Source organism: Mytilus trossulus, chromosome 14 (genome assembly GCF_036588685.1).
Source record: "Mytilus trossulus isolate FHL-02 chromosome 14, PNRI_Mtr1.1.1.hap1, whole genome shotgun sequence".
Taxonomy (NCBI): domain Eukaryota; kingdom Metazoa; phylum Mollusca; class Bivalvia; order Mytilida; family Mytilidae; genus Mytilus; species Mytilus trossulus.
Window position 1 is genome coordinate 7,395,905 of NC_086386.1, and position 72,089 is coordinate 7,467,993.

General features: G+C 31.4%; 3 protein-coding genes across 3 annotated transcripts; 2 read left to right on the plus strand and 1 right to left on the minus strand.

The window, feature by feature from the left end:
• The first annotated feature begins 2,559 nt into the window (after positions 1-2,559).
• Positions 2,560-28,505, plus strand: LOC134696124 (paired mesoderm homeobox protein 2A-like). Its single transcript, XM_063557742.1, has 5 exons — positions 2,560-2,978; positions 11,966-12,019; positions 25,724-25,923; positions 26,567-26,753; positions 27,311-28,505. The coding sequence occupies exons 1-5, from the start codon at positions 2,723-2,725 to the stop codon at positions 27,493-27,495; spliced, it is 882 nt and encodes a 293-aa protein (XP_063413812.1). The 5' UTR covers positions 2,560-2,722; the 3' UTR covers positions 27,496-28,505.
• Positions 28,506-36,442: 7,937 nt separating this feature from the next.
• On the minus strand, positions 36,443-44,400 carry LOC134695990 (putative transcription factor Ovo-like 1). Its single transcript, XM_063557498.1, has 5 exons — positions 44,119-44,400; positions 40,597-41,033; positions 39,921-40,002; positions 39,355-39,534; positions 36,443-38,786 (listed from the first exon to the last, which is right to left on the minus strand). Exons 1-5 carry the CDS (start codon positions 44,279-44,281, stop codon positions 38,482-38,484), a joined length of 1,167 nt encoding a protein of 388 aa, XP_063413568.1. The 5' UTR covers positions 44,282-44,400; the 3' UTR covers positions 36,443-38,481.
• A 23,152-nt stretch (positions 44,401-67,552) lies between these two features.
• On the plus strand, positions 67,553-69,073 carry LOC134696970 (uncharacterized). The gene is made up of 2 exons (XM_063558937.1): positions 67,553-68,400; positions 68,719-69,073. The coding sequence occupies exons 1-2, from the start codon at positions 67,553-67,555 to the stop codon at positions 69,071-69,073; spliced, it is 1,203 nt and encodes a 400-aa protein (XP_063415007.1).
• The last annotated feature ends 3,016 nt before the right edge of the window (positions 69,074-72,089 follow it).

Below are 72,089 nucleotides of genomic sequence, written 5' to 3' on the forward strand. Positions count from 1 at the left end.
AATGCGCATCTGGTGCAAGGAAATTGGTACCGTTAATCTTATTACTACCACTGGGTCGATGCCTCTGCTGGTGGAGTATTAGTCCCCGAGGGTATCACCAGCCCAGTAGCCAGTACTTCGGTACTGGCATGAAAATACGGATTTTTTTGTGTTATTAAAATTTGCTGTTACAAAATGATAGAAATTATAATAAATTAAGGGATGCATCTCCCTCGTGCAAAGCTCTGATTCCTTTCACGGATTTGGCTATACTTTTTGGACCTTTTGAATTACAGCTCTTCATCTTTTATATAAGCTTTGGATTTCAAATATTTTGGCAACGAGCATCACTGAAGAGACATGTATTGTCGAAATGCGCATCTGGTCCAAGAAAATTGGTACCGTTAATCTTATTAAGTATGATTGTTATCTCTGTTTGGTAAATCATCAATCAGACAAATATTATTTTTTCAGCACCAAATTGACAAATTGAAAGCCGAGATTTCCGTCTTGTTGAGGTTTACCCCACAACTTCTACTATTGATATGGTACTTCCTAATCAGAAAACTGCACCTTAAGATTTAAACCAAGTTATATTGATAATGGAGGAACCAAAAACAATCATATCTTTAAAATAAATAGTAGGGGGTTCATTCATTTCAAATTGTATTGAAGGTAACTTGCTTTCATGTACATTTCTTTTAGTTTTCTTTTTGTCTTTATAATTGTAACGTGATCGGCTTCAATATATATACGAACTTTCATAACGAAAAAGTCGTTCCTTACGGTATGTTATTTTCAGATTTCATAACTTATTTATTTAATTTAACAGTTACTTTAGATGAATAATCAGCTATATATTCTTGTGTTTTTTCCGGACAGATAGAGGGGTCATTAACATAGCATGAAGCGATAAAGAAAAACAGTTTAAAAATGTTAACCTGTTCGTTTGAACTCAACTCTTGTCTTGGAAACATTGAGCCATTGAGCATTTAATACGATGTCTTGCATCCGAAACATCGTTTAACGGACGTGTTGATATTTATAATTTTGAGCAATATTTGGATGTTCACCTTCATTATTCCAATAGTTGATGGTCTGTGGAATTTAATATTATTTACTACATATCAGAATGTGATACAAATGAGTACTTATGTTGCATGCACAACTTACTGTTCTCTTCAGCATATTCTGAAATCAATGCAATGATAAATTGTGCGGGGTAATTCTTAACCAACTATCTGGAATACCAAATCCATTCCAAATTTAAGATTTGTGATAATATGATAGACCTTGAATTATAACAGACTGTTGTAATATGTCATAGTAAAATATTGACGTCTTAAATCTTGTATTTCTTTTTTGTAGTTCGACAGGTTATGTCTCAGCATGACGGTTTAAAAACAAAATGTCTCATTAAAACATGACCATAAATGATCAATATCTTTTATAGGTAAAAAAGAATAGTACCTAATTAGAAATAAAATTACTGCAGATCCCTCAGTAAAAGTAAGTTAAATCCTAGAATATTTTCAGTTATAGCGCAAACGAATAGCAGCGATCGCATCTATGCAAATATAAATTAAACAACAACTAATGGAGAAGACGTTCTAAGTTACAAAACGTGTGTCTAATCCTATTGTCAATGTTTTTGGACAATAAAATAAGTTTAAACAACAACTAACGTGAAAATTAATACATAGATATAGGAAGATGTGGTGTGAGTGCCAATGAGACAACTCTCCATCCAAATAACAATTTAGAAATTAAACCATTATAGGTTAAAGTATTCTATGCATAAAATATAACTGAAATCATTCGTAATATGTTCTTTTCAGAGAGAATATACTGAAATGTATTTTGAAGAGTCAAACTTATATTCTTTAAATGACTGTAATGACAGAAAGAAAATCTTCTAATTCATGATAGATTATTTTATGTTCTTTTCAATGAGAATAAAATGAATTGAATTGTTAAAAGTACAAGTTATGTACTATAATTGATGAAATGATAACAAAGAAAATCTACTTTTCAAGTTAAAATGACTCTTTGAAATTTTGCCTTACTTAATTTTAAAAAACTATATCAAAAAATAAAATTTGACTTTTAAATTGTGGTGCTTCAAAAATTCGCAAACCAACAAGAAGAACCATTCGATTGAAAATTACTAAATATTCCATTTCGTTTTGTTTTCAACACGGATGAATTTTATACAGAAATACAATTGTAATCGGCAACTATTATGTTTATACAACTGTTTCTATGTCATTGCTTCTTGTATATGTATCAGTACATTTTATTTAGTTCATTTTCTACCCGATTAATTTAAAGACATACTTGATAAAAGAAATTAAGAGATGAAAAGTATTTGTATTGTAGAAGTATTATTGATCGGTTTCCCCAAGTGATGTCTTATGCAGCTTGATCAATGCGGCACGCCTCTGTGAAGTGTGTCTCCAATGAGAAAACCGTTATTCCTAGAATATATGATTTCAGAATTATATTATAATTTAATGAACCCAAGCATAAATAAATGTCCCTGGTGTTTGTAAATTTCTCACTTTATAAACTTCATGAATACCCATTTATTCTAATGAAAATAGATCAAACGGGACATCATTAATTTGTTAAAACATAAGGTCGCTACCATTTCAATCACCTGCTCTTGTGCTTGTGGTCTTATAACATTATTAAGTCCAACGAAATCAAACGGTACAGTCGCATATCGCCAAAATCTACAGATATGATGGAATATTCGTACTTAGGACAAAACACTTTCGATGCTGCCAATTGTACTCTACCGGGAATGGACAACCCTTTAGCTAGTTGCAGTATCCCTTGTAGTTATGGGGATAGTAATCCCTTCGGTCAAATGGCTGCACAAGGATATCGTTATAATGGGGTGCGGACATTCCCGCCTAATCCAGCTATGTCGTCTGCTAACTGTAGTATGGTTCCTCGACCACGAGAACATCCACAGGCTCCTGTTTTCCCTTCTGGTAAGTAAAGTGAATTTACACACTTTATATGGCGTTGCTTGTCGGCGATGAAATAAGATTTGGGGAAAGAAAATTGTTTAAGTTCACCTAATTTTGTTAACGGTGTCTACTTAGCCGTAATGATGAGAAGTAAATTGGATTACTCAATGTAGAAATACACATTTTACATAATTTTCGCTTTAGCTGAAAATTTTCTATTTATTTATGGCACTAAATTGATATAAACAGCAAAATTATAGTAAATTGAATCAGGGGTGGTAGTTTCAAAAGCGATTTAAGCAACTGACTTAGTTATGTTTCAAGGCAACTAGACGGGTAATTCACTTCTGGCCGCTTGAGAAGTTGCGGAAATAAGATTTGCTTCGCCGCAGTTTACGTTTTGGCATCGCTAATCACATTTGGTATTCAGTTTTATTGAAAATATTAAATAACCTTTCCAATACGATATTCGTCAACATTCATTTATACCTTTTGTTAAGTCTCTGTGGAAGAAATGTGATACATTGAAGAAGAAAGTTTCTCACATTTACCATATTGGACTGTTTTATTGGATTTGAAATAACATATATCAAAGAAGATACTTGATCTTGTCAAAAGATATCTTAAAGATTATTGAAAAATCATCACACATTAGACTTTCCCATAATTACATAATGTAATGATAGGTGATAATTCAACTTATCTTTCACAAATTACTTAGTTTATATATTTAATTAACTTAATAAGTAAGGAAATCTTAATTTAATGAATTATATGATTTTTATTTTTTAGAAAGTACACGAAAGTATATTTGAAAATTCAACTTATATTACTAAATTATTGTATGAAAACATATTTTTTGTTAATTTTTTTCGTGATTCAATTGTAACAGAATTTCCTTCCTTTTGGCGTAATCAAATATTGAACTTCGCTCATATGTTCATCTTTTACAATTTGATGATATTAAATAACATAATAAGTTAAATTCTATATAAATTTCTTTTTTTTTTAAATGCTTTCAAAATATACGATTTCCACTTATGTATTAAGCAAATATTTTTAATAAAACAAATTATGTAACAAATAATAGTTATAAAATGTAACTTAATCTAGAAATATATAATTAATTTTCAACAAAATTTGCATTCAAATAGTTTGTATTTTTTTTTAATTTTTATTTTTTGTAAAAAGTTTTGTTATTTTATCGTACACTTTTAAAATAAAATATGGGTTGACAAGGATAACTTTCGATAATATCCCGAAAAGAAAACTTACAATTAAATCCAATAAGTCTAACTTGTTACTTTTAAATTGCATTTTTGTTCTAAGGAGAGAAAATATAACTTACATTTATATTTTCTAATATCAAAAACTACTATGAAATAAGTTTCCGCTATTCATACAATCTTTTAAAAAATATAATTTTCAATTTCCTGGTCTTTTTTTCTTTCTAAAAATTAACAGAGGTCTTTGATTTGTTTAATAATCATAATACCAAAGTATTTGAATTGTTTATCATGATATTTATTGAATATTTTCTTTAAAAAAAATAACGTTTAATGTTAAAACGGTAATCATTTCATACACTTTACAGCAGAATCGGAAGAATTATTACTTTAGGATTTAAATAAATATTCAAAACGAAATAAATAACTAATAAGATAAAAGGACAAAGGAAGTACACGGTTTAAGAAACTTATTTTCAAAATAACTTTTTTTTTATTTAGACTATTCCAAAAATGTTAATATTTGAATATTAAACTTCATTTTATGTAGTTGGAAGGTCAGTTTTAATAAAGTTTATGTTTAATTCTTTTGCTTTTAATGCATATATTTTTTTTATAGTTATAAAGTGTTCAAATAGTTTCCTATTAACACGAAAAAGTGCAAGATATTTACTTTTGAACTGTTTACTGAACCATATTTTGACCCTTTGAATAAAACTTACTACTTAAAGATATAATTAATCGCGCCGTTATCATAAAAGTTAATATTGTACATATTATTACATAAAAAACTTCATCATACTATATTTTTGTGTCGTTTCTAAAAATTATAATGTGCAATTATTATTTACTTTCCATAATATTACTGTTTCATTGTTACTGATGTTACGGTTGTTTGTTTATTTCTGGTCCCATTTTGTTATCTTGCAAAATATTTAAAAAAAAATATTTTGCTATTTCTTTCACGTCAACAATTATGACAGCGGTTTGGGACGTATAAGTAGACAGTCTTTAAAAAAGCCTTTACATGCAATGTCCTTAAAAGAGGGACGAAAGATACCAAAGGGACAGTCAATTATACCACAATATATGTCTAAGGATAGCTGATATAACAGTTTTGATATCCGGGTCTCAATATTTTTACCTCTGTTTTATATAATTATTCATAAAAAAAAACAACTTTTCGTCACTTCTTACAAACAAGAAGAAACAGGATAGAACATTTTGATAAATTTGAGATACCCAAGATATATATGTAGATAATATTACAATGAACGATGCATATAGCAAAATATACATTGAACAGATTTTGTTATTTGTTCAAAATGGTTTGAAAAAGTTTTAGATAAAAATCATCAAATAAATCAAATATTTAATCCTGAATCAATATCAATTGTATGACCATCAGACATTAACCCATGATAATTTGTAAGCTGGTTTCGTAGGAAATCATACTACATCTCCGTATTTTTATATCCACGAGAGGTCTAAAATGTTATAATATATTGGACATCGTTGTATAACAAGCCCATAAATTAACCATTATTTTGCTGAACAATTTAGCAATGAAAAAAAAAAATAAACGTACAGAAAAAGATTGAAAAAAATGGTTTATAAATCAAATTAGAAAAAAGTAAATAATGAATAATTTTTTTTTAATAGTTTTAACATAGTTTGGGAATTTAAGAATGTTTCAAATTTCTATTAATTAATCGGTCTGATCTTTATATTTATTATTTATTTATTTTATAACAAATAGAGGACATTTTAAAAAAATATTCTACATGAGATAGTACTTCAAAAATGTAAACAATCATACTTCATCTTTAAACAATAATATATAGATATTTTTTCTCCAAAAAAAGTCAAATACTTTGAAACAAAAATAATAAAAATAGCAATCTGTGAGGTAGTTTAAACGCTTAAAGTATATAACCACATGTATATAAAATGTATGGTTTTGTACATGGCGAAAGTGAATTGGATTCAAACATTGTTCGATATAAAAAAAAAAAAATACACCAGGGGCCTGTTTATCGAAAATGTCCTAGAATTTGTCCTAAGATTTCTCTTAGAAATATATTAGGATTAAGTTAGGACCGACTTATAATTACGACATTGGTCAGTTTGCACACCAGACCTATATTAGGACTATCGTAGCTAGTCCCAATCACTGTCCTCAGTGTAAGCGTAACGTAAAAATGGAACACATAATATTAATTTGTAGAACAAAATCGACCGCAACCTTTGTATGGATCCCCTTTTTCACATTTAAAATGTTCAAACTCCTTTTTGTTTTATTAAATATCGCTACGTGTTTCTAATTATTGAATAATGTTTTTTTTTAATTTTTTTTTAATTTGTTGGACATGTCCTATTCAAAAATATGTCCCCGAAATAAATCGTTAAACTGTATAAACATAACACGTATATTGTTTAGAATTTACAAATCAACGTGAAACAACTGATGGAATACTTGACTTAAAATTATAATAAAATATAACGTCGCTGGGCTTTCAAAATGTTGTAAATTACAATTTTTTCAAGAAAAAAAATCTCACAAACAGGCTTTGAAAATGTTCACAAAATGCATGCTTCCAAAATGTTGTATGTAAACTTGAACATTTTTGCAAAAAGCAGTAAAATAAAAACTTTGACATTTCTGGATTAACCGAGAACTTAAATTTTCACAGAAATAAAGAAATGTACAATCATTTTTTCCCAAAGCCACTACACAACGATTTTCAAATTTTCATACAACATTTTGGAAGCAATTTTTACAAACAATAGACATTGGCAATTTTGTAATATGTATTATATTAAACGTTTTGATTGGTCTAACTATATGCTATCTTATAATACCAAAGATTTCCTTCCGCCTAGATCATTGGTGTAAAAAAGTATTTTTTAGCTCAAAAAGTCATCTACGACATTTTAGAAGCCCAGCGACGAAAAGTAGATATGTCTTAAAAAACCCGAAAAAAATTCTATAAAGTTCTATAAGAATGCATAAGAAGATAGTTGTCTAATTCATTAAAAATAAATTAAGAATAGCATAAGGCAATCATCAGAAAAAAATATAACGATATAAAACAAAGATGATAGTACAATATTAATTTATGAAACAACACAAAAATGAAATTCGTCCTTAGGTTTGTTGGGTTCAAAGTTGTTTTGGTAGACGATTAGTCCCCCAGGGTATATTTCGGAATGAAACCGTTGAATGGTCATTTTCTATCAATTTTCCCCGGCGACAAAATGAATACTAAAATTTCGAAAGATCTGTTATAGTATACAGTCTGAATCTTCAATCTTGCAGTAGTAAAACGACATGATACTTTTCTACCATTTTTACAAGCATTATTATACAAAATCGAAAGACAGAACTTTATTTCAGTCAAATTAAACTTACAGCTTGTTTTATTGAAAAAAGTAAAATCACAACAACAAAAAAACTCCGAAGAAAATTCAAAAAGGTAAGTTCTTAATCAAATGGCAAAATCCAAAGCTCAAACACATCAAATGAAAAGACTACTACTGTCATATTCCTGACTTGGTACAGGCACTTTTCTTACGTTACATTACATTACATTGACAAAGATTCGTGAAAAAACTAAGAGACACAACAGGTAAAAATGCCAAAAACTAGGGATACAAGAGCCAACACTGTGTTATCATCTTTGTCACTATGAAAACAAACAAATGTAAAAATAAAGTACGCACAGCAATTTGTCAAATTAAACAACCTCATTTTGATTTTGTTATCATACGATTTTATTTTTGTATGTAAAATCCACCTATAAAGAATTGAAAGATTTTTTAAAAGTTCTGGGACCGAATCCTAAACCTGAAACTTATATGGTTAGAGTAAAATTAACTTTGATACATCATACATTGTACATTGTAAAAAACAACTCTAATCACAATTCACTGTAAATAGTTATCAAAGGTACCCGAATAATAAAGATGTTTATGTCTTGAAAGAACAAAAGTTTTATTTGAAACGTTTGCAGACCATGTATTTAACAAATAATCAAGACATTCCTATGAGCAACTACAGTGCTACACTTCTTGTCGAGTTGTAGAGGTGACTCCATATATGATTAAATTCATCATAGATACCAGGATAAAAATTTTATATTTCCACCAGTCTCGCGTTTCGTCTACAAAAAAACTCAGTGACACTCAAATAAAACAAATGTTGTGGTCCAAATAGAGTAATAAAGTTTAAGTACATTGAGGACCAATTCCTAAATAGTTATCAATGGTACCAGGATTATAATTTAGTACGCCAGACGCGCGTTTCGTCTACATAAGACTCATTAGTGACGCTCATATCGAAATAGTTATAAACCAAACAAATACAAAGTTGAAGAGCATTGATGATCCAAAATTCCAAAAAGTTGTGCCAAATACGGCTAAGGTAATCTATGCCTGGGATAAGAAAATCCTTAGTTTTTCGAAAAATTCAAAGTTTTGTAAACAGGAAATTTATAAAAATGACCACATAATTGATATTCATGTCAACACCGAAGTGCTGACTACTGGGCTGGTGATACCCTCTGGAACGAAACGTCCACAAACAGAGGCATCGACCCAGTGGTGTTAATAGTTATCAAAGGTACCAGGATTATAATTTAGTACGCCAGACGTGCGTTTCGTCTACATAAGACTCATCAGTGACGCTCATATCGAAATAGTTATAAACCAAACAAATACAAAGTTGAAGAGCATTGAGGATCCAAAATTCCAAAAAGTTGTGCCAAATACGGCTAAGGTAATCTATGCCTAAACGTTTTGCCAAGTACAGCTAGGTTAATTTATTCCTGAACTTTCCTATGATTATAAGAACCTATCACTGGTTAATCTTCAACTTCAACTTCAACTATATAGATGTATTCTACTCTCATCGAACTTGAAATATAGGTAAAATAATACATTTAGGTCTGCTTCATATCTAAATTTAAAACAAACAATAAGGTTCGGTTGGGAACAACACTTAACGAATGAGATAATTCGGATTGAGAACTTTCGATTTCTATATAGCAGCATTCCACCAGAGCCTTTATATGGAGCAAGTTTCCAAAGTGATACGATATGTCAGAGTTTGCGTTTTCTATGATTTCTTTAAAAGACAGGTTTTGAATACAATGAATCTATCTAAGGTTTCCCACTGGAAATATTACATTCTTTACTTTGAAAAATTGACAAAAGGCCATCACATATTACTGGACCATTATGTAATACTTGATTCACGAATATATCACAATTGCCGTAACCACCATCCCGTCTCGAATGTTATATCACCAGCTAAAAATTGTCAGCAAATATCTAATAACATGTACAAAGGAAAAACGACGAGTGCCACATTTGGCGCAACACATCTTCACACTTCTGAAGTACATGAGATTGGCCTTAAGACACTTTCTATGTACATGTATACGTACTGAAACACACATAAAATTCAACTACAGATAACTAGAAATTTACTTTAATTGGTCGACGGAAGGCAGCATTACATTTAGTTTATCTAATTACTAAATATTTATCTAATCTATGAATTAACCTAGCTGACATATATTGCACTTTTTGTAAATAAAATATTGTCTTGTCTTGTCTTTATATAAAGTCAAATGATTTTCTTCGGCTTAACTTTAAATTGTAATGTCCTGTTCTCGTAACATGTTGGCGTGTGCTCAGTGGATATAAGATTTTGTCAATGTCAAAAAAAATACTGAATAATTCAAACCAAAATAAATGAAGCTAGGGTAAATCACATTAATCAAAACACAAAAGTAAGATCGGGTTGTGGCTTCTCACATTACACAGCTTTACTGACCATCATGCAAATTCAGACTCAGTCAAAATATTGCGAAAGGGACTATAACACAGTTGACAACATTTAGAACAGAATTTTCTCATGTTTTAAGTACTATTAGTAACAAACAAATATACATGGTTTACATTTTGAAGGTTTATATTCATTGTATATACCGTTTTATGTCGTATTAATATTTAAGGTAAAAAAAAAATTCTTTAAAATTACTTGACATTCAGACCATGAAATGACGCATCATCATCAAACTGTCATTATGTTAAGCTCCAGTTAGTAGAATTTTTTAAACAATAAAGGAAATAAATTCGAAAATATATTCATTTCATGGCAATTTGGCGGGAATTTGGACACTGAATATCTCTACATTGAAGCTCTCTGCCAATATAATCGTGAACAATTCCAAGCTGTTATACATAATTATGACACAGAAAACCAATCAAACATGGACAACGAAAATACATTCCTTATTTTTAAAATGATTACAAACATATAGCAAATTTTGTCAATAATTATTTTTTCGTCCTTTCAATCCAGTACAAAATTAGTGAACACTTGGCCCGTGCTGCTAAATGTTATGGAAACATTTTTATTTTGCAAAACTACATGAATGTGTAACGTTTAAATCACCCGTTCACACATTTAAATTGATCAAAATCAAAACTTATAAGTTTGAAGATAACTATTTCATAATTAAAAAGTAAGTAAATGATCTCAGTATTTGATAAAAAAAAAAATAACTCCTGTCATACATAATAAAATGGTTTTTTAAATTTGCCTTTCATTTTAAGAATTGTGGTCGATATAAAAGCAAGCATAAACAAAATCAAATACAAAACTATCCCTATATATCATTTTTTTTTTTTATCGAATTCTGACTATTTCTGGTTTGTATAGTTATCAAAAGTACCAGGATTATAATTATGCACGCCAGACGCGCGTTTCGTCTACATAAGACTCATCAGTGACGCTCATATCAAAATATTTATAAAGCCAAACAAGTACGAAGTTGAAGAGCATTGAGGATCCAAAATTCCAAAAGGTTGTGCCAAATACGTGTGTGTGCAATGTTATCGATACAATAAGAGATAAAATGGAATAGAAAAATAAAGGCTGAAATTGACTAAAAATTGAGGTCGACATAAGTATGCAAAAAAGTTTTTACTAGATGAAAATAAAAAAAGTGCTCCATGTATGCACAAAGAAGTATACCAATATTTAGTAAATATTTATTTGATAGAAAAAATATGAGAGTAGTTATTTTACATTTTGGACTTCATTCGATCATTTTCGCAAAGGCTATCATAATTTCAATATTTCACAAATTTTTCATTTGAAAAAAACATACATTTCAATTCCATTCTCAATTTTATTTGCATTGCTTCAAATTGTAATGGTCTTCATCACCATAACAGTATAAAGTTGAACAAATTGTAATTCGAGCAATATGTAAATTTGATAAAAAGTGATTTAAAGGTATTAATCTTAAGTGTTTTCTTCTCCTATTAATTGTGTTATTTTAATTTCATGTTTTACATGGAACGGAATTCAATAATCTAAATATTGTAAATCGTAGGTTATGGAAAGTTTAAATTTCCATACACTCATCATTTTCTTTTCTTTTTTCTTTTATGAAATCGCTAATTTAAGGAGCTAATTAAATATTCTGATGTTCATAATCAGAATGAAAATAAATTTTCATTACATTTCTACAAAAACTAAAAAAAAAGATATATCTTATTTAAGTACTTGTATAATAGCACTATACTCTTTCCACCTTTGAATATTACATTTCGAATCAGGAGATTAACAGTAGTTAGATGTGTTGAAATTTAAACTCGTTTATTCACATTTTACATTTATAAAAAGATTTGCTGCATAATTATTACATATCAAGAATTATGTCAAGACGGGTAGAATTTAAAGCAGATTTTATTATTATTTTTCAGAGTATGGTGACAGCTATGCAGCATCCACACTCGGCTTTGTTGCCCAGTCAAAAAGCAAGTACATTTTAACGATAATTTATTTACATTATGCTATACTGAACTCCTTGAATCATGTTTATTCACTCTGTGATGTGTGAAAGTTGAAAGTTGTAGTAAACTAGTAAACTGGTTCTGTTAACTCGCTTTATTTATCCAATTTGTAAGTTTTTTCATGTACAAGTATTTGTGTCCATCCTTCTTAACATAGAAAATAAAATTATTTGACTAGAGCAGGTACTGCGTTTTTTACGAGCACCTGTATGGGATCGTCTACGTGTTTTGTCGGGATTCGGGTTGATCAATATTAAGTTACTCTCTGTTATGTTTTGTGAACTTATTTATTTTCTTATCGTCTCTTTATTTCACTTTTTCATTGTCTCTCCGAGTTTTGAATTTCCTCTTTGTATTTTCCACCTTATTTTATGGCATCTGATTGAAACAAAATACTGATATATTTGATACATCGATAGAAAATTGTCTTCAGCTATTGTCCGTACTGCTGGTCTTAATAAAACTGTCATGTTTCATTGTGTGTATCGGTACATCTATTCTACTTACGGGATGTGATATGAATAAAACGTTACTAAATACGGTGTTTTGGAAAATATATAACAACCTTTCCCTTTGCTTGTAAAACGCGTACCAGGGTTTAACAAAGCTGTCTTAGGGCTATGATTGGTCTTAGACTACTAATAACTATGTGCTTATATTTGGGACATATCACCTTGTTATGTGCAGAACGAGAAGATGCGAAGAGTAAATTACAAATCACCAATTGGATATGAACAGACATTATCATGGCCAAATAATGCAATATTAAAATCAAATAAAACAAGCACCAGCATTAAAGTATATACGAAATTAAAATACTTATAGTAACCACAGTTAACCAATCATTTATGTATCATTTTCGACGTGAATTTCTAACTGCAAACGGGTAGAAATACGGAATTCCTCGTATATGATTTTTATACATATTAAACGTTAAATAATATGAAAATACAAAGTGTCAATTCGCCTATTTTGTGAACGTGAATATAAGATTTGTATGCACAAAAGTTAATTTTCAAGAGCAAGTACAAAATATGAAATGTTAGATCAAAGTATTTGATTTCGGTTTCTAGATTTGGGCTTATTATTTCTGAAGATTTGTTTAAAAAGTTACATTTGTAAACGGTTAAAAAGTTTTTTTGAAATATCCTAATACTTCGGACTTCATATCTCCTTTTTATTGAAAGATTTTAGAATCAAATTTTGTAGAATCTGTTTTTTTGAATTGTATCAATTTGGATAAAGAATGTGTTTGACGAATATCCAAAAAGCTTGACTCCTTTTGACTAAAATTTGTTGAGTAGTTTGTATAACTATAAAATTCCCATACAGCATCAATAATGCGTCCTAGCTGGTTGACGTGTTAGTCTATAAATGATGCTGCTTTCATTTGTATACTTTTGGGTATATGAAAGGTGTAATTTCATTTTAGACTTTATTAATTATTTATATGATTAGCGACAACAATCCGTTATAGCGCCTGGCAAGTTGTGGCAGTTTTTAACGGATCCTATGTCCTAATGTTGTCTGAAATGAACATCGTGTTATATATTAATGCATTTTGACAATTTTATTTCCACATAATGAATAAATGTTGAGCGATTATTTTATGCCATAATATAACTTGTCATTAAAACATATGAATCAATATGGTAGAAAGATTACATATTTTAATTATTAATTGTCCGGAATTATAGATTTAGAGGCAATAGCATCGGAAAAAACAATACTACTAAATATAATAGTAAAACCTTTAAAAATTTTCCGGATATATACAAGTTTTATTTCATTTTGTATGATAATTTGTTAAGAAAGAAAAAAATGCTATTCACTTGTGTATAAAGACAGCCCGTTAATTGTTTTGGTCGGCATGTTTGGATGTACGTGGCAGGTCTGACACATTTAATTAAAGAAGCAAGTATTGTCTATTCATGACTATAATTAAACGTTAGGGGTTATATACAGTAATGCTAAAACACTATTTAAATTATTTGTGTGTTATAACTGCTATACATCGAGCTATTCAAATGTATTTTACACACCACTGACTTATAAAAATATCGTTTCAAGCGTTCTGGATGAAGTAAAAAAGGAGCTTTGGACGCATGTGATTTATACAGTGCTCTTTTATATTTGAATTTTATCTTAATTTTCAAATTTGCTAAAAATGTATTCAAAATAACATCATTGAAACAAACAATTTTTAATTATGAGAAGATTTTGTTGGAAATTGAATACTTAACTGAGGATTCTATTGTACTGTTACATCATGACTTTCATGTACTTAAGACTCATAATTTTAGATACATTTGAAGTCTATTGCTCAAGATTTTTCTGGCTCTAATTCAAAAGTTATCATTCAATCTGTCTATTTACCAAAACGAGAAACAAAACATTTGTTTCTTCGTAACATTTCTGACTGCAACGTCGTAAACATACATCAAAATGATTGAAACAACCACTTTAACGCTGACCAACCGTCAATTATAATTCAATTATCATCATTTGTTAAAATTATTTCTCTCTTTGATTTATAAACATTTTATCAATATAATTTGTAATTTCCAGATATAATCGCAATTATATGCTTGATCTTTTTCCATGTAATCATACGGAATTCTAACCCATCATATGAAACAGAGAAGACTTTTATTGAACATCAATCTCGGCAAAAATATAAAGCAATTTTCTTAATGTACCACTGAGATTTGAATTGTAATTATCATCTCGGGATGGCCGGCTCGAACTAGGGATCAGTTAACCTCGGTTTAATCAAACTTTGCCAGTAGCTATTACTCAAATGAAAACACCTTCTATGTGCGAATGTATCACAGCCCGTGATAGTTAATATGAAATTCTTGATTAGAACAACCAAATGGCCATTTTGTCGCAATTAGCTATGTAGGACTTGTCCGCTTCATTGAACGGGCACGTTTTGAAGAGATTGCCACGTGACTGGCTTATGATCTTCTCCTTACAGAACAATTAACCAGTTAAGTGTTTAGATAACCAATCTGAAACAATAACCGGTCGACAAGACTTTTATTCTATTTGAAGATGTACTTACTTCTTCATTTATAAACATTTAATGAAGCGGAAACTGACCGTTGTTGTGCCGTCGTTTAAACTTCTGGTCGACTCTCTTTGTTTGTCGTAAAATATTTCTTTCGGCATAATAAAACTTGTGGCATAATACAGTTTCAATCTGTTCATTCGCATATCATAGGGGATGCATTTGTTTTTAAAGAGTAGAATCAGTCCAAATGATATAATATAAAGTTAATATTGTTGATACAAATGTATGTCGGCATTAAACATTTGTGATGCGCCTTTATATGTAAAAGTAAACAACTTATATACAAAAACGGGACGAAAGAGATTTACCGATGTTCAAATTTCATTTTTCTAAATAAGAAAATATAAATTAGAGTAAAACAAAAGAGAGGAAACCGCATCAACTCCAAACGAAGTTACAGCTTTGGTAATATAGCTAGTTATATATTATAGCAAGTATTATATGATATTAAACAATTAAATTATAATTAAATAGTGTATATAAGCTCATTATATATACCTTGATATTTTAAAGATGTCTTTTGGGCATTCAACAAATATTAATGATACAAAACGTCGCTTAAAATAAATGTTCATTTCAAACTAAAGAAAACAAATGAACGACCAAATTTAATGATATTTATTCGGATCATATGATTGCGCATGTTATTCCGTTTGAATTTTAATCATTTTAATTATTCACAGTACAAAAACATTTCTTATTTTATTTATATTTCACAACATAAACATATATTTCGATATAAATATAAACAAAAATAACAAAATCGATATAAAATATAGCTTTTTTTTTTTTTTTAAACATTTAACATATTAAGGCATTTTTTAAAGACAAATATCTATTATGTTTTGTAAAAAAAAATAGTATTATATTATTTTTGTATATTTCTTCAGCATGAATGTCAATTATATATAAGAAATGAAATTTGAATTCATAGCAATATGTTGTGTAATTATTTTCTATAAAAATATGTTAGTTGAAATATAACAAGATCATACATAGGCTGGCAAATTTGTGAGGGAAACCATTAACAGTCACCTTACCTCCACAGAGAGTGTTTTTTTCGGCATTACAAGAATCATCTGTCTAGTTTATTATTAAATAAATCAGGAACATATATATATATATATACAACTCGTCTAAACATCAACCCAACACTGTTAGATCTGTAAATTTGCTCTCGCAAATTTTTGGTTTTTCCCTCGCCGGGATTCGAACCCATGCTACTGTGATATCGTAACACCAAATCGCCTGCACTGCAGCCGTCCCGCTAGACCACACGACCACCTGGGCTCTACAAAATATAGAGCTTTCGCTGGCCGTATGTTACCTTTCCTCGTCAGTTTTAATCTAGCGGCGTACTACAGCACATGATATATAAGGCATGAAGATGTTATTGTTACAGATCAGCTAAATTATCTATAGTAAAGGATCCTACAAATTAATGTAAGATACAGTCACAGAAAATAATTATATTCATAAGTACGTCTGAGTCAGTGACAAACCTACAACAGATGTATCCATCGGATTGCCATCAATGATGGTGATACATGGCTGTGTATCTATATCATATATAGATATACTGTTCCCAGAATAAATTAAGTTGACCTTTTGCAGCATTTAGGATTCAAGATCCTAAATATATAGCCACTGTTCTTAATTTAGATTACCTGGAATTTTTACATATTTTGATTCACAAGTTAATTTATATTGTTTTATTAAACCGCAAATGAAAAACGAGACCTTTAAATTCAATTTAAGCAACAATATTCTGCTGATTATACTTAATTTGATAATGTAATTCACCAGCAAATTAAATGGTCAGTACAAATAGCCTAATAAAGATGTCATATTTAACCTTTGGAAATATTCAGTATGACATTAATTGATAAACCACGAGATACCATAACTATTTACTTCATTGATGATCTGGAATATCTAATGTACACACATTAGCATTATGTTTCTTGGAAATCTAATAAAAATGAACACAATTATATTATACCGATTTATTTACCCCGGGGACATTTCATTAAGAAAGAACAAAAGTCTACACGTGATCTTGTTTTCATTACATATTACTCAATGTGTTAAATATACAACATAAAATGAATTATTTTTACTGTAAAAGATAATTACGTGAAACTTAACGCACTTTGTTAAGGTAAAAATGACCAACCAAAGGGGAGTAACTGTCGTGTGTTGTTGTTCTTTTTCTAAATGGATAATGAATGTGTGCAGTTTTTTTGCAATGTGTTATAACATAAGTTATGTTATATAACTAAAAAAGAGGATAATTATTACTGATTTAATACTAAAACCATTCTCTGGATAACTTTTCGGAATGATTGCAAATGAGTAGCAAACTTATCACAAGTCAGGAACACGACGGTTATATTCCAGTCGTTTTATGTGTTTCAGATTTTGTTTTTGCCATTTGATTAGGGAATTTCCGTTTTGAATTTGCCTTGCAGTTCTGTATTTTGTTATCTAATTTTTACATGGAAATCAATGATAATTAAATTTGAAAAAAAGGATGCATAAAATTTTCAAACACCCTAAAAGTGTTTATAATTAATCATTAGAACTTATTCATCAACATACTATAACGTATTAAAAAAATCTACTAAATAAATCAAACAGAGAGTAGAAACAGGGAATCTGTCAAAGAGGCAACGATCCGACTAAAGCGAAAACAGCAAAAATGTTTATTTTAATTTTAATATTAAATAGTTATTGGCACTTTTAACTGGTTTTTGTTGTCAGTTTTTACGGTCAGTCTTATTGAAATTACCTTGGTGTTCAGTAAATTTGTTATTAGTACAGTAAGATTGGTTCTTGTGTGCTCCATCAAACGAGTTAAGCACTGTTTATTGGGAGGGACTGGGTGCGCGTATCATACTTCACCCGGCCGCCACAAGTAAAGAGTATCAGTGATAGTCGTTTGTTGCTGACTATCCATTTGTTGTTCTGTTGGTTACAGCGTTTCAATTTGTCATAACATAGATATAGGAAGATGTTGTGTGAGTGCCAACGAGACAACTCTCCATCCAAGTAACAATTTAAAAAGTAAATTACCTTTAAACGTTTGCTATGCTGGCAGTAAATAAAACGTCCAATATATATATAGTTGCGGACATCTGCGTCATTTGGTTCATGGTAAGTTGTTGCATTGTCTACTTGGTAATCATACCACACGTCTTCACTTTATAAATAATTGATATTTTAGGTCAAATATAATTATTAGGTGACTTCTGAATATTTCATGTTCAATGATTGCCATATAAAAATAAACAAAAACTCTCAAAAAATGCTTTAGGAAAAGCACGTTTGACCCAGGCTGAGACTAACGTCTTTTATCTTGTTTTATTTGATATTGTATTCTCTGTAGCTTTCCACTTTAAATGATGTTTTCTGTTTATTAAAAAAAAATTATACACACAGTTGATTTCCTGTCTTGGTGACGTTGTTTTTATTTATGTTATATACCCCTTCAAAGATTCAACTAATCATCGGATTTTACAATTGTATTAACTGTAATATGTTTCGAACGAAGAATTTACAACACTTTTTATGTTGAGTTAAATGTATTTACACCCCAAAATTAAGATGTTCATTCGATTTGGTACGGATGCATTTCATAACATGATTGTTTGCAAAATTAAAGCAAACGCAAAAAAAAAACCATATCAAATTACAAGCAGAAATTTAAAAACAATAAAATGAAAAAATGTTCCGTGATATTCAGAAATTTTTGTTTGTATTAGAAATTTAACAAGATTAAAAGCATTAAGTTATTTTATTATATATACTACCTTGTTCATATTATCTATATGCAATTAGAGGTACTAGTAACACATGAAAAAATATTATTATAAAAATAAGCACATTGTGGATACATATGTTGTGTCAAAATTATATTTTTTACAGGTTTTTTTTGTACAAGTTATAAGTGTTTTGACACATACTTTTTGGCACCAAGTGATACAAGTAATCTTCCAAAATTTATCAGCTGATTGTCTTAATTTCAAATTTATATACTTCAATCTTACATTGAATTACATTCAACTGGTTATAAAACTGCAAATGAGGACACATGAATAATTTAAGTTCTATTGTCATGTTTTTCCTTATACCAAAGTTATATCCATAAAAAGTCTTATTGTGTTGTTGTTATATTTTCGGTATCAATGCTTAGTATAGGACAATATCATTTAGGAAATATTGTTACAATATGCGAAACCAACAGACTGTTTGCTTGTGTCATCTATTTGTGTTATTCGGGTAATAAAACACTGTTAATTTGTACAAAATTCTGAACACATTATAATTCGTACACCATTCCAATTTGTACACAACATAATATATATATAAACCTTTTATCACACATTACAATAAATGTGTTGGGTTTATACATCAATAAAAGTTAAAGTATTGCAAGATTATATTGGAGAGAATAAAGTCAGTATCTTCATTCATCATGAATAAAATAATGTGCTGCCTTAAATACCATTCCAATATTACTCCATGGTTAGACGGACAAGAAATCCGTTGATACTTTCCAGATGCAAGTCTTTGTCATAAAGACTAGAACGTATTTCCAGGGAATAGGACCTAATGTTTCATGTTTTATTTGACATTGGGAATTCTATTGCATTTTTGGTCGATAAATTTGTGTCGTTTTGAGAAATAATGTGCCCACGTCCAGTTATAATGACTGTGACTACGATGATCAGACATATTATCACAAACAGTTACAAAAACCATGTGTATAATTTCCTGGCTTGTTTGACATTCCATGATGAATACTGTAATTAGTTATTCAGTTAAAAGTCATTTGATATTTCTACTCTGGACAACTCCTTCTGGTACCATATGAACGAATTAATATATTTTTATTTCTGTAAATCCAATTTGTGATTTTGATATTCTTTATCGGTATATTTTATATTTTTTTTTCTTTTACTTTATCTTATTTGAATTGATTTATGAAATTTTCATAATGTATATGAATAAAAGTACTCATTACGATAAGTTTAGCTGTGTGACTTTCGAAAGTCTTCCTGGCTACGCCGTAGAATTATGGGATTATCTTTTGTTTTGTTCTTTAGCCATTTAATTTCATAAGTAAAATGTATCAATATATAGAAGCTAAGACTTTAGATGGATTAAAAAAATATAGTTTGTCTTTATCCTTATGCACTTACATTTGTAAATCGACTCCACTAGTCTGTTTTAGAAATTTCAATATTTATATGCTGAAAGGTCGTACCAACACCCGTTCGAAACGTCTATGATTCTTTTAATATGTTTTGCTCGCTTGCAATAAAGTTATAAATAGTATATGCAAAATTTACGAAAAAAAACAACAATCAGTGCAATACAGCTTATAGAATATAAATATTACAAATATTCAATTACATCATTGAAATATAATTACATTTAAACAATTAATCAACTAATCATACAAGTAAGAACATTCATATAACAGTACAGCAGAATATGATTAAACATAACACATATGAAGTGGGTTGACTTGGCGAAGATATATATTTTGACAAGAAATGTTATGGTGACTATTTCTCCTTTCCGTATTATTTGGCGTACTAAATTATTATACTGGTACCTTTTATAACTACTAACTATTTCCGACACATTTATGCGTTAATTTGTCTATCGTCCTTTTTGTATATCATTTCATTCTTCTATTTAAACGATGACAAGGATTGAAAAAAAAAATTCAAATTCATACCTTTAACTTTACAGATTCGTTTACAAAAACATTTATCGTTCAAGGCGAGATAATCTAAATAATCTAAACATAGACTTGCAACACTGTTAGTTCTTTCAATCTAAAGATCACTTCAATCACATTAAAATGAATAATAAATCTTATATAGTCATACATTTTATGAGAAGAAATAAATAAAATTGCCAGATTAATTTTGTAAATACAGAATCAACCATAAAGAATTTTCAAAATTATTTTTTTTCAATTGTTAAAAGAGTCAACATCTTCAAAATGATAAATAATATGTAGAGATAAAAAAAATTAAAGAAAGAATATTGTTAAGAATATCTTTGAAAATAAAGATTGATAAAGTGATATCTGATCTTTAGTTGTGCAACAATATAATTAAAATTGTCAACACCTTAAATATGGCCCAAAGAAAGTGTATAAACAAATATTCAAAAATACAAAACGAATCAGGTAAAGGATAAACACAACAATGAACTTTTTTTCACTGTTTCCGTTGAGGCCTTAATTGACTAAGTCGTGTATGTCTTTTATTTTTGTTGCTTGATGTAATGTATCCGAGTTTTGTTTTCTGAAATAAATTAATATTTCATTTTTACCATGTATATCTTTTATATTCATTTGATAGAATTTACTGTTTGCAATAGCATAAATTGTTCTAAATAATAAGGATGTTCTTATCCCAAGCAGAAATTCCTAGCCGTATTTGACACAGCCTTTTCGAACTTTTGGTCCTCAGTGTTGTACATTTTTGTACATGTTTTGACTTTCGAACTTTTATATCTGGGCGTCACTGGTGAGTCTTGTGTGGACGAGGCGAGCTTCTGGTGTATTGAATTTTAAACCTGATGCCTTTTGTTTGCTATTATTCATGTCTTTCTTTGTCTAATATGTTCCCCTATTTATTTGTATTGTAGTCCTATAATGTTATGTTGTCATTTAAATGTTATGTTTAACATTGCCATTAAAGCGCGAGGTTTGGCATGCCACAAAACCAGGTTCAATTCACCATTTTGTTCTTTAAAAATGTCTTGTACCAAGTATGGAATATGGCCATTGATATATTATAGTTCGTTTCTGTGTGTGTTACATTCTAACGTTGTGTTTCCGTTGTCTCATTTGTTTTCTCTTACATTTGAGTGTGAATTCACATAACTATAAGACGTGACACGGTACTTTTCTATTCTAAATTCATGTATTTGGTTTTGATCTTATATTTGTTATTTTCATCGGATTTCGTCTAATGCTTAGTATGTTTCTGTGTGTACATTTAATGTTGTGTCGTTGTTCTCCTTTTATATTTAATGCGTTTCCCTCAGTTTTAGTTTGTAACCAAGATTTTGTTTTTGTCCATCGATTTACGAGTTTTGAACAGTGGTATACTACTGTTGCCTTTCTTTAAACAACAAAATTTTCTCTCTTTTCTTTCGCATCATATAAATGTAACGGAATTTGATGAGACTGTTATTAAAGTGAGAGGGTTAGCGCTATAGAACCAGGTTTAATCCACCATTTTCTACATTTGAAAATGCCTGTACCAAGTCAGGAATATGACAGTTCTTGTCCATTCGTTTTTGATGCGTTTTGTTTTTTGATTTTGCCATGTGATTATGGACTTTCCAAATTGATTTTCCTCTGAGTTCAGTATTTTTGTGATTTTACATTTTTCTATTAGCTCACATATTTAAATACAAAATGAAAGCAAGAGCAATACAAACCATGCTAACAAATTTGTCTGTTAGATTTTCTCGTGTTGCCTACTGGTCGTTGGGTCATATTTTTATTTTGTCTAGTTTGACTGTTGCTTATATAAGGCAGTATGTTTTGAGGTGCTCTTCCAAAAGACATAAAATGCAGTTACCAAATAATAACTAAATTCAAATAAATAAATGATAGAATATAATGTAAGTATAATAATATATTAAATACACATAGTACACCAAATAAGCTAACAACTAGTTGTTGGCTGTTGATAATTATTTTTGGGATACGATTTAATATCGTTTAAAATAACTTAACATTAAAAAACAATTTTCAATGCTGCTTTTCGAAATCAGATGTGATTTGATTTTCACCAAATATTTTTTCCGTTGTTATTTTCCGAGTTTTTAATTGAAAATTTGCCGAAGGATAATAGCTGCAAGTCAGTCTTTATTTATTTCCCGACCAATTGACAAATAATAAAAGTGCTAATAATAATGAATTTCACCTCTAGGTAGAGTTCCGTTTTCTGAAATTCAATAAGAATCGACCTATCATTTTATTGAACATGTCTTTCAACACTCAGCATTTAGTAGTGGTAATTTGACAATGCGTCTTGTATTTAGACAAATACTGGATATAGTCTGGCTAAAATTCATTATATCGCGAAGGCAAACAAGAGAATTTTATTAGCCTGTGTTATCATTGATTCTTTCCTGATAAATTAGATGCCATTTCTACTCTTGCTTAATACGAATTTTATTTAATAAAAAAGTTTAAAGGCATTGTCCGTTATGTTTTCAATCCCTTGATTAATTTTCTCTTCACTCTTGTTTAAGATAAAATGCGTGCAGAGGCTTAGTTCAAGTAATAATTGCTCGGCGGCAGTCAAATGCTCTTTGCTGTAATCAAATTATAAGAATATAAAACTAATATCAATATGTGAATTTCGATTTGATTCTCCGGATGGCGATTACTTGACTATTGTCTAAGTACGCTTCAAATATCTGGGGACGGCACAAAATAAATATCTGGGCTCTGTGTATCAAAATAACGTTAAATGATCAAACAGATCTCCTTTTTCCTCAGAAGATAGCGACAATTTTCCACTAGTTAATGACACAATAGATTTGCGTTAGTTTTATTGTTATTGCACAATATAATGGTATAGTACTAATCCTATATATTTTTATATATTGATTGCTTTATTTCCTGTATATCTAGATGCAGACATCTCTAACGTAAATGTGTGACATCGCAGTTATGTAACATACACATGTAATTCATTTCTATAAGGGTAGAACTATATTACACTGCTATGACAAAGCAGTCTCTAAGATGTTTAAAATTGCCGTCAAGTTTATGACTCTCATATTATCTAAGCTGTGCTCTAACAACATTGTATTGAATGAGTAGAGCAGTTGTATATAGGTCTTGAAAGCTTTCAGAATCTTCCAATGACAAGGTTTACGGACATATTCATGGCAGGACTCTAAAACGTTACGATGATGTCACCTAGTTGCAAAGAAGTTACTGAGATTGGTCTTGTTCAGCACAATCCCTATGTTTTAGCATTTGTCTGTAGAAAGATAGTTGTCAATATGCCATGTTAAAATTATCTGACTATTCATATTTTATTAGATTGCTAATGCGGATAGATAGCACAATTTAAAATATATTCCTAGTATAATATATTTGCTTCTAGTAATAGCAATGAAACATTTTTTTATTTTGAATATTCTTACCATAATTAATAAATTAAATGTTTTGTTAATGGTATTTTGAAACCATTCTAGATCTAAAAGTCTATGAATTACAATCATAATCTGCATATTGAGATGGTGATCGAATATAAAAATGTTAAATTTTGCATCAATTATACAAGGCAACTAAAATATACAAACATAAAAACAATGTAACCAAGTTAGTACGGACATGTTTTTAAACAACTGGCACTGGTTTAATGAAGCAATAATAACCCTGTCATAAGATAGAAAAACAGGTTAAAAAACAGAACAACCTTAGAATAAGATACTAATTGATAACATTCGAAAAAAAAAGCAAAAGGAGAAAATCCAATTGAAATGAATTGCGTATTGCTCCCTCGAGGCAAAGAGTTACTTCCCTTTAAGTGATGTCTGATACTATCCACATGTATCCATTGGAGAAGGTAATTTTCCTAAGGTCGACCTCTCATTCTATTTCTCCAATTTGTATCCATGAAAATGAAGCCTAACAAAGTTTGTATTAGGAATTTATTAGATCAGCTTGTCGGTGGTTAAATATTCAAGTTATTTTCTGGATGTTCTTAGCTCTCCCTTGTGGGTTATAATTTATGATCTTGTCAGAATAATGAGCGATTACTCCTATGGAATTGATTGTATATATTTTGTTAATCTACACTTGATGGAAACTGCTCGTTTTATTGATGTCTTTATGGTTCTTCATTAACTGTACAGTGGCACAATTTCGAACGTGTATTGTCTTTTTTTACATGCTTGATGATCATAAAATAGTTAACCTAACCACAAATAAATGCGTGCCCACGTGTCGTGTGGTTCAATAAGATGATCAGCATTCAAATAGAAAATATCATTGTTGTAAGAAATACATATATTTGACCGAAGAATATTTTATACAGTAACTTCCCCGGTTATGTGTTTCAAAATTTGTTGGATGTCATTAGTAAAGTTAAACGAAATATTTCACACATATAATATATATAATAGTGAGAGAGCCCCTCCTTCACTCGATCTTTCCGTCTGTTTGCGTGTGGGTGGCAGTGAGATGTATTCGAGTCTATATCTTTCTGAAGATATTTTGTGTTTAATTTTAGACTAGAATATCAAAAAAATATTTAATGTTTTATTCATCAATTCATCAACATTTTTTTAATTCCTCCACTTTTGTTATTTTTGTTTCAGAGTTATAAATGAGTGTTATTATCCTAATAATTTTATTTCTGACCTGCTGATTTTTATGAAAATAAATTTAGTTACCTATTTTTTATAACCTTTTTTATTTCTTCATCTATTTTTTTATGTTCACACAAGATTCGAAGAACATAAATATTGATTTAATTCAACACAAAATAATTGCATATGATTTGTATGATAACTTTAGTATTCCATTTTAGGGCTATCCTATAAAATGTATCCTCATAGTCATGAAAGTGGTCTGAGTCCAGAAAAACGAAAACAAAGAAGAATACGAACAACATTCACCAGTGCCCAATTAAAAGAATTAGAGAAAGCTTTCTCAGAGACACATTATCCAGATATATATACAAGAGAAGAAATAGCAATGAAAACTGATTTGACTGAGGCCAGAGTACAGGTAAGGTTTCCGTAGTTTAATTCATAGATGTTAAAACATTTACAGTTTACAATAATAATGTGTCCGGGTAAAGTGACATCTATTTCTGCGGACTGTCACCTTGTGAACTACTACCACGTTAACAATCTGGCTCAGCGTGTCGGTCTAGTACAAAGGGGAATATTCATGTATTCATATTTCCTTAACATTTCTGGTCATAAGTTAGCAATAAGCCAATAAATCAAGCAGCCTTCCATCATCGTATGAACAATTTAGTTTTTTATGTTGTGTCTTCTGCACTAGTATTTGTCTCTGTCTTTTTATTTTCTAAGCCATGGCGGTGTCAGTGTATTTTTGATCTACGAGTTTGACTGTCCTTCTGGCCTCTTTCGTTTAAAATGGTCACTTGTTGACATCCACGACTAGTATTACAACAAAGGTCTGAAGAGTTTGCTTCTATTAGTATATAAATTCGTTTCTGAAATAATCAAAGAAATTCTAAACATGACCCGTTATAGGGTATCTATATGTAATGATGTTTATTGAAAAAAAACCCAGCTGAATATCAAAGCTTGTTGTACAATTATATTACGATTGGTGAGATTTAAGAAGTCAAATTATAAAACAAAAGATTAACGTCTTTATTTATCATGTTATATTAAAGGTCTGGTTTCAAAACCGACGTGCCAAGTTTAGGAAAGTAGAGCGAGCAAAGCAGCAACAACAATCTGCATCCTCCACACCAGCGACAACAATAAAACAGGAACCTAATGCAAGCAACAATACAAACAACTCTAATAACAACAATAACAACACTAAGGAAAAGCATAAACAGCCAGAGGAAACTTCAAGTAGGTATTCTATAAAACTGAGAAAGGAAATGGGGAATGTGTCAAAGCGAAAACAACCCGACCATAGAGCAGACAACAGTCGAAGGCCACAAATGGGTCTTCAATGTAACGAGAATTCCATTCTAGTATACATATGGACTCTATTGTGTCATTGAAAATCATACCACATACAAGTAATTCATATTATACGTTGTATTGATATTGTTTATGAGAATTGGTTGCTTAATCGGAAGAAAATTAACAATATTTGATTTTTTTTAATTACTCCGTCGAGTTATCCGAATATACAAATAGTAGAATATTCAGACGATTGCAGTATTACTCAAGCAGTTTATTTTGGGGAGAATCAAACATATGTTTCTAGAAAAAAACACAGAATCAAATTTGATATTAATTATGATATGGTCTTCGTGTTATCATCGTAACAGCAATGTTTTATTCATAATAACGAAACTTTAACTTCTATATAGTTTCATCTAATTAAATTGTGCATGTAGATCGATGTTTTTGTGTTTCTGTCATAATCAATGTATCACAAGGATATCTATTTCTTACAGACAAAACTTTGTCAGAAAGTTCTAAATGGACAAGCAATGTGTCGAGTAATAAAGTAGCAACCTCCTTGAGTGGAGCACCATCATTACCTGGTCCGTACTCTGGTATCCTTTCAGCACATTCATCTGAATACCCTAATGTTCCAGCTTTAGAAAAAGCAACATCGTTGGCAGCAGGTTTGTTTTGAAGAGAACGGGACAGAAAGGGGAAATAACTGCTACTAATTTATGTTGTGTTGATAACGTTCACGTTCGTTGGCAGAATATTGACTGTACCTAAAGAGGATATAAAGTCCGAGGATTGTATTATATACTTCGTGTTCTAAGATACATCCATTGTGCCAATACTTTGAATTGATTATGTTTGTATATAATTGTACATCGATACTGGTTCAGAGATATGATAGTGTTGTGGAAAGTACATGTTGAGTGTTTACAGCACACAGAGTGAAACTTAATACATTGATGTGAAAGAACAGTTATTTGGACTTATATACGTGAAAGAGTGCCATCAGTAAAGGGGACAAATATGTAGAAAGGGACGTTCTTGTGTACTTATAGTTATAAACTGATGCTCTTTAGCACTTACATAAAGAAGGCATAATTACTATTGTTCCTTATAAATTATGTTCAATATCGTTTTGATACATATTATTTACATTTTTACTGCAACCAGCATTTCACATGTCAGCTGTAAAAATCATGATACAGCAAATACTGCATACCTCTTAGATTTTATGTACATAGTTAAAAGCTATTTTATGTTTGAATATATCGTATATGATATACGTGGTGTCAGTTATTATAACAGATCAGTATTATATAATTTTTTTATAAGAGCATTTTAATTTATTTTTATCAACGATATGACCCTTACAGTATTATTTTTATGTGCCAAAAATATAAAGTCAGTTGAATGTAGAGTATACAAACTTGTCTAAAGTTTGTGTATTATATATATTACAGCTTCCGTAACACACTATACCAAAAACTAATGAATTGTAATTACTTTATGTTTCATTTTTATTGTTTATTTGTGAAATGTATTATGAAAAAGTCAATTTTATTTTTATTGCAATATTTCTAATCGAAAATAAGTGGTGATATTGAAAAAAGGCAAGAGCCGGTGTATTATGAAAGTGATTATGTTTGTCCTGTGTGTAATTCTCTTAGTCTTAGATATGTCTTGTGCTTTGATTACTGTAAGCGATGCTTGTACAGGTTTTTGCACCAGTAATGTACGGAGTAGCACAGGTGTCATTTTGATAAGTAATAATAAATTATCAATTTAAATTAGATTTAAGCTTTCTTTTTATTTTTTTTGTTCTTGTTATTAAAGAACCGTGCATGCATTGCGGTTACACATTATCCATACCCTTGCAATCTAATTTCTTTTCATTGAATTGTCCTATTTACACAGGAATTAGAGCTTTCCAAAAATGTTTTTCAATTATTTGACCACAAGTGCAATGTTTGATATGAAATGAATTTACAGTAATGGAATCTATGACAATTCAACGGAGAAGATAATAATTTAACATTTTGTTGTGCATGCGTTTCAATTGAACAATTTCTAATGGTTGTTTCAGCAAAGAACTCATTTTATTTTTATACAAGATTTTGATCCGCGAAACGTTATATTATAAAATTTAGATAATCTTTTCTCATATCATTTGCAACGTTGAAAAAATACAATAAACTAACACGAACAACACTTATAAAGGTAATTTTGCTTACAAAACACATTTGAATTACTAGATACGGGATTAGAATAGTGCACTGTATATACACACATTAATTGCTTCCTTATTATGTGATCTTTATGACAATTCATATACAGTATTTTGTTGCAAAATGATTGTAAATTCAGTATTAATAAATGTAATTGTGCCAAAAATTACCTCTTGCAGGATATTATAAATTAAAATTATCTGATAATGTTCAACTTTTTTTTATTTTGAAGTCATTATATGTCCCATGGATTACATATAATTTATATACATTCAACTTTTATTTGTTTGTTTGATTTTGTTTTTTTACTTGAAAGGCATATTATGTATACGATATTATTAAAGATACGTCTTTATGTGTTTGTACTAATTATTTATTGAAACAGAATCAATATGGCATTATGTATAAAACATAAAAGACCTTATGTAAATGTATACAAATATAACAGAAAATAGAGTAAGCGTCAATTTTTGTATACAAAGAATACAGAATAAAGTTTTATCATCATTAGCAAAGTGTACATTGTACTTCTGTAAATTAACCAAATCCATTGACTCATATTACTAGTTTGTACACAATTTTGCAAAAATGACAGTTCTTAATCTTCCTGGCTTAGGGTTCTCTTCTATTTAGAAGCTTTTCATCAACATTATTATGTAACTTGATCTTGCTAAACATTTAGCTCTAACAACACCATTCTCGATTTCTTATCGGGTATCCATTCACTACGAACAACACGACGGATGCCACACTCATAGCAGGATATGCCATCATTTCCGGATAATAAATTTAAAGATAAGAATGTGTGGTAAAATTGCCAATGGATCAGTACGCCACAGGAAATAGGACACCGTATAAGTTCGCTTGCAATTTTCGTTAAGGTTCATGTTGCTAAATATTTGTGTTGTTTGCAATTCCTTTACAGTAGCTTTCACTTACTTATTAGAACTCTTAGATCGATACTCAAGTTCTGATGTTTTATACCATTCTGTTAGCTAGTACCGATAATTTCACAGCGGTAGATGTAGCGCTGTTAAGTCTCTTGATGTTTCATTGCGGTCAATTGAGATATGTTCACTTAATATTTTCATTATCTTTAGCCTTACGAGTTACAGTTCTGAACTGAACAAACTGCAAGCGGAACGTCTGAAAACCAATAAAATTAGCATGTGACGTTACGCACGATATTGCGTCCCAATTGGTAACGTCAAAAGACGTTTTACGTCGGTAATCGAGTATACTTTGTTCGTTTTGATTGTAATCATTTTTGATCGATATGGATACTTCAAAGTCTTGATTATGTATGAAATATTTGCTACTGGTAGATATGCAAGCACATGAACTTTTCGGACTTCTGATTCGGCTTGTGTTGTATTTTTCTTGATATTAATTGTAACTTTTATTTTTTTGCTCTTTTCTTTTTAGTTTCTTTATCTCTATACAATATTTATTTCTCTCTGTCTCCGATATGAAATTCTTTTGTTCTGTAATTAATATTTTACTTATTTATTGACAAATTACCATATGTTTTTTTTTTCATTTTAGATAATTATTCATTTTCTATTTGATTATAACTACCTTTATATATTGCAGTTCTTATCGTGGTTTCTATAATTCTATATATTTTCGAAATTTGTAAATTGGTTATTTTGTTTTGTCCTCTGATCTTAAAACATAGATTCGAACCGTACTTGTTATTTAAAAACAATGAAATATCGTTCATATATCATATGATAATACGAACTGCTTTCAAATTCGATGGCTTAGGAGGATGATTGGCCTAATGAGTTTATATAAAGTCATAAAAAGCATGGTAATTTTAAGATACGCTCGTGGCGAGATTTGTTCGACCTCGATCCTAATCGACAGTTAATGCAACTATTTTAACTTAAGGTCGCCTGATGTCCGGCTTCTCCTACCTTTGATGACAGGTCAATAAAATACATATGTCGCTTATACATGATGTGGTGTTTAACACCAAAACAAAGAACAAGCTTTTAGAAATAATTTGAAACACATATATGTATAGCGTCCCGAATCGAAAACGTTCAAAACGTAAGAAAATTGCTCAGTGGACAAACTTGCAAGACATTTGATTTGTTAAAAAACGAAGTCATTTCGACTTAACAGCTTATCAAAAAGTATGTTATCGTATTGTGAGGTGAAAGCACAATTACGAAAAAGCACTGTTTTATATGAAACAAATTGAATATTTAATAAAATGACGTTGAAACTGACAGTAATTTTGTAAAAAGCGGCGAAATTCGACATTGGACAATCGTGCGAGACTTTCTCCAGAGGCCAATGCGTTTTTAATTGTGGTGCGAGTGCTGTAAAATTCCGGATTTGAAATGATCTATCTAAGCACATTTGTAGGAATAATTTATAAAAACAAAATTTTATATAAATTTTGATAACTTACCATTTTCAGAAACCTGACCATGGCGAGGATTATTCATTTTTGAAAAAATAAATTTTTACCCTTCGATCAACACAAAAAAACAGCAATGGCGTCATAAATTATATTAGACATTTATCAATTTTCGCGGATTTTAAACTTTTTATTAGCCCACAAAAATTCCCGCAAAAGTTATTTTGCGAATAATTTGTTACGTCTGACACGCATATTTTTGACGTTTTGGTAATATCTGTATCATTATTTGAAACTATTATGAAAAGTTAAAGAATATTTCTAATATTTTTGGAAACAGTAATACCTGCCTAATCTATGGATATAAATTTCATAAAGCTGAACTAGTTACTTTTCATAGAAGAGCTATTTATCAAACTGCTTTGTCGCATTTCACGGCATTGACGCAATAACGAAAAATAAGGAAAATAATCACAAAAAGTCAATTTTAAAAATAGGAGACGGTTATATACATGTATATTTACCGATGAGACAACTATCCACCATCTACTAATGGTTAAAAAATATGTTAGTCGATAAAAAAAACTACATTTTCTACGGTTTCCAACAATATGGAAGAGCGGTTGATGACCATCTGATACATTTATTGTATATCAATTTCATAGAAAGGAATTCTGAAACCCTAAGATATTGCCGATGTAACTCGAGATATTTGGAGACATGAACTAATTAAACTTCCAACTTTTACACTGTTAAGACCAAATAACGATTAAAGCTCCATCTATCATTGTAATGATGTTACAATTTGAATGTGATGTTTGGAAAACGCAGGTAACTTGATTATTAGTGAGAAATGTCTCTCACCATTCTATAATCTTAAAATTGTTACATTCAAACAATGGAAAACAATTAATCAAATAACAGGAACCCTTAACACACTGCAAGAGTCTTAAAAAAAATAGTTTAATAACTCGAATGAAGAACTCAAGTGATCATGTACTTTTCATCACGATCTTATAGGATTTAAGATATCCAGACAAACAATTGGAAGAGTACAAGAGAGAGAGAGGGGGGGGAGAGATTAGTAAAATTGGTACCGTTTACCTTAGAAACAGGAAATGCTAGTATTCTAAAAAGATAAAGTGCCATGATTGAGTTTTACTGGGCTGTCGAAAAAGATAATTTTGTTTAAAGATTTACGATTCTTTGTCTGAAAATTTTCATAAACGTTTCATTTTGAAATTCGTATTTTATTCCCGCACTTCAGATATTATTGGATTTTATGCTGTATGCCGTATGCTTTTTTATATCATTGTTAAACATTCTCATTCGATAAATAATTTGGCAATGTAAAATTAGTTATCAGACAAACTCCTGAGGGAATGAATTCTATCTTTCATCACTATTTGTTCTCTTTACGTGTCGAATTTGGCGTCTTTCGAGCATGAACATGTCCAGCAAGATGACAAAATAGACAGAATATATGTCAAATAGCGGCATGATCAGAGACTTTAATTTTCGTGTGAATTTCTATTGAAAACGTTCTGTAATCAGAAATCACTCATTAATCCCGCGGGAAAAACTCTCAAAACGTTGCACAGTTATGTCCCGTTAAAAAGGCAGGTGGCAAAGATCGCCATATTGGTCCACAATCGGGATTTAATCATTCTGTTGTAAAAATAATTGAGTTAACATCGATCTGAATGAGCACTTAATGATGAGAATGATTTCCCACGTGGGTTTAGAAACAACACGGCGTAATCACTTAGTTCGTCGACACTCGCTGTACAACTATTGTAATTGTCAATTGGTCTACAATTTTACATGAGCAATTATAGAACGGACGTTTAATAAAATCCTTCTCTAGATTAAAATCAAAATTGTGGTTTTTGTCAAGATATTGGTTTCTTAATCATACCGACCAGAAAATCCGGTTAAACATTTAAAATAAAGATATTGCTTTAAATTCATTGTAAGAATAATTTATTAGATATTAAGTTTATCTACGCAATTGTAGCGTATCAAATTGAAATTTTCTAAACATGTGTACTAGATTTTTCTGTATTTTTCTGATTTCAAGTTTCAAGTATGGTTCTTTTTCTCTTATTCGGAATTTCAGATAAATATTCTAACCTTGAATAATCTTTCCTTACAATTTATTTTTATCAAGTATATATTAAAATAAAAAAAATGCATAATCTCACAGGCTAAATATCATTTGAAATGTGCATTTCACTTCAACTATTTAAATCGTACAGGCTTAGATAACATTGTGTTCGTGCACGGTTTCCAAATTTTAGAGACAAGCAATGATATTCAAATTCCACTTATCCAAACTGTGTCCTTATATTCCTACTTTAGCAACATTCAAATAAATATCTCAAATCTCAAAACATAATTACAAAATATCAGATACATTGATATCATCTCATTTAGAGCGGAGGACTGTTGTGACAGAATATACATTACAAAAACACCCGGAGGTAGCGGATACAAAAATAACGTTAAAATGGAGAAACAGAAGTAAGCGAGACAAGACAAAAACAAAGCTCATAGTCAGTGGCATAGACTTCATACCAAAAAAAGAGAAGGAAAACAATGAAGTTGCAAATTGTATGACCAGTACTGTACAGACATTTAACAGACAAGTAATGTACTATATATATATAGCGAATTGAAATTTATAAATAGTTGTATTGATTTTTAAATATGTCCATTATAGATTGTATTTATCGTTATAGAATACCAACAATTAAAATAAAAAAAGTGTTGCCACATTAAAATATTTGACAAACAATGTTTGGTGACTCGTTCTTTTGTCCATTCAGTTTCTTTTTTCATCTTTTTTCTTCTGTCAACTCTTTCCTATTGCAGTGTTATTTGGTTAATGACCCAAACAAGAATCCCTGGCTATATATATATTTATGTGTGTATATACTGGCCACCTTTTTTTTGTATTGTTTGACGTGTACATCGTATTTCTGTATTTATTAAAACAGTATAAAGAACTTTACTTATTGAGTTTTCCTCGGAATCGGTATTTTTATTATCTATGAATACAGTATTTAAGTCTAAATACTTTATTTGAACCTTTTTCAAAGTGCGTTTTTCGAAAATACCAAGGATTTTCTTATCCCCGGCATAGATTATCTTAGCCGTATTTGGCACAACTTTTTGAAATTTTTGGTCCTCAATGCTCTTCAACTTTGTACTTGTTTTGCTTTATAAATATTTTGATATGAGCGTCACTTATGAGTCTTGTTTCGACGAAACGCGCGTCTATCGTACTAAATTATAATCCTGGTACCTTTGATAACTATTGATGCGACTTTTTCCGTTCACGGTGATCTTGCGACAGGCTAACCAAAATCAACCCCAAACAGTTGCTCCAAGGGTTTTCAACAAGAAGAGAGGTGGCTTCTTATAGTAGATACCATACCTAACGTCCGCATATCGACATCGTCCGAGGGTCCTCATCTATATATGCATACTTCAAAACCAAACGGAAGTAATACTGCTAGACGGATCAGGTCCAGGGAGGACAATTGAATATATCAAGCCTCAATAAATCGAAATCACAAGAAGGATTTTGTGTCAAAAATAGTTTAAGTCCACCATATATCTACATGTATGTCATGATTGTCTAATACAGTTATGGACATTTTTTAATGGCATATCTTTGAAGGTCTCTTTTTCGTTCATTTTTTTTATATAAATGAGGCCGTTAGCTTTCTCGTTTGAATTGTTTTACATTGTCTTATCGGGTCCTTTTATAGCTGATAATGCGGTATGGGCTTTGCACATTGTTGAAGGCCGTACGATTACATATAGTTGTTAATTACTGTGTCATTTTGGTTTCTTGTGGACAATTGTCTCATTGGCAATCACACCACATCTTCTTTTTTATATCTATAAGATTTGCTCATAAATTTTATTATTTATCTATAATTACATTAGATGTAAGTTTCATTATAATACGTTATTCTGATTGGCTAACATGTTATTCCGTAAACAATTGCATCAGACAATAACATTTATCATGCATGATGACACGAGGTCCCACAAAAAAGTGCACAGGTGAATTAAATAAAACTGGATAAAAATCGTGTTTTCATGATTTTAGCTAAAAAAAAATGTAATTATAAGTATTAAATACTTCTTTTTGAAACTTTATAGGGTTGTAAAAGCTTTGACCGTGCGTACATTTTTAAAATGAAGCGCTTCCGCGCTTCATACAAAATGTACTTCGGTCAACGCTTTTACCACCCAATAAATTTACAAAAAGAAGCATTCAATTCTTAAATGATCGTATGTTGACTTTTTGTTGTCGTTGGTGGTTGTGTTGATAGGTTTCTGTCTAGTTGACGTATTACTTTTATCTATTTTTTTATTGTGTAAAACCATTGTTAATAATAATACTTATCGTCGTTCAACTACTAGTATAATTAAAACGGCCATGTTCAATAAGCACACTATTTCCGAGTGCAATAAAAATATATGTATATGTCCAAAGCAAGTCTCTATTGTTTTCTTATAGCTCTTTTAGAAACTAAATGAATTGATTTGCAAAGTAGCAGTAATTTATACGTACATGTAAGTTAATATATATAGATAAAAAGTTACAGATGATATAATTATGGCTAACATGCTTCTTACATTATTTATTCTTTGAAATGTTTCAAAGATGTTCAGTTTGGTGTACATATGCATGTAAGTACTGATATTTGCGTATTTTGGAAGTTTTTTCATTGTTTCATTCCACACAATATGAAGTTTTTTTTAATCTCGTCAATAAAAAGCTTCAGATTCTGACTCGTAGCTGATATTTTACAATCGCAATATGCAGATAGCCTTTCGAGCTATATTTGTATTTTTTGGAGGTGATTTCTTTGCTTCACCAGCAAATCTGAATATGACCTTTCATAATACAAATAAAAAGATTAAAAAACACTTTAATATTTATTAAAATCTTAGTTAATTCTTCAAACAAACAATAAAATATTATTCAATATTTAACAAATTATTTTATGTACATGTATAAATATATATCTTTATATTTGAGCAAAATATTTACAGTAATAAACATAAAACTGAATTTTTAGTATTATAATAGAAAATTAACTAATCCGAGCTCTGTCCATACAGATAAACTCGATGAAAAAATAATTTTATGTTGTTACAATATTTGTATTAAAATAATTCTGTAAAATAAAATGTACGCAGTAAAATATAAGATTTGTTTTATAAAAATTATTTCATTTATTAAAAACATCAAGACATAAGGCTCAAATCAAATCACAAGAATATGGCAATGATACCAATGATACATGTATATCGTCTGATATAATGAAGCTATACGTAGTTTTATTAGAGGTAGATAACACAAATAGTATGTACATGTATACATGTATGAGGGTCTTGAATGGGGGGGGGGGGTCTGTTATTCTTTAAACATTTAATTTTCACCCCTTTTTTCTCTAATCTTCAAAAAATTATAACCCCTTTTTTCTCTAATCTTCAAAAAATTAGACCATGCATTTCTCTGATTTTTATTTTTTGCCCGATATTATATGATCTTCATTTTTAAGGGCATTATTCTTTAATCATTTAACCCTATCCGAACCCTCATGTATTACTTGACGAGTGCTATTGACTGCATAATATTATATTTGGTGTTTTCAACTGAAAAAAATATTGAGTTATTTCCCTTTGAGTAATTATTTTGATTTTTCTCTAAAATAGGTGGCCTGCGTATTATTATGATTTTTAGTTATACCACATGCATATGATCCTATGAAATTCGACAGAACATGCAGCTGGTGGTATCCTTGTTTGAACACAATTCGGTAATCAACAGCCATGGACGTGCATTCATGTGAGTGAGCTTATGAAACGTTATTTTGATACACATATCCATACTTGTAATACAATTTAGTTAAACGTATTTACTTGTAATAAATTCAAACGTAGAAAAGAATGAACATGACGTGAATAGGTATCTGTATGTGACAAGACAATAGAACACTTGGTTATGAAAGACTGAACAGTGCATGGGACAGTGCTAGCGGCATTGTTGGTTGATAGGCAGAAAGTTCCAACAACAAAAATTTACAGCTAAAACGATTTTTTTTGTAGGTCAAAATGATGTGGTAATTAAAGATATCTACTCTAAGACATACGATTATATATTTACATTGTTGATAAAACTTGCAAGTGTGAATTCAAACTATTGCACACAGACCTGCGAATTGCACGGGAACCGTCTGATGATAACATTGCATTTTGCACCAATGATTAGCACTTTATGTTAAATGAAAAACGATAAATAAAATGAATAAGAAATAATAATAACGTTAAAAAAGAAAATCAAATGAATATACTTGCTGTTTCGCCACGTAGAAGGTTTTTTTTAACATTTCTTCATTAGAAAAATGATTATCTTAGTTATCTCCTCTTATACGGCTGAGTTTTAGTTTGTTTTAATTAATGAAAAATATTATGTTTTTGTAAGAACAGTATTAATGATACTAGGATAAATCACAAAATCTTTTTTTTATTCAAACGAAGATTTTTACAAATTAACTGGATCCTTGAAAATCTAGAGCGATCATTTTACTGCGTTTTTTACGATTCAAGATGGTGGGAGACCCCAATACTACATTTGAGCAATGTAAGGCTAAGTATAAACATATATGGGAATGGTAAACACGGGATTCGCACGAGCACCTGACCAAATGAGGCGCCATTTATAGTATACATGCATCATCCTTTATTCAATTACACAGTCATATCCCTGAGCAGCAATTGAGAGGAACATACGTTACCCGGCAAATAATAAGTCAACATATTAGAAACACATAACCATAAAACGAAACAATATTTTCATGATTTTCCAAGAATGTAAATAAAATTGTACCAACTTCAAAGGTAACGAAACATGTCTTAAATATATTATATCGTTGCTGATCTGATTTAAGACATGACCGATTAAATCTTTAACCACACACAATTAAACATTGCATTCTACAGTAGCACCATGTATACTTGAACACACAATTCAACATAAATGTATTTAGTCTCTTGATTGTTCGTAACATCTGGTACCATTGGATTGGAGATCTGCATCGAATTTAAATTGGCGTTTATCATAGAATTTCATCAACACAGGATTATGAGGATGAAACTTTTTGAGATGGAGGTAATGTAATCCTGGATCGGACTCTGCATTACCACAGTCCTCACACACGTACAACTTCCGTCTGCGCTGTTTATGTACAAATGCAAAACTGACGCCATGGACTTTTTTACCGTGAGATTCCAAAGAGCATCGCTGTGTAAACGCTTTACCACATCTATCACATTTGTACGGTCGCACACCTATAGGTAAGAAAAGTAATGGAATTAAACATGAGATAAACTTTCTCATACAATACTTCATTGTAGATTGCATTTCCGAAATAAAAAAAATAGTTCCGCAAAATCATTTAAAGAAAGATAACTCAGAATTATAAATAAGGAAAGTCCTCCAAAATTGGCTTATTAATTCTTTTCTTTATATCGAAATGTTATTGACCAGTATAAGAACGTATTTCGTTTACTGGTTCACTTGAAAAAAGGATAAAGCGTGGTTAACATTGTGATAGAAGCAAAATACAATGTCATATTCTGCACATTTCTGGTATAGACAAAATCAGGATGAAATAATGAAGTGTTTGTGTATGACAATTTTTTGAAACATGAAACGTACAACAGTTATAGTATACTATGTAGTATTCCAAAGTTTTGTCAAATGCTCATGTGTTGACGCTATTAACTTATATATATTTTTTTAATATTGGTGCAATGCATTTTATGTATCGGCTACATATAAAACATACAATTTCGACTGCCATTTACATATAACTTACCCGTATGTGTTCTCGTGTGCCATTTACATATAACTTACCCGTATGTGTTCTCGTGTGTCGTTTCAGATCGAACGTGTCATTAAACCCTTTCCCACAGAACGTACATAGAAATCTCTTCACTTCGCTATGACACTTCAAATGTCTGTTTAGGAGTCTTTGTAAACTGAATTCTTTATTGCACATGCGGCATATATATTTGTTGTCTTCGGTCTGTTTGACTGAGGAATACAAACAAAAATTATGTATTACACTAAATAAGAATATGTGGTATGATTGACAACGAGGCAACTCTCCACCAAGTCACAGTTCATATTTACTGTTAACAATTATAGGTCAAAGAACTGCTATTTAGTTTTACTTAAGTGTTGAACAAATGCAGTATATTATTTCCTCTGTTTTTGTTTCGCCTTTAATAACCAAATTATTTCAAACACCTTTTAACAACTATTATATTCAATTATGTAATAAATTGCTTTGGACTTGCTAAAAAAAATGTTTATGTAATAATGCAATTATCTTTTTTATGAGAAAAGTAATTTGTTTCGTAGAAGGACACAAATGCATTGAATAATGTTTTAAATGAAACTGAATCCGATCGACTCACCATGGCCTGTCGTCAGATCTTGTGGAACATGTGCCAGTAATGGATTCTTTATTCCGTAACCTCCGTTTACAAGCTCTACGCCCTGTAAGACACAAATGAACACTTATGATAACGTAAATTAAAAAAACAAAAACAAACAGAAATCAACGTACAGGTTTAAGTTTTCGTGTCAATTTGCCTTTCATGAACACATTTTTGAATGAACTATTATACAAATAGTATATATCGGAATATCTATACCAACAACAAACACGTTGCAATAACGAAAAGGCAAACATTCTAGTATGATTGCATGTGTACATTCTTTGAGACATAAAACATTGACTATCATTTTATTTTTCTCAAACGATTCTACCTTTTTCATCAATAATCTAAACTGTATTGAAATGTTCTGGCCTCTGCTGTTCTATTCGAATTGAAGCAGTTGAAAAATGATTTGACAGTAAACACAGTGTAAACTTAAGACTTTAAAAAAAAAGTGGGGAATAAATTTGGAAAAAAGTGTATTTTAGGGTAAAATTCAAATTTATAATGATTTATTTTTGCACTGATATCAGCAAATAAAATATATCTGTCAATTATTTGGGAATTTCCTATTTTGATCTCACAATATCTCGTACATGTATAAAAAGTGAACTCTTTCTCGTAAATTTGTTATGTTATAAAATAACTATACCGGTAATATTTTGAGATCAATATCTGTTTTTCTGCATAGTGTGTCCGTACATATATCAGGAGTAAGTCTGTTGCTAAGGCTGTTATACTCCATGGATACATCAGAACATGGACTGGATATAGAACACGGCGACATAGGCGAAGTGGACATAGGCGAACACAATTCATGTTGTCTAAATGGGAATATAGATAATGGCGACACAGGACTGTAGATGTTCGTTTTAGGTGGGTGTTGGACATAGTGATAAAGATCAGAATCCGGAATCAATGGTAGAAACATTCGTTGTCTCTCGGGTTTCTTTATAGTTGGCATATCTTGTTGCTTTAGAACCATGGATTGACATTCGGTACTGCATTCATTGCCGCCATTTTCTTCAGATATGGTACGCTGCTGGCATTCGTCCAATTCTGGTCTAGATGCAATATCTGCACACACATCTATAATTGATAATAAAAACTTAACACTTCAAGAGTAAATTATGATAAATTTCGTACATAGAAATGATTTTTTAAATTCGATGAAGTGTATTTTCATATGAAAGCCAAATAGGGATCAATGTTCGAAAAATATATTCCCGTTTAATGAAGTTATAAACGACCATTTGTCAAATATCCGCATAATTTAACACATATAAAAACATGTTAGATATCTCCCGTGGCATTGGAACGTTACCTTTCAAAGGGTTTAATGAAATGCTATTACAGAAGCGCTGGGATAAAACGATAAATCATAATGGATTATGATACGCTATTAAATGGACGACAGATTATGATACGATATTTAACGGACGGCAGAGTGTGTCGTTCGTCAACATCGTCGTTTTTTGTTATGTCTCCGTGCGTCTCTTGAAACAGAGAATAAACATTATGAAATAAAACCATCGGTGCAAGGAATTCAATTTAAAAATCCACTCCTGGGTTATTATATATAAGTATCATAAATATAATGAGATGTTGGTCCATGTTATGAAACTAACGACCCATCACACTCTCCATGACTTCGGCCTCGGGTTAGTTTTATTATTAATGTAGGCCGGATGCATCTTTTTAACTATATTTAAAAAAAATGATAAGTCCATTTCAAATCTGCATACCCATAAATCTTATTGAATGTTTTTGAGACCTTCTCAATCTCTTTACATTAATGCTGTCATTTTAAGGGATGTTTTATACGGAAATAATAAAACGTTGTTAATTTTTTTTTATAGAATTTCATTACTAACCTTATTATTCGTCAACAAAACACGGTTGTCAGATTTATATATAAATCAGTGAAAAATACTCTTCAATTTCATTTACTTTATTTTTCTGTCAATTTAAATTTTATTAAACTACAATTTATGAGAGTACACGTCCCGATGAACAGGTGCGAGGTTTTACAATAGAGCGACAATGTTTTTTCATATAGTGGATGGTGTTGTATATCAATGATTTACATCAAATTCCGTCAAGTTTACGATAGTGTTAATACAATATTTTACAACCCCCACCCTGTGGTATTTTAACACTAACATGTATAATAAAAATGCAAACTTGAAAGGATACGACAAAGAAAGAAACTGAAAAGAAACACACATATCAGTTTTTTCTTCCACCTTCAGTATATGTGAATGGAACGCAACGAACAGTTTGGATATTTTTCATATTTGGAGACTATTAAGATATAAGGTAACATATATCCAAGTGTAAATAGCCTTTGATCCATCATTATATGAACAAGATACTCAAAGGACCTTGTGTCGCTCACCTAGATATATGTGTGAAATCGTCGTTGTAAAGTCATATAACGAATAAAAAATTATAAAAAAAAACGCGTTTACATAGTTTCAGCTACATTTGTATATCGGCCATGTTGGTTGGCTGGCGGGATTTTAAACTTTATACCACAAGGATGATAATGGCTAAATTTGGTTCAAATCTGCCCTGTTATTTCAGTGGAGACAATTTTTGTAAAAGTTAACGGACGACGCTGGAATACTGACCGCAAGTGGTGAGAATTATGGGCCAGGTTAGCTAAAAATAAGCAACAACGAAAAGAAACAAACAACTAAAAGGTCACTCAGTTTTATAAAATTGGTGTTTAATTTGTATGCTTGTTTGGAATAATACTTTAATAACAATAAATAATTTGGACCTGGCAACTGAATAGCTGTGATCATATGTAAAATGAAATGTAACATGATTGGCTGGTCACAATATGAGATTTTGTCATGCGCACCAAACATCTCCCTCGGGTAACATCCCATAATTATTGTAATTATATACTTGAACAGTTACATTAAATATAACTGTCAAAGATATCAGTGTCTATACACTTTGTTTATTTTACATCCATTCATGATTTGTTTTGTTTCCATTTAAAAGAACCCTCTTAAATCTTTCAATTTTAAGCATCTACACACCCAAACGGTTTTTGTAATTTGTAAGATAACTGAATACACATTACAGGTATATCGCTAGGTAAATAATACCATGCTGAGGACAATATACTTGTGGGAATCTAAACAAACTCATTTGTTCGCAAGTGTTTCTTATATTAACAAAATCCGTAACTGAAGATGTCTAACTGTTTTATACAAAAATGGCAGGTTTGAATTCCTATTAAATGTTATAAATGTAAACAGTTTGCGTTTTCAGTTGGTGCATATTCCAAAATAAATTAAATTTTATCAATTCTTTCATATCTTATGACAATTTCTCTTTCTAAACTTTAGTCTAGTGCATGCACATTTGGCAAAATTTACAAAAACAGTATAGCAATTTAATTCAATGTTCATTCCGTTATTCTTATACATTAATGGCAAGGATATCGAATACAGAAATTTGGTGAAATAAAACGTTTTATTTTTTGAAATGTTCAAAATAAAATAAATTATTTAATGTTTAAATGACGTTGTGTTTGCTTTTATACAAGACTTATTGTTTATGATTAATTTATGGTCTGATTGGCATTCATACCGCTTTATTTTAAATAAATTTATTGTTTTCATTTAACATAGTTAATAAACATGTATTAAACTCTTAAAATTTATAAATTCGTTAAGTTTTATTTTGTCCTGTAAAGTAATGTTCACCAATGAGACGAGACGTATAGGTCTAAGGACCTAATAATCTTAAGGTATTAAAGTTGTTCGGCATTAACTAAATCACCCAATAGATAATGTACATATTTAATTTGCTCAATCGCTATCATTAAGTTGTGCAACTTTTGGATTTCAATTTTTTCTGAAAACTGGCCGCTAGTCTGGAGTTGCTGCTAGCTTTTGTTTAACTATTACTTGTTGAATATTATTTTTCTTGTCCCATATGTCAAACTAAAAATTCACAATAAATGTAGCTATTTTCAAAATTTGTTCAGTTTAAGTAAAGATGAAAAGTAATAACATTCATTGAAATTAATTATTCATAAAAAAAAGCATTTGTTTCCTTACAAAAAAAGTATATCCTTAGCACTCTATCCTCTTATGTGCATGTCGATGGTATCTGCTCCTAGAGCCAGTCTAATTAATAAATCAATATTTACCTTTAATAACACTATCCTTAAGATTCAAATCATCTTGGCTTGAGGCAGCTACATTTAACGTAATATCATCTTCTTTAACTTCATCCCGAAATGTTTGTAATTTGGCACTACACAAACTTCTATTCCGTTTATTATATTTCTTAATTAGGAAAGATTTTGGCATTTTTGTTGTTTTTCAAAAAGTGTCTAACTCCCTAATTGTCAACATATGCTATGGTTTACAGCAGTGATGTAGTTTACAAGTATAACGGGCTTATTTTCCGCAACCTTTTATATACAAACCATCTATCCGTAACAATGAAATGATACACCTTCCCGTTTAACAAACAGTTTGTCAATTTAAGGTATCCTTTTAAGAAAACAACACAATGAGAAGGATGCGCTCGCTGAACCGGGAAATATTTTAAAAAGCGTTATACTACTAGTCTTTTTTTATGTGATTTTTTTTGTAATGTTTTAAATGAGCAAATGTCTTCACCTATGTGATATAATTTACAAATCATTTACATATTTTAAAATTTTGAATCAGTTTAAAACTATGAAATATATTTATTGGTAACTATGATCGTCTTATTGCTGCGGTGAGTAATATTCATTTTACATCGCCCTTCGAAACGCTTCCACCCAGCTTATAAACCATCCCACGCTATACAACCGACATTTCCGTCAAGAAAATATCATTTTGATGTAAAAAAATGATTTAGGTTAATTTTTAAGTTAAATCTAAATCATTCAATTTCTATATATCATATGCATGCTGTTACCTTTGAATTGATCGTACGACTGTACCTGCAGGATGTATTACGTCTTTACAAAATGCGTGTTAATATGTACTCATTGTTGAATGTCATACGATGACATATATTTATTAATTTCTGTGCAACTTTGTCTTTTGTAGAGAGTTGTCAAAATTATACCACATCTTCTAATTTTTCTCTTATATGAACTATTCATTTTCTAAAAATACAGAATTTGAAAGTTCTGATCATACTCTGAGGTACTATAACAAGACCTTCAAGAAAATCGTTGATTGGTAAACATTAGGGTTCCGACAGATGATTCTCTTAAGACACTTATCAACCCACAAAACATTAAGGCTGTCAAAATATGCTGCAACTATGTTATTGCGATATACACTATTGAGATCATACACATAAAAACTATCATGTCTGTCATAAGATCGCTTGAATATACCAATACTAGAACACACCCGTAATATCGCGGCTGCGTGACTGAATTAAGGTATATAACTATGCGCAAGCCTTATTTTAGTATTAGTATTGTCATCTGAAAAAGTCATGCCGATTATAAGATAGACAGTTCTTCTCTGCTTTCAAATCTTTCTGTTTGAACCCGCCGAACTGGAACTTATCAATTATTGGTAATATTAATTATTTGGAAAACAAAAGGTCCTGGAATGGAGTATTTTTTAATCAACAACATTGTCCTATGTTAGTTATAAATAAAGATGAATTCTTTGATTCGCTGTTTTACGTCATGTATGCTCACTAACTAATTGAAAACTGTTCCTCATTTTTAGTCTTGTTATCTTACTGATTAAAATACTACAATATGTAGCTATTTGACAATTTAGTAGTGTCAACCATGTGATTATGACCCGTGTATATAGCATATTAGCCGCTCTATGTCCCCCTTGGGACGAAGTGGATTAAGTCAAGTAATATAACATATTAACCCTGAATACACCGTTTGGTGGTGCGCCTGTCAGATGCGGAACGTACAGATTAGGTAATAGGAAGCAGGTGAATATACTATTGGTATCGGTATCGGACTCGACCCGGAACTTCTTAATTATAGGCAATATTAATTACGTGGAAAACAAAAGGGCCTGGAGTGGTGTAATTTTCAATCTACACCTTTGTACTATGTTAGTGATATATAAAGTTGAATTCTTTGATTCGTCGTTTTTACGTGATGACGGCTGAAAAATTGGACTTCGTAATTTTAGTATTATAGATTGTTATTTCATGTAAACACGTATGAAACACCGGAACATACCAAGCTCTCGTGTTAAGCACAATTTAAGAAAATACATGTTTTCATGTGAAGCGCTTGAAAGTAAGATCGCTGCAAGGACTATGGAACATCCGAAAGCCTCTTGTGAAGTTTATTTGTAAACAGTCAATGACTGCAAATCTGATCATCTGTTCATGCGAAGCTCATCAAAGTAGGCACGCAAGGACTACGGAAGCAACCAAGTCACGTGTGATGCGCATTAAATTTAAACACATGAGGACTTCGACACTAATCATGTTTTCATGTAAAGTGCATTAAGGTTAGCATGCAAGGACTTTATTTCGTGTGAAACGCTTTAAACGTAAACACGTAAGAACTGTGGAACTGATCAACAGTTTAATCAGCAGCGCATTCAACGTCTACTCAGAAGACTGTGGAATCGATCAGTTTCAAGTGTAATGCGCATTAATGGGTCGTGGATCTGTTTTATTTCTCGTGTGAGGAGGAGCATTTAAAAAAAAAATACCTTAGACTGTGGAACCAGTTAGATCGCCTGTGCTCGAACCAAACAGGTTTTACTTGACACATACATATATATATATACGGTTTATATATATAAACGTGTGGTTTTCGTATTTGCTTTCAGTATATTGGCTACATGTTTATCTCTAAATATGAACACAAAAAAAGGCAACAGTAGTATACCGCTGTTCGAAATTCATAAATAGATTGAGAAAAACAAATCCGGGTTACAAACTAAAACGGAGGGAAACACATCAAATATAAGAGAATTTCGACACAACAGAAATACAACACTAAAAAGTAACACAAACCACAGAAACGATCTGTAATATAACAATGGCCATTTTCCAGACTTGGTACAGGACATTTTAAGAAAAAAAAATTGGTGGGTTGAATCTGGTTTATTGGCTAGTCAAACTTCCATTTTTATTATAAAGTGTTGATATTAAGTACGTATGTAATGTTCTATGTTTAGTATCTTTTAATATATCGTGGGCGCTTGTATATTGTGTCGCTTACAACTTTTCGTATTTTAGTAATACAAATTATGACAAAGGCGTAGTCTACATTGTATACGTATATTGTTGAAATGGCTTATGCGCATCCGGTGCAGGAACAAACAAACGTAAAAACAAAAACGAAATACAAACATTGTAACAATTACCAAAAAAAATGAACTATCGGATTAGAAAAACAGCACGAAAAATCAATACACTGAAAAACAAAAACTAAACGAATCCTACTTAAAAATGACGTTATCTTTAACTTTACTACCAGCGACTGTACTCTGGTTATTCACGGAATGGGGACGTTAAATCTGACAAATCGTAAAACGAAAGTGACACCTATAACATATGATTATACATCTATATGCATGATATAATAGCATATGAAGTAATTCGGGAGAGATCGAATGCAACAGCATGTTAGCAAGTTAGAAATGTAAGATGTTAACCTGATAGCTCCGGTATCTTCTTCCCTGTAAATAATCTCTAGTATAGAAAAGGGATACCTTTTCATATTAAGTAGGCTTGTATTACAGAAGTGACTTTCTTCCGTAAGTACTATCACTTTTGATTTGATCAAAATATTTATATTTTCAATGACGAAGCAAATATATGCTTGAAAGGAATGTTAAAAAAAAATCCTTACCAGATAATTTCTGCTTATTCTATCGTACAGCGCATTCAAACTGTTTTTACATACCATTGATATGTACTTATGTGCTTACATATAAGATCATGAACGTTGACAAACACATTGTTCAACAGTCAGCCCAATGGGAACCAGCTGTACTTATTCTCCTGTCGACTGGTTCTTACACTCGTAAGATACATCATACCTCGTTGTGTTTCTGTCGTTTGTGGTGTCGTTTTTGTTTCTGTTTGGTTTTTTTTTGTCTGCGACTTGCGGGTTTTAATCTGATACTATATAGGAATATATTTTTCGTTTGAAAAAGTATCATTTCTCGTTGGAATATGCATTAGTTCTGTAAGATCAACTTTGCTTGTTTCTGAACCCTAGATATGTATATCAAGTGTATAATATCGTAATGTGATAATTGACTATTGTGTATCCGATCTAGTGGTTGTAAACACATTATCCGATAGAGTGGTTTTCAAATTAGTTTTCTTAAGATTCATTTAGAATAAATGGTTAATATAAGAATTTCGTAGTGTTTAGTTTCTACTAACCATTATGGTGTTATAAATGCTTACGAAATTGGTTGAATATGTTTGCATTTAGGCTCTTACAGTTTAAGGTAGATTGATGGTATTCCGCCATCTTGGATTGTACAATCACAGTACAAAACCGGTCTAGTTATTTGCCTAAATCTGCAAATTTGGAGACAGATTTGCAATTCAATTGTTAGAAGTTTTTTATATTTAAAGAAAACTTGTTAATTCATTATATTATACAAAATATTTTAACAAATATCATTTTCTTTGGTTTTAAAATCATTTTTTTTTCAAATGAGCCATTTAAGGGGAGATAGCTCTTTTAGTACAAAATTTATACTGGGCTAATAGGGATTTTCTATATTAACTTGAAGCAAGAAATCAAGTTCGGTGACACCATGTTTTCTTTTTATTTTCTTAAAACATATTATGAAACCTTTCTTCTCACAATTTATTTCAAAATTCTATCTCATAGAATTTTTTTATGCACACTAATGTGTTTTCTCATGAATAAACTAACCAAATTTTGGCAATTTTCAACGACTCATAGCTTGAAAAATAGCACGGTGACCCATACTTTTTATTAATTTTTTGAACAGAGCATAGTAAAATCTTCATTTTGGCAAATTATAAAAAAATTCTGTCTCAAAAAATATATACTGGTGATCTATTAAGGTGGTAGCAATGACTGTCGATTGACGTCGAGTACAGTTATATAAGACACGATTATTGTTTTTCAACAGATCGACGCATTTTAGAATTTTACAAATGTATATTTACGATACAAATAATGACTACAACATTAATTAGATGATTTTTTTTCCTAAATAAATGATAAATGGGTTCTTTTTAAAAGTTGATGAATGTTTTATTTGAAAAATTTATTAAAAGTTATTTATTCAAACAACCCTCTACATAAGCAAATCAAAACAAACAGTACTTATAGAACAATATTTTAAAAGATGCAATTTTCAATAATGTCAAACAAGAATATTTTGAAACACTGTTTGATAGGTGGTACACTATTTTGTCTCTTCTGCTACCGTGTTCAAAAGAAAATTCGAGTTATTAGGAAAAGGTTTGGATAACATTTTTAGCCTGTTGTTCGTAGCCAATAAGATGGTTTTCAAGAGTATAAACTTCTATATATATTCAGTCATGCAAGTCTTAGATAGCAAATAATTCATATTGTTCGGCATTTTGTTCTCTTTTCAAATAAATCAATTGCAACATCAATTAAATCCCTCACATTTTAGTTTACCTTTGTCTTCATTTCATTGGTACCATGAACGTACATTAATGATATATCACTTTATTAAGTTCTATCCTGTTACCGATATCAGTATTGCACCAGAAAATTCTAAATTAGGAAGATTAAGACGTTATGACCTTACACTGAGTTCAAACAACAACATATTTCATTATATTTGCAACTATATGTAATGATAAAAATTTTAAAAACATTTCTGTCTACAATTGCCTATCCTGTTACTGTAACCATAGTAAACATAGTAACACGATAGACATAACAGGATAGACACATTTCTTCATTCCTAAACGTTGTTGTGAAATAACTTTTTCCTTTGGTGATAATGTTTTTCTGTTGTGATTTTGGTTCCTAGAACGTTATTGCACTATTTACTTTTGGTGTAAACAAACAGGATGTTTGTAATAAAATTAACGGTACCAATTTATTGCACCAGATGCGCATATCGACAATGCATGTCTCTTCAGTGATGCTCGTGGCCAAAACATTTTAAAACCAAAGCTTATATAAAAGTAACAGCATAGACCTGAAAAAACGTACCCGGTCCTTTATTTGTTTTCACTTTATTAAAAATTTGCTAAATGTCTTGAAATTTCTTTCCTCTATACTGTAGTTCAAGAAACGTGTTATGCTTAATTTTAAGGTTACTTTTACACTTTTGAAATCAACACTGACCAATTCAATATTCATAGGGACCAGGTTCCTGGTTCGATTCCCGTTCAGGATGAAAATTTCAGGAACTCAATTTTCGGCTCTCCCTTGACACCATTTGCGAGTATGGTCTTGAGGAAACGATGATAGTCCGTCGGAAGGGGACGATAAATGGCTGCCCCGTGTTAAGAGAGAGCCATATCTCTTGCACGTTAAAGACACCCTTGTAGATTTCGAAAAAGAGCAGGCTAATGCCGCTACAAGGCAGCACTCGCACCCGCAAAGTGGAAAGGGATTAATATAAGTTGCAAAACTTGTTTCCCAATCCACTATAAACAAATATGCTTAAACTATAGGGAGAACAATTTAACGGCTGATTTGCGTAGCGGTTACATGATGGATATGAACTTCGTGTACGCTCATTGAATTCAATTTGTAGATAAAATGTTACATAAATTATTATAAATAAGCTAGTGATATTATTAGCGTTCGTAAAACGCCATAAAAGCCATAACAGACGGGCGGAATTATTGATAACTAAAAGCTTAATACGGCAATGTCTCAACTAGAGCCTCTTTTTTTACAGGATAATATGGACGGAAATGAATCTAAAATGTTCCACAAACCCTGACAACGCTATATCAATATTTACGATTATAAAATTTGAACGCATTTACCAACATCGATACGGATAATTAGATCCCCACAATAAATCGCTATATTTAACATAAAAAAAGGGTTTTGTCAAAGAAATTATGATATGGTTTGTAAATAATTACTAAGTGTGTTGATTGGTTACGTAATTGTTTACAGGATATTCAGTACATTTAATACATGATTTATCATCTGTTTAATATTACTGCACAATATCAAGTAACTGTATCAGTACGTGAAATTGGTTGAAATTGTAATAAATGTGATAAAAAAAGAGGGAAATAAAATATATTAAATAAAAACACATGATTTGAATTTATATAAGATTCAACATGGTATGCTGCACTTGACTTTTATTATCTGTAAAATTTTACTAGTTTAACTACTTTATTATAGTTTTATACTAAACATTTTAGACAAATTGATAAGTGCAAGGCTTAAATCAATAATAGGTAAATAATAAATCGTAAATTTTTCGGACGCCATCACGATTCAGTAGACCGTTATGGAAAAAAAATTTCACAGATGATATCGGATATGTTCCTTATGCCGTAAGTTCCCCCCATAACTACTATCCAATTCCCTTTTCACCACGAATGAAACCTACCGAATTAGACTATTTACCGGTTATTTCAACGGTACTTTCATGTGTCAATAACTAAACTAACTCGTTATACGATTCATTAATGATTCAAGGTCCCCTTTCCGACCGGTACGTATTTATACATCCTGCAAATTTTCCAAAGACTTTTACAGACAGATTGAAATAAATCCAAGGAAACCCCTGCCTACTTCTAAATCATAAATAAGACAATGAAAACCCATTCTACTCTATGGTCAGGTTGTTGTCTCTTTGACACATTTCACTTTTTCTATAAGAATAATACGTTTCTACTGTTTCATGTCAGTCGTAAATCTGCTTTTTGTTGTTCTCCTCTTATATTTAATGCGTTTCTCTCGGTTTTGGTTTGTTACCCCGATTTTGTTTTTTGTCCATGGATTTATGAGTTTTGAACAGTGGTATACTAATGTAACCTTTATTTACAAAACAAGAAGAGTGCTTTTTTTCAAAACCCTACTAAATGTTAAAAAACATTATAAATGTTGAGAATATATAAATTAAAATTAAAACAAATCAACTCATTTTAGCGTTTAAAGACATTTTTCGGATGTTAGATATTATTGGACCTTTCGGTGTTTTTAGCACGTGGTGCATGTTAAACCACAAAATATGATACGGAAGAAAAAACAATAAAGACAGTGATAGAAGCGATATATATAATGGTGGAGGAATGCGTTCTTGTCAACAACTGTATATCTAAGTTACATCTAAATTTCACGGTTTATTACCATACAGTGAAGTCACGAGAAATCGGCATTAACAAACGGAGAAAGGAGAAACAGAAGTCGATCTACTGATATCCATGCCCCAGGTGTTTGGTCTTGGTATTGTTTGATTGACAATATTATTATCGCTTACAGTAATCTGGAACAAAAAGGTTATTCTTATTGTCAAGAATACTCGAATTTCCTTCTTATGAACAGTTTTTTATTTTGTCAAAAAAGATACTTTTTTCAAAAGAGATTTTTAACTATGCTTACGTCTTAGTTTTGGATATTTTATACTAATGGTTACCCTGATCCGTTGTTTAGATCGGCAATATAAGAACAATAATCTTCTAATAGTCCGTTACTTCACTCTTGGTTATAATACCTTTTCATTTCTTGCAGGTGATATATTTTTAAAGCTGTTAAATTTATTATTTATATTATACAGTGTGTTTAAAAGATTTTTGCAAGATTTGTCTTTATTCTTTTAGCATTTCTCAGATTAGGAGAGAAGGCAAATTTAACAAAATTGTAAATTAAATGTCATTTGTTTGTGTACTTTTTGTTTGATTGCAGTTATATTGACTCCCGTCAATGTATATAAATGTAAAACATAAAGGCAATTTTCGTAATCACTGTTATTTCATATTTTGATTGGTTTAATCGCAAAGGACGAAACATGTACTCTTAAAATGGCGAAGATATAAAATTGAGTCCAAAATAATATGATGCAATGTACTTTATTATTAAGAAACGAAAAATACTACGCAACAATCTTGGATGAAATATTATGTCAACTTTTTATAATAACTGTTAAACCACACACCTACAACCAATTAAGGTATGCTATTTTAAGATTAATTATCATAATATCTCATATTACACTCTATAAAAAAGAAACATTTAAATTTTTAAATAAATGTGGGAGGAATGTATTTTATATGAGATCACGTGATTACATATAATTCTTTCTCTTTTAATTTTGTTTTTAATATTTGCTCGTTACACCTTTCTATTGACATGTACCACAATGATACTTTATTTCACTTATTTCTAGACACCAACCTGCTTGTGTTCAACCACAGTCAGTAATTTGTGGTTAAAATCATAGAATAAGATTTAAAACTCTCCCGTTGTGATCATATTTTGCTACTGATTTTTTTTATCATCTGCAAGTTATATGCGTCATGGCAGAGGATCTCAGGTACCTTAAATTGAACGACTTAAAGTGAAATATTAATACTCAAACCATCGTGATGGTTTTGTCTTTTAAATAAACGGTTCAACTTATATTATATGTATAACTACGAATTTTATTGCAAACCAAAGAAAGGGTCTTACACTTTTATGTACCCCCATAATGGTAAAAGTTTAAGTTTAGCATAATAGTGGTTTACCTTTATCCGTATTTTTCATTCAGACCAACCGATTGCTTAATGGTGCCATTAACAATGATTAAGGAACCATAAGCCAATGCTAGTGGTCATAATCGTTAGGCATATGAATGATTGAAACAACATGTAGTTCCCGAAATATTTTTCAATTCTTTAACTTTCAAACGACATAATACCGATAACGCACCTCCTACACTTTGATATAAGGCCTGGCTAAGAGGATCTTCAATTTACATGATGTTCATATTATACGTCATAAAGTACATTTACTTCGAAAACTAAAAACTAATAAATACCTCATAAAGCTTTGCATTTAAGCCTTTTTGTGCATTTTTCTTCTTCTTTGTTATGTATTTGTTTGTCGTTATAAAGATTAAGATTATAAGACAATGTTGACGGCTGTACCCCTATTTTGCCAATTTAACCTATTATGTCTGTTTGTTTTGTTTACTCATCGTTGGTTAAGATGATAAATTGAATGCGACTGTCATACAAATGAAACAAGGTTCAAGCCACCATTTTCTACATGAGGAAACGCCTGTATCAAGTCAGAAAAATAACAATAGTTATCCATTTGTTTGAATGTGTTTGATCGTATGATATTGCCATCTGATTGAGGACTTTCCTTTTTGAATTTTCCTTGGAGTTGAGTATTTTTGTGATTTGACTTTTCTTTTTTGATTTACATGATTTTATTCTGTTCAGTTGAAATGCTTTCACTCAGTTTTTTTGTTTGAATGAGAGGATGAAGATACCAATGAGACATTCAAAAGTCACAATTCAAAGAAAATCTTACAACGACATGACAAAAAACAAAAAAAGAAACAACGAAAAATTGAACTATTCTATAAGTCCACACTGCATAAAAATTTTGAACATAGGTGACCTTGAAGGGTGTATAAGCAGTTCCTGCACCATATATAGTACTTGTCAGTATATGTGGCGACCGTTGTTTCTAATTATTGGCTTCAAGTATACAAGAACACCAATATAACAACATTTAAAGAGACAACACTACAATCAATCAACTCTATCAACATAAATACAACCACAATCGCAGTTTAGATTCGAGACTTGAAAAAAAAGTCATAACGTAAAGTGTTCTAATCATATAAAGTATTCAAAAGACTCTTCATCATAAATCAAACAGTATTATGAACATGAGAGTCACCATTATTTCTCAATCACTGAAGAAGAAAGCAAAATCAACAGTGCAATGAACTGAAAGATCAATCCAAAACACAACGCAACAATACAGTTAATAAACCATCAACAGAATGTCAAATTTGTATATTCTCACTAAATTGGGTTGATATTTACATGATACAAATAAATTCGGAGTTAATAGTAAACTCATCATAGAAACATGTACCAGGCCAATTGAACGATCAAATGCAAGTCACGTGTTTAAGTTTAGGCATATGAATATTGCTACAAGCCGCGAATATGCTTACCTGGTTCTAGTTTAAAAAGAGTTTCTAAACTTTAGTAGTACTGCAAAAGCAGTTGCTAGGTCAGCAATCAGAGCTCTAGGTCTGGTTATGACTGAGTGTAAAGCTAGCCATGGTGGCATTTCATATTCGTCTATATATATAACACGTTTTGATTCACTTGTAAGTCTTGTTGTTGAATACAGTGCCGCGATTTGGGGCTGCAAGAATTTCTCATTTATTAATGCGATTCAGATGAGAGCTTATAGGTTCTTCCTTGCAGGGTGTTGGACAATATACCCATAATTCAGCTATTATTGGAGACATGGGGTAGGTTCCAATTGACAACACACAATTGAAAGTAATTGCAAAACACTGGCATTGATTAGTAAAAATATGGAGCCAGATCGTATCAACAGGAAAATATGTATATGGGCAGATGAGGTCAGTCTGAAACATAGAATTGTAAAAAATTGGAATTCCGTGGTTAAAAAACATTTCATGGAACTTGAATTGGTTGACTTTTGTAATACAAAAACTAATTTTAGTAACACATATGTTTATTGCTGCAGTCATGTCAAGAATGTTTGATAATTATATTGAAGAATGGAGAAGTCTTGTTAATTCACCCTCTTCCAGACGGAGAAATGAACGTATAATATTTTTAAGCAGGATTATGTTGTTGAAAACTACTGCAAAGCATTGATGCATGTGAAAGAAGCGCCTTTGCAAAATTTAGATGTGGAGTGGCTCCTACTAGACTTGAAACTGGGAGGTATGAAAATTTGGCGCTGGAAAAAAGATACTGTTTAAACTGTTTTTAATAATGTTGAAGATGAATATCATGTTATTTTACCTTGTCCTGTTTATAACGAGTTAAGACGAGTTCTTTTTACTGAGTCTCTCAAAATTGACGAGCATTTTAATAATTTAACAGATTGTTTGAAAATCGAATCAAGATATTATATGATTATGTGCCAAAACCTGTAATTTATTCTGAACAGACGCCGAGAAGTTTATATTGTAAATTATATTGAATACTTTTGTTATATAATTTTACCATTCATGGTTTGTTATTTATTATGTTCAAATTGTTTTTAGTTGATTATCGTTTCTCATAAATCTGTACAGATTGATTTGTGTATACAAAATGTTTCTTTTATAAATGTATCGTGTAATTTTATACATAAGTTGAGACGTAAATAAAATATTGACTTGAATTGAAAATTTTAGTTTGAGGCTGAAACGCAATGAGGATTCAAATTTTCGAAATATTTATCCATACACATCCGAGTAATTAATAATTCCCAAGGTAAACAATCCCTGTATTTTGAAAACTTAAAAGTTTTGTAACTGATCAAACATTACACCTTGAAACACAAATGTTTGCGCTTACATGAAATGACAGCACGTTCTATGGTCCTTTTAAGTCTTTGTCATTCTGAAACGCCGATTCTATGTAAGCGACATTTTCTTAGATTTTGCATTTTCTTTACGAACAGTCACATGCTTACTGAAGTGTGGTGTAAAACAAAATCTTTGATACCATTTGTGGGCAATGTGTATAGGGCGTGAGGGTACATAGCACTTTCTTCACGAATATTCAACCCATTTCTTAAATATGAAGTAAAACAAAATCTTTGATACCAATTGTATGTAAGGCATTTACAACGACTTGATGTATACAATTATTTATTACGCTTATCCAGAGCTTGTTTTTCTTTTAAACAATGTATTACATAACTGAACCTTAAAAGTTTTTAAAAAAGGCACTTGATAGATATAATTTCTCATTGCGTTGACACTAGATATGTGGAATTATTATGTCTTACAACAGATAGATGTGTATACGCTTTGTTGATGACCCTTTTTATGTTGCTTTTTTAAAACTTATTTTGTCCTTGAGATTGCAAAAATAAAAATCATCCCATTGAAACTTGTTTCAGCTTTACAGCTAACTGAATATTTTGTTCACTTTAGAGCTAAATTTTCTTATGTGATGTATATGTTGATGTAGTTTGATTGTTTTTTTAAGCACATATTTTTTTAAAAGTACCACGACGGACAATCAAACCAAAAAATATAACTCGCCTGTATCCAAATCTTTAAGTTACTAGTAAATATTTGTTTGGTTTATTGTACGTGTCATAGCTTGATGGTTGCTATACGTTCAGTGGCAAATATTTCTGCATGTATTCCTGCACTTCATATTTAACCAGTTGAACAAAAAGAAAGGGAACACAATTTTGAATGCCATGTTTTTGATTTTATGAAGTATTTGATTTATATGTTACAAAGTGTTACTAATGGAAAAACACTGAAATTCACACAAAATATATATTAACTAAAAGACGACACATTTTTGTATTTTATTTAAGATATATATGGTTAAAGACCTACATCAATTTGTATTACTTAATGTTAGTGCATTTAATTTTCTCACTTCAAGGGTCATGCTAAACCTGTTATGTGTTGTAATACAACTGTATTAAAGCACTTTATAATATTCGTTTTACCCAGTAATGGGATGTATATGATATAAATGCGTTTTTACTCTTTACATTTTTTTTCCTTGGGCATTTTAAAGTTTTAACTGTTTTGTAAAACTTTTTGATGAATGAACACTTAAGAAATGCATTATGATAATGTTATCGTTTCTTTTATAGTCATAAATGCTACAAGTGTCGGGTGGATGGGACTTTCTATCAATTTGTATCTCCAATGATGAATTAACGGCAACCATAATGTACCATATAAATATAATTCAAACTCATTTTACACATCAATGTGTCAAAATGGATTTTTTTTGTATAACGCAGTAAATAATGGTTCGTCATGGGTTGGTTATCTTAGAGCAGGTCAAGAAACTTTCATTTGAAAGGTGACATTTTAACGGTATGTGTTAAATATCAAAAATAATTCGATACATATGTCATAAGCGGTTAAAGCCTAGACGAAAATTAAAAATAATTATTCGTATAGAGTATTGAAAAATTGCAAGGGTGTGTAATATTTGTTTTGTATTTTTTTCAATTACAAAGTTTATATTTTCACTTTATATACATTAATTCCTTCATTCAGTGGTTGAACAGGTTGATAGAAATCACAAATATCTTGTCAATAATTTCAACACACGTAGCCATCAATGAGTAATTTCAGGGAACGGTCATATACAATATTCACTCATTATACGAAAACTTATATTTATGTGTACAAATTTGCAATTATAATACATGTTATTTTTATATCAACCAGAAAAATGGAGTCATAATTAAAAAGTTTAGTTAAAATATTTATTCATGGTGAATTGGGAAACAATTTTTTGCAACTTATATTAATCCCTTTCTTGAAGATGATATCAGCTTCCCAATTGTGAACTTTCCATTTCTATGTAGCAACATTCCAATAGCGCCTACCTACGTATATATTCCCAATTAATACGATATTCCCGAACTTGTGTTTCATATAATGATTTCCTTGATAGATTCAGTTTCTTTGAACAATCCTGACACCCCGAGGTGTGTTCTACGACAAGAAAAACCTTAAAATATGCATTATCTGACTTATATACCGTCAAAAAATATTATTTTTTAAAGATTTGTAAAATTTAGTATCCATTTTTGCCGACAACACTAAAGTGGGATATCCTTTCTAATGCGTTCAGGTTTTAATACGCCCTGCGGATCATTTAAAGGTTGCTGCTCACATGGACGCTTTTGTATCGAGAGTTCCATTTGGTGAAGTTGAAATCATTCCTTCGTAACTTTTGACCGTTATGGAATATTCATCTCACACATGATAGCGCATATGTTCCTTATGACGTAAACCAATCCCGTTACTGTTTCACTAATGTGATAAACCGAATTCTACTTTTGACCGGGTTTGTACTAACATTAACAACACGACACATACCACATGTGGAGCAGGATCTGCTAACGCTTCCCGAGCACCAGAGATCACCTCCAGTTTTTGATTGGGTTTGTTTTGTATTTTCATATGATGTTTTTTGTGTACTATTGTTTGTGTTTTTCTTTTTTATCCATTTCGTTATCAGTTTATTTTCGAGTTATGCGTTTGAATGTCCTACTGGTATCTTTCGATCCTCTCTTATAAAAACAATCATTGCCTTGGTTGATATAATACTGAAACAATAAAAAAGGCAATCAAAAAATTCAAATTGTTTTATTTTTATCGAAAAATGAGAACGTTACCAAAGATAAAGAAACATTTCCATAAGTACATTAGATTTACTTCAAGGACATTTCTCATAAAAAAACTCATAATGTTTAAGGAACTGAAATTATGGAAACTTCTTTTAAACGGACCCTTCCTACAATAACTCATAATGTATAATAAACGACTTTATGAAGGAATATTCACGATCAGGATACTACTATGACATACACGAGAGAAGAATGAGGCTACAAAACTCTAGAAACAGTGCTCCACTCGGAGTATTTTCTGTTCCACTGATAACCCTGGTTGTATTTCTCATATCAATAAGTTATCTGCTGCTATGTTTCATTCGTTGTGTCATAGTTGAGGGTACGAGGACAGACTAGGATACAAACAAGTAGAAAAAAAGTATCCGTAGTCATCTCTTGCACATATATTTTATAATTGACAACCACGAATGAATCATTAAACTAAATGATTTTCATGTTATCATTACAAACCTGGCATGCAAGTATCCCCCTGTCATTGTAATCACAATACGTAACTAGTCATGGAGTGTATTATCAACTTGGAGTCACCATATACTAGTACTAGTACTCAATGTGCAGGTTATATTGAATGTTAGTACCTAATTGAAAATTTCATTTCTGGAATTATTCGTGAAGAAACAGAAACTTTGCTATTAAACATAATGTCTTAATAAAAACGCTCAAGAATTAATATCATCAATATGATAACAATTGTTTGAACTTCCATGACCACCTTTTTGAGTACGTCATCGCCGATGACAAGTTTTTTTTCCATAAAAAGATATTTGAAATACAACTCCGATTTACAATAAAATCAGGAATATGACACTTGTTTTCCTTTTGTTTGATGTATTTTAGCTAATGATTTTGCCATTTGATTAAAGACTTTCATATTTTAATTCTCCTTGGAGTTCGGTAGTTTTATTAATACACCGTTGACACTTTGTTTCAATGTGTGTGCTTAAATATGCACTTACAATTCTTGTAATAATTCTTTTTTTTTTTGGTTTCCCATTGTACTTTTTACTATTTCTATCAATCTGCTGATGTTTTTAACGCCTTGAACAGTCTCTGTACACTTAATTTATAAAAGAAGGACGAAAAATACCAAAGGGACAGTCCAACTCATCAATCTAAATCAAATTGACAACGCCATGGCTAAAAATTAAAAAGACAAACAGAAAAACAATAGTACACACGACACAACATAGAAAACTAAAGAATAAACAACACGAACCCAACCGAAAACTAGGAGTGATCTCATGTGCTCCGGAAGGGTAAGCAGATCCCGCTCCACATGTGACACCCGTTGTGTTGCTTATGTGATTACAAATCCGGTAAATAGTCTCATTCGGTAGTTCACATTTATGAAAGGGAAGGGGAATGTAGTTACGACGTAACATATCCGATATCATTTGTGAAACGGTTGTTCCATAACGGTCAACCAACTTGTGGTGGCGTCCGTAAAATTTACGAAGGATGATTTCAACTTCACCATTTGGAACTCTTGGTTTAAAAGCTTCCTTTTAAGCAGCAACCCTCTATCAAGAAAATCATGATAGGAAATGCAAGCATGGGAATATCGTATCAATTGGGAGATATATACCTCGTATGCAGGTGCTGCTGGAATGTTGCTACTTAGAAATGGAAAGTTTACAATTGGAAAGCTGAAACCATCTCTTTTGTCGTAAAGTTTTGTTTTCAACCGACCCTAATTGTTAATTTCTAGATGTAAGTCAATATATGTAGCCGACTTAACTGTATCTGTAGTATCCTTTATCTCTAGTTCGATGGGATAGATGCGTTCTAATGTGTGAAAAACTTAAAGATGTTGTGCTTGCGGTTTGAGATAATCATATGTCGATCTTAAAATGTCTTAAAAAATTATTAATATAGCTAAGAGTGTTTAGTTAAAGAATATCCCTCATCGACCTTTTAAATACTGATAGTCAAAATTTTGCTTATGCATTTATAGTTAAAAAGATGATAAATTCTAAATGATTTCATTCCCCGATAGTAAGCAATACATTGGATATGAACGACATTGAACAAGGACATACATAAAAGGGAAGACTTTAATACAAAAAAGAAAAAAAAGATAAAGAGTTTGCACGCTTCTTTTGTCCTAAATATTTCTATCAAAATCTATTGTATCAATAAAAAATGAAACATGTTTTGTTCTGTTATCATTGATACCTACAATAAGACTATAGTATACAACTTTAAATTAGGCAGAAATAGCAATAATAAAAAACTTGTCTTATCGGTATTGAATCAATGCATATAATAGCCTTAGATTTCATATTTTCCTGTTATAAACAATACATCACTGTTATCTATTTATTTCATCAGGAAATGAAATATTTTAGAATTTGAAAAGTATAACAGGTAAATTTTGTGAGATGTAAAGATTGTAAGAAAATAACACTCTAATGAAAAGAAATGCAGTGACACAAACATATCAACGGTGATCAGTGATATGGACACTGCACGCTACTTTACCTGTTTAGCGACAGTTTCTATCTAAATAAAAAAGAAATGCTATCTGTTGCGTGGTTTTTCTTTTTTGTTAAAATGTTCTATTGACATACTGATGTCAAAAACTCGTGAGATGAAATATATCCCGAAATAATGTAGAACAGTTACACAGGAGTTCAATCCCACTTGTGTTTTGTGATGTTCGTGTTGTTTAATCTTGGTCCTTTGGAATGCAATTTGTTTTTTGTTGACCTTTCGGTTATGGCGTTGTCTGCTTCTTTTTTTTTTTTATATTTTTGCATATTTTTACATTAGCTACGTAAAAAAGAACAATAAAACGTAATTCTTTAAAAAAAAATATTGACTGAATCGTCAAATCTTCAAACATGTCATCCAAAAACAGAAATAAAACTTAACATATTTTGATAATTCCTTCCACATTATTTATGCGAAGTAAAAAGTAAAATCACAAAAATACTGAACTTAGAGGAAAATCCATAATCACATGGCAAAATCTAATAACGAAACGCATCAAAAACGAATGGACAAGAACTGTCATATTCCTGACTTGGTACAGGCATTTTCAAATGTAGAAAATGGTGGATTAAACCTGGTTTTATAGCGCGAACCCTCTCACTTTAATGACAGTCTCATCAAATTCCGTTATATTTACATTGATGCGTTAAATAAACAGACACAATAAATAAAATAGTCAAAATATAGGTACATCAGTCTTCATCGTATAACAATTTTAAAGGGAACAATTTAACAGAACACAAAAACATCTACTATCTACGAACACATTGATTGATTTGAGTGTCTGACGTCAGAATTTTCTATACGTCACATAAATTTGTCGTTAAATGTGCATACAAACAATTTACATAGGTAATGTCAGCACACAGGGTTAACAAATTGAAAGTATGTAAGAATAAGTCATTCAAATTATATAATACAAGTGATGTAAGCAACCAAAATGATGATCAGTAAAAGTTGAAATCCAAAAGATATTACCTAAACTCAATCGAAATATCAATGACTTTTATCCGAACATTAATCGATTTCGATCCTGAAAAACCTTAATCTATAGAGTATAGTAGCTTGCGGAAATGAGTTGGCAGTGCCGATACTTAGATTCATTACCTGCTGATGAAATTTTTAACGATTTTTACGCCTAGAAGAGTAAAATAGAATAAGACTTAAAATTGTAGACAAACCCAAAATCTTATTTTTTTCAAAAATCATGCGCATCAATGAGTTTAATCTGTTTTATCCCATGAACACCTGGTAAGCTATAGGCACAAGAATTAAACAACATATTGTTAAGTGTCTGAATTGTAACGTTATATGTTACAAACTTTAATTAGACAGTAGATACAATATTTCAAAAAGTAATTCATTCCTTTCATTTTTTATTACGATAGGGAGAATATACAAGGTTTTATGATTAAAACAACAATGATATGGAACATGACCACATGCATATACTTTTACATGTATTAATGTTTTGACAGCTGACATCTGTTTTTATGAATAAATGAAATGTGGATAATTTGTTTTGTCACTCTTTTAATTGAATGTGCACTTCTTTAACCGTTAAAGTATATCAAGCTTCGTCGTCCATGGTCGTTTAAGGACAAATCTTTTGTCGGTAAGGGATATATCGATTGTCGTTTAAGGACAGGATCTTTTCTTTTTAAGGCAGACCCCTAATTGTTTAAGGACATATCTTAAGTAATTGTTTTAAACACTACAACGACATAATGGATGCATCGACGTAGATCTTAATTTATCAAGTAATTTTCCTATTTGCTGGTGAAATCATATTTTTTTTATCAGGTAAATTACACAAATACAATCCGATAAATCGTTCACATTTTCATCATATTCAAATTGTAAAATAGTAGCTTCTCGACACAATATAAAGCTTTTTAAACTTGCCTGCTGCGCTAACTCGACAAGAAGCATCATAGTGTGACTAGCAGCTGATATTTCACAATTATATCAATATGCAGATAAATTTGTAATCCGTTTGATATTCCCTGAAATGATTTGTACTTGTTTGGCTTTATAACTATTTTGATATGAGCGCCACTGATGAGACTTAAAATGTATGTAGACGAAACGCGCGTCTGGCGTATTTAATTATAATCCTGGTACTTTTGACACCACTTGGTCGATGCCACTGCTGGTGGACGTTTTGTCCCCCAGGGTATCACCAGCCCCGTAGTCAGCACTTCAGTGTTGACATGAATATCAATTATGTGGTAATTTTTGCAAATTTCATGTTAACAAATCCGTGAATTTTTCGAACAACTTAGGATTTTCTTGTCCCAGGAATAGATTACCTTAGCCGTATTTGGCACATTTTTTGGGAATTTTGGATCCTCAATGATCTTCAACTTTGTACTTGTTTGGCTTTATAACTATTTTGATTCGAGCGTCACTGATGAGTCTTATGTAGTCAAAACGCGCGTCTGGCGTACTAAATTAAAATCCTGGTACTTTTGATAACTATTTACACCACTTGGTTAATGCCACTGCTGGTGGACGTTTCGTCCCCCAGGGTATCACCAGCCCCGTAGTCAGCACTTCGGTGTTGACATGAATATCAATTATGTGGTCATTTTTATAATGTTGACAAATCCGTGATTTTTTCGAAAAACTAAGTATTTTCTTGTCCCAGGAATAGATTACTTTAGCCGTATTTGGCACAACTTTTTTGAATTTTGGATCTTCAATGCTCTTCACCTTTGACTATTTTGATATGAGCGTCACTGATGAATCTTATGTAGACGAAACGCGCGTCTGGCTTCCTAAATTATAATCCTGGTACTTTTGATAACTATTATTAGAAGACAATGACGTGAAATTAATTATGTTCAACTATACCAAAACACAGGTAATATATATTTGCATATAATGAGTTAATTGTATCTGTGTTTGACATTACTTTCTGAATATAGAGTTTACTCATGATGTTTTGTCATATCTTTATTTGTTTTTTTTCAACTGTTTTGAATGAAAGACTAATGGTGAATCTTATTCATGTAGACGAAACGTGCGTCTAATGTACAAAATGAAAAGACGTTTTCAGTGATGAGTTTCTACATCAACAGGGTCCTTACAATTGCTGGTAGACATTTCATCCCGAGAGTATCAATAGTGCACCAGTTGTCAAGTCATTAAAGATGGCATATTGTGGCGTTAATATTGAATCACTGATAAGGTCTTTGCGTCGGAACTAAACTAAAAACAGTATTTGGCATGACACGGGTTATATTCTTCTCATATATGTTATGATGGTATGATACTAAACCCCTAACGGGAAGGATTGTGCCTGATGTTCATATGATGACATCATAATCTTTCAGTCAGTTTAATTGAAGTCTGGAGCTGGCATGTCAGTTAACTGCTAGTAGTCTGTTGTTATTTATGTATTATTGTCATTTTGTTTATTTTCTTTGGTTACATCTTCTGACATCAGACTCGGACTTCTCTTGAACTGAATTTTATTGTGCGTATTGTTATGCGTTTTCTTTTCTACATTGGTTAGAGGTATATGGGGAGGGTTGAGATCTCATAAACATGTTTAACCCGCCGCATTTTTGCGCCTGTCCCAAGTCAGGAGCCTCTGGCCTTTGTTAGTCTTGTATTATTTTAATTTTAGTTTCTTGTGTACAATTTGGAAATTAGTATGGCGTTCATTATCACTGAACTAGTATATATTTGTTTAGGGGCCAGCTGAAGGACGCCTCCGGGTGCGGGAATTTCTCGCTACATTGAAGACCTGTTGGTGACCTTCTGCTTTTGTTTTTTTATTTGGTCGGGTTGTTGTCTCTTTGACACATTCCCCATTTCCATTCTCAATTTTATGTCACAGATGACCTTGGCTGTTCATCACTGATTTAAAATGTATATTTTCAATTCTACTTTTGTATCTCTCTCACATTATAGATTTATGTTGTGCGCTTTATCTTTTTAAAGTTGATGCCATTATCCGTCATACTCATTGCGTACTTATAGATAATGTATCTTAATGTTTTCGAAGACATTTAAAACGAGAACACAATGTTAAGGTATTTAATTTTTTTATCATCTTACTTTTTATTGCATAAGATTTCAGGTTTTGTTTTTGTGAAAAGAGAACATGGTAGAACAAAATCGACTTGAGGTGAAATTTGACGGAAAATAAAAATTAATACCGGCAACCAATATGCAAGTGAAGGTACCTTGAACGATAACTTTATAAAATTGTGTAAGCACTTTCCGTATTTAATTTAATGAAAATGTTTAATGAATAGGGTATTTTATAACATAACGGTTTGTAAGCAAATAAATACAGTTTCACTTTGATATTAAACCCACAATACAGTAAATAGATATATAAAAAGGTTTAAATGTTGCTTTTTATACATATATAACAACGAGAATACTGAAAATTGATACAATAACTGCGTATTTTTGTAAGTGCAAGGGAATAAATTTAATAAAAAATGTCTTTGATGTATTTTAAATTTGTTAATGAGTTTAAATTTGTAATGGTAAAACGTAAAACAGATTTTGTAACCTTTTATATAAAAACATAAAATATATAAAAACACGGACATTAGGCGAATTTAAGGTTTTTAAGTTTAATAATTGTTCTGATTATAAACGTGGTATTGTATGTAATTTCGGAAAAATATCAGAATAGTTGGAATATGGCGCTAATGTGATTTCAAGAATACAACCTTAAACAAGCGTTATGTTTCGAATAACTAAATATTACTGGATGTATTTCCTATATATATACACCTCAGAGCTCTCGGTAATAAAACTTTACCCAGTTCTCGAAGAACAATATGTGTGCTTGAAAGAAGAAATCCAGTGTTTTGATTAATTGAGATTTCTAATTCTGAGCACACATATCGTATCCGAACATTTTATTATTGCAAAGCTATATCACTTATCCATATCAATACGACATATTCATTGACATTAACAATTTTAGGTGTGAATTAATACAATAACACCGTGTCTTCACCTTCGTAAGTGATCAAAATTGAGAAGCACATATAAAAATCATTACAGGTAGAGCACTTTCTTCTTCACAACCCGCCCTCCGGTGGATCGCTATCCTTGCCGTGGTCGGAGGGCTTGCGTGTCTCAGTGACCCCAAGAGCTATGCCAGCTGGAGCTTCGTCTCCTGATAGGGTTACCCATGCTGGACAGGTCGAAGGGTAGAGACCAGACTAAAGTGATCCGAACATCGTGAGATGCCCGATGTTTTAAATAAAATAGGCTCTCCAACCCGTTTGCCGTGGGTTGCTACCCGTGTCGGTGGTTGACGAGATCCTTGTGGATGAGGGCTATAGCCAGACTCCTTACGGTCAGAAAATACCCGGACGGACGAGACTATAGTTCAATAAGCTGCTTTGGCTTCGAAATCATCTAAACGGGAGGTCGGATGGACCCGGTTCGATCAATCGGCTGGTCATGTCGAGCCCTTCAGTTAATCCTCAACAATAAGCTTTCTTGTAACAGTTTTCATAATATACACATGTATTTTAAATTAAGCTATTTATATTTTGGATAACTGAAGAAGGCGATGGCTCATGGGTCAATCAAGTGGTACGCTTTCTTTTTCGCTTGATGGATACGCTCTGCTTGAGTATACTATTCTTGGAACATCTGGTGCTTTCCGCAGTGGATCTTGGGTGCTGATTTTGAGGACCAGCTACATTATATTTGGAGCTCGTTTTCAGCATTAGCACTCGATCCCGGTTCGCCACGGAAACACAGCATCGCCCTTGTAGGCACTCCGAGGTGGGTGGATGGCAAGAATGGTGAATCTTTCTCCTTTCATATGGCACAACAAAACAAACCCTCTAAATCAGCTTTAATACACAAGAAAAGAAAATGTGATGATTCAGAGCCCTGTCGGGAAGATGACAGTTGGCCCAGATTTATTGTAATAAAAGGAACAGAAGAAAAACCAATTTCAAAAATATCGCCCTTTGTAATTCACAAACAAATTCAAAGCGTTGCTGGTACTGTTAAAAAAGTTTCGAAAATGAGATCTGGCAATTTGTTGGTTGAATGTTCCAACAAAAGTCAATCAACAAATTTACTTACAATGTCTACAATATCAAACTTTCCTGTTTCTGCCTCTCCTCATAACAGTTTGAACAGCTGTAAGGGGATCATTCGAGACAGAAGTCAATACCTTGGTGACCTTACCGTGGAAGAAATCGGTGAGGAACTTTCAAGCCAAGGTGTAACTAATGTTATTAGATTTCAAATTAAAAAGAATGGAAATATAATCAAATTAAATACTTATCTTTTGACCTTTAGAACTCCAACTCCTCCTCCATCTATTACTTTAGGTTGCTTCGGAATCAGAGTTGACATGTTTATCCCTAACCCAATTCGATGCTTTACTTGTCAAAAGTTTGGTCATGGAAGCAAACAATGTCGTGGTAAGCAGAGATGCTTCAAGTGTTCTGACGAAGGACACGAGGGAACAAACTGTCACTCTGAATCTTCTAAATGTGTAAACTGTGGTGAATCCCATTTTTCATCGTCTAGGGACTGCCCTGTTTACCTTAAAGAAAAAAATATTATTAAAATTAAAACAGAAAGAAATATTAGTTACCCAGAAGCTAAACAGATAGCTTCTGTTTCGAATGATCTCCTTGTTTCAAACAGACCATCGTACGCCAGCAAAGTTGTCCGCTCATTCAGTCACGAGAATACACAAACTCGCATGACTTGGCCAATTGATGCGGACAATTTTAAAATGCTGCCTGTTGAAACAGAACCTACCGATAGAATATTAATTCCAAGAAAACCAATATCTTCCAAAACCAGTACTCAGTCAACTCAATCTTCCCTACAGAGCTCACTATCATCACCAAAAAAAAATGAGAAAAAAAAATCAAATAAAAAAGAAACAGTAGAAATACACAATTGGAGCGGTGAATCTGTCTGGGATCTTCCAAATGACATAGATGATTCTTCCACCTCCAAAAGTCTTCCTTCATCTGCATCCAAGAAGGTATCTTCTTCGTCCAGTACACAGTCTACCAGAGCCCCATCTCCTCTTCGTTCTCAAGAAAAGAAGGATGTCCATAAGAAGCCAGGAAATACATCCTCTCAGAAGTCTTCTGATTCAAGGTCGCGGGGTAGGGGTCGAGGCGGAGTAACACCAGCTGCGCGTAGTCCTAAAGATCGACGACTCTCCTCGCACAACAGATTTTCAACACTTATCATCGAAACTGAAATGGAAACTGAAAGTGTTCCGCCACCCGAAAGATCACGATCTCAGGGTGAGCGAAATAAGAATGCTGGCAAACTCGACAGCATTCGCCCTTCTTTTAAAAAATAATGACAAATATAATCCAATGGAATTGCCGAGGTCTTAAAATAAATCTTCTCGAGTTAACACTTCTAGTTCAGTCTTTTTTACCTATTGCATTTTGTCTTCAAGAAACTCATCTAAAAGAAAGTGACAACGTATCTTTAAAAGGATACAACATGTATAGCACATTTTCTAAGGTAGATGAACGTGCTGCAGGCGGATCATCCATTTTTGTGAAGGACAACGTCATTCATAGCACAGTCCAACTCACAACGGATCTGCAAGCAGTTGCAATTCGTTTATCATTAGACAAAACAATTACATTATGTTCGATATATATTCCACCTAATTCAATTATCGATAAAGCAAAACTCAAAAACCTCACTGATCAATTACCCTCACCATTTATACTTACGGGCGACTTCAATGCCCACAATCCATTATGGGGTAGCAAGACTCATAATGCCAAAGGTAAGATCATTGAGGACTTTGTCTCTCAAGAAGGATTATGCATTTTTAATGATGGATCTAATACGTATCTTCATCCTGGAAACGGGTCTTATTCTTCTATTGATATCACTATATGCGATCCCTCTCTGCTTCTGGATTATTCATGGCGTGTTCATGATGATCTATGCGGAAGTGATCATTTTCCAATAGTACTTGAACATCTTTTTAATTCTGCCCAACAGAGAGTACCACGTTGGAAACTTGATAAGGCAGACTGGTCCCTGTTTGAGAATCTCTGTCGAGCGGAACTTCAGTCAAAGATGTTTGAGACTGTACAAGATCCAATTTTAACTTTTAATACAGTTCTAACGTCAATTGCTGACAGAACTATTCCTAAGACCTCGGCAAATCCAAAACATCCCAGTAAACCGTGGTTTGATGACGCATGTGATCAAGCCATAGGTGACCGTAAAAAATCTGAAAGACGGTTCAATCAACAACCAACGACGGAAAACTTGAGTAATTTCCGTATTTTTCGCGCTAAGGCACGGCGGACTTGTAGGCAAGCCCGACGAACATCCTGGAAAAAATTTGTCTCGGGGATAACATCTCGCACTCCGATGACAAAAGTTTGGAATATGGTAAATAAAATAAAAGGTAAAAATTCTAAAGCCACTGTAAAACATTTGAAAGACGGCAATACTTTATTAACATCTGAAAAGGATATTGCCAACAAACTTGGTGAAACTTTTGCAAAGTCTTCTTCTTGTAACAACTACAGGGAAGACTTTAAAAAAGTTAAAAAACAAAAAGAAAAAATTAAATTAAACTTTAAATCAAAAAATGGTGAAAATTATAATAAACTATTTTCTCTTGAAGAACTTAAAACATCTCTGTCAAAAGCCCATGATACAGCTTGTGGGCCTGATAATATTCACTACCAACTCTTAAAACACTTGCCAGATTCCTCGCTAGAAGCTCTCTTGCAGCTCATGAATAACATCTGGGAATCTGGTGATTTACCATCAATCTGGAAGCTTGCAACCGTCGTGCCTATTCCAAAACCAAGTAAAGATCATACGGATCCTATTAATTATCGACCAATTGCTCTTACCAGTTGTGTCTGTAAAACACTCGAACGGATGGTCAATGATCGACTTGTTTGGTTCCTGGAATCCAATGGGCTATTAGCCAATATCCAGTGTGGATTCCGACAGGGTCGCAGTACTCTTGATCATCTTGTTCGATTCGAATCATTTGTCCGTAATGGTTTTGCGAAAAATGAGCATGTGGTGTCGGTCTTTTTCGACCTTGAGAAGGCCTATGATACTGCATGGAAATATGGTATTTTAAAAGATTTATTTGATATGGGGTTGAAAGGCAATATGCCTAATTTTATTTCTATTTTTCTCTCTAACAGACAATTTAATGTTAGAGTTAATTCGACCATGTCTGATCTGTATGATCAAGAGATGGGTGTCCCTCAGGGCAGTATTTTATCTGTAACATTATTTAGTCTTAAAATTAACAGCCTTGTTGAAGTTTTAAAAAGTAATATTGAAGGTTCATTGTACGTTGATGATTTTTTAATATGTTACAGAGGCAAAAATATGAATAACATAGAAAGACAATTACAACTATGTCTTGGAAGAATTGAAAAATGGGCCTCGGAAAATGGTTTTAAATTTTCCACGTCAAAAACGGTCGGGATGCATTTTTGTAACAAAAGAAAATTGCATCTTGATCCAGAACTAACTTTGTACGGCAACCCAATTAAAATGGTTGATGAAACCAAATTTCTTGGTTTACTTTTCGATAAAAAGTTAACCTTTCTACCCCATATCAAAATGTTAAAAGCGAGATGTTTAAAAGCTTTAGATATTTTAAAAGTTGTCGGCAGCACTGACTGGGGTGCTGATCGCAACATTTTACTTAATTTATATAGATCTCTTGTTAGATCGAAACTAGATTATGGCTCTATAGTGTATGGCTCTGCAAGGAAGTCCTACATACAGATTCTCGATGCTGTGCATCACCAAGGTTTGCGTCTCTGTCTTGGCGCATTTAAAACCTCACCAGTTGAGAGTCTGTATGTAGAGGCTGATGAGCACTCACTCACTGACAGACGTTTGAAGCTTGGACTTCAATATGCTGTCAAACTAAAAGCCCATTCAGATAATCCTGCCTACAGCTGTGTTTTTAATCCGATTTATGAAGATATTTTTGCAAAACATGAAAATAAAATTCCTCCGTTAGGTTTACGTTTAAAACCACATTTAGCTTCTTTTGATTTAAAATCTGTTGCTCAAGTTCAAACTTGCAAATGTCCTCCATGGGAACTTCCCAAACCAAAAATGATATTTGATCTCCGTGAACACAATAAAAATAAAACAAATCCTCTTTTAATTCAGCAACACTATTCTGAAATTAAAGCCGATTATCTAGATTTTTCAACTGTCTATACTGATGGATCAAAAGATGGTGATAGAGTTGCATCTGCTGCTGTCTTCAGGGACAGAGCTGCATCCCTCCGTTTACCATCTGATGCATCCATCTTTACTGCTGAAGCAGAAGCAATAATTTTGGCTTTGAA

Excerpts from the sequence above, each read along its gene's own strand:
- LOC134696124 (XM_063557742.1), top strand. The coding sequence starts at position 2,723 with ATGATGGAATATTCGTACTTAGGACAAAACACTTTCGATGCTGCCAAT. Across the intron at positions 12,020-25,723 it reads CTTTGTTGCCCAGTCAAAAA|GGCTATCCTATAAAATGTAT; the intron begins GCAAGTACATTT and ends ATTCCATTTTAG. Across the intron at positions 25,924-26,566 it reads TGACTGAGGCCAGAGTACAG|GTCTGGTTTCAAAACCGACG; the intron begins GTAAGGTTTCCG and ends GTTATATTAAAG.
- LOC134695990 (XM_063557498.1), bottom strand. The coding sequence starts at position 44,281 with ATGCCAAAATCTTTCCTAATTAAGAAATATAATAAACGGAATAGAAGT. Across the intron at positions 41,034-44,118 it reads TAAGGATAGTGTTATTAAAG|ATGTGTGTGCAGATATTGCA; the intron begins GTAAATATTGAT and ends TATCAATTATAG. Across the intron at positions 39,535-39,920 it reads AGATCTGACGACAGGCCATG|TCAAACAGACCGAAGACAAC; the intron begins GTGAGTCGATCG and ends TGTATTCCTCAG.
- LOC134696970 (XM_063558937.1), top strand. The coding sequence starts at position 67,553 with ATGGCACAACAAAACAAACCCTCTAAATCAGCTTTAATACACAAGAAA. Across the intron at positions 68,401-68,718 it reads CTTGTTTCAAACAGACCATC|TCTTCCTTCATCTGCATCCA; the intron begins GTACGCCAGCAA and ends CACCTCCAAAAG.